This window comes from Electrophorus electricus, chromosome 1 (assembly GCF_041902795.1).
Source record: "Electrophorus electricus isolate QZ-2024a chromosome 1, ASM4190279v1, whole genome shotgun sequence".
Taxonomy (NCBI): domain Eukaryota; kingdom Metazoa; phylum Chordata; class Actinopteri; order Gymnotiformes; family Gymnotidae; genus Electrophorus; species Electrophorus electricus.
In genome coordinates, this window is record NC_137497.1 from 7,468,721 (window position 1) to 7,521,220 (window position 52,500).

Here is a 52,500-nt window from a genome sequence, read left to right on the forward strand (position 1 = left end):
TCATTGCGCAATGCATTGCGCAAGCACCGCGCAGCATTTTGACTTGTAAACTGTAAACTTTTCGTACGTCTCTCAGCCTTCTCCAGCCATGCCGGTCTGTCAGTCCTCTCCACCTGGCTGGACCTCCCTAAGCATGTGATGGACGTGAAGATTTTGGATAACTGGCAGTATACCGCAAGCTCCAAACCAACCACCTTTCAAACCTCTTTCCAAACGTTCACACCCTCAAAAGTGAAAACCCCTCCCTCCCAAACACAAGTCAAAGGCACAATGATCTCTCTCTTTCCTGTCAGCAAATGACAAGCCCCCCCCCGCCCCTCAAAAAATATCGAGGCATAGAAACTACCAGAAATCACCTAGGCAACAGCCACAGTTCTGGCAGCAAGACTTGTGTAGCATGTTGTCTGTTGCACTGTTGTTTTTATGTTGCACCATGGTCCTGGAGGAACATTGTCTCGTTTTTGTTGTGTACTTGTATACAGCTGAAATGACAGTAAAACCTCTTGAACTTGAATACGATCGGCCTGACTTGCGAGCCGTCCTCGGGGAGCACACAATGGCGCTGGAATTGCCAGCGTAACGGGGCGGCGGTTCCAGGCAGCAAGGGGCAGAGCTACCTGGGTGCGGCAGCCCTCATAATGCAGGCACGGGTCTGAGCTGCCTGAGGCACAAACGCACACAGTGAACGCACAGGTGAAGACACACACAGAGAACATGCATAAAGTATGCATGCAGAAAATGTGCAATATTAGCGTGATGCAAACCCATCTCTGGGGCCACCAATATGCGAAGCTGCATATCCATCCCAGTTCATAAGTACTCCCGCAAAAACCTCAGTCTGACCTGTTCCGGGAGAGAAGGCGCTAGCTGTGCTGCTAGGACTTCAACCTTCTGTGACCTGCCTTGTCTTTAGCAACAAATGAGCCATCTATCACGCACTAGCGCGGATTTTGCACATTCAAGTGTCGGGTTGTGTGGGGCTGTGGGAATAGGGGTGAGCGTGGTAACTCAAATTGTCACATCATCCCGAGATGAAGCTCCACGGTTGCTGGTGTAATAAGAAAGCGACAGTGATACAGTGCGGCGGGTGATAATTCCCACGCTTGTCAGCCCCACGGGGTGAAGGGCAGGGAGGAGGACTTCTACAGCTCCTTCATCGACACTGCAGCCCTACCAGGATCGCTGAGCGAGCGATAATTGAAGCACCTGCTCCCTGGCCTGACCCGAGATCGAGAGGGCTGCAATTATTGGCTACACAAGTGACCTTCACTGGGTGAGTTCAGTCCTGACCTCACAGTTCAGTAGGATGGTTGATGGTTTTTAGGAGTATGGAACATTTGATTTTGAGTTGGGATTAATAGATGTAGCTATTGGATGACTCATGTTTGATTGGTGTAACAATAAATAAATTGTTACAGTTTATACATCCCCCATTGAGCCCCCCCCCCCACACACACACACACACAATTACTGAAATTATAGGAGGTTTCCTTCAAACACCAGCTGTCTATCATTATCTTAACAGTAAGTGTATTATTAGGTAAACATTTCCTAAACCCAACCTTAACCCTTACCTGACCCAAAGTAAACCTCTTACATGCTTTCATATTTAGGTCAAAACTGTATTATTCTTAATTAAAAAAAAAAATTGAGACCGAAATGTCTGCTCAGCATTTGTGTTTTCAGTGCATTCCTATTGTATTTGTTAACATACAAACGTTTTGTTAAAACAAAGCACATATTGGCTGCTTAACCTGACAGTCTTGGCTGATGATGTGGGGCGTGTAATGAGAGAGAGAGAGAGAGAGAGAGAGAGAGAGAGAGAGAGAGAGAGAGAGAGAGAGAGAGAGAGAGAGAGAGAGAGAGAGAGCATTGTCAGAAAGAGAAGGAGACAGAGCGAGAAGGAGACAGTAGTGTTACTAAATATGGTCATGCAAATAACTGAATGTGGAGATTGAGAAGAAAGCCAGAGACAGGGGTGGGCGGGGGTTGGGCAGATTGAAAGTGACGAGAAATAAAGGAGGATGTGAGAGTCGGAGGAGATGAAGGAGTGAGAACGTGGTGTCGTGCTGTCACGGCGACATTTCGGCCGGTCCCGCTATTTAAGGAGCGCCCGCTCCGTGTCCACACGTATGTCAGTCCTCCTCAGTCTTCTGCGCTACCTCCATCCCGCTGGGTCTGCGCGGAGCCCCAAAAATGGCGCCTGTCCAATTTTTTCTGCTTCTTTCTCCTTTTCTCTCCCCCCGCACCTCCGCGAGGCTCGAGCATGTGCACTTTAGCACTTCGCGCGCGACAGCCTGAGTGCTTTTAGCGGAACGGTGGCGTGTGTGCGCGCGGCGTTGATTAGCTGTGTCTCAACACCCGGCCGCCACACTCTCTCTCTCTCTCTCTCTCTCTCTCTCTCTCTCTCTCTCTCTCTCTCTCTCTCTCTCTCTCTCTCTCTCTCTCTCTCTCTCTCTCTCTCTCTCTCTCTCTCTCCCAGCACCTGTTTTCATCATCTACAGTGCAGCATACATGCAAAGCGCTCAAACATTCTCGCCGGCTTGAGGAAGCTCGGACTGTCCTCTACATCTGCACGATGATCGTTAAAAGGCTCCTATCCGAGTGAAGTACATAGTTATTTGCAAGTTGTGAAGGAGGAGCTTCTCTCGGTAATCACGCTACATTAATGTTGCCTGAAGTGACTTTATTAAAACGGTTGATCAGCCAACACCAGGCAGCCTGAAAATAATCTTTTAAAAATGGATGAGAACGATTTAAAGTGCCACACATCCACCCCACATACAGGTATCGAGTGCCTGCAGCAATGAATTGGCCTTGACAGATATAGATCTGAACTTCACACTTTTGTTTCCAATGAATGATATTTGACAATCTCTTTTTTTTTTATAGTACCTCCAGACTGTACCTATACTGTACTTAGTTATGTGCAATAACTCCTAAACCACGTGTGGTAAGTCATGGTAACTACGCTTATGTTTAACCATGATACTAACATTGTTTTACTCTGGTGCTTTATGGTAATAAAAATATATATTGTTGTATATGGTCTTACCAAGTAACTAGCCTAGTCTTCACAATGACCGTATTGTATGACTAATGTACTATTTGTTCAAAGCTAAGTGAATGAATGAATGAATCTCCTTTTTGCCTTAACTATGTAAACATTGAAAAGTTGTCTTGGTATTTCATTGCTAATTCCAAGATTAGATGAAAATTTCTCTGCTGAAACCACACACTAGGTAAAATTTGGCCAAATCTGATTTCATGATCAAATCTGATTTTTTTTTTTAAGGCTGTTTACAATATCTTTTTAATGTGACCTCTATCTGAAAACTGATCTGCATGCACAAAAGAACAACGTGGCACACTTGTCCAACAATCAAAATCATTTATTTGATTTATACAATCAAAATGGAGTCAGCCACTAGCTCAAGGTTATCGCGCAAGGTTATCGCGCAAGGTTATCGCGCAAGGTTATCGCTCAAGGTTATCGCTCAGTCTCAAGTGGAGGTAGACTGCAAAATCGGATTATCATGAGAGTGAGGAGGAAATGAGGACCAAGATTTTAATGACGGTTCTCTGTCGATCATGGCAGCTGCTACAATGTTTATGAGGTCTGTTACTTCACTGTCCCGCCACTGAAACCCTCCCTCATAATTGTCATCTATTTCTCCATGGCAGTGTGAAATTGCAATGAATGTCAAGTTTGATTGAAATTAAAGTTGCATGAATTCTGATCTGGTTGTTCAAACTTGAGTCGCACTGCAACATATCGGATGCATATCGGATACATATTGGATTGCAGTAACACATATGAAAGTAGCCCAAATCGGAATTGAAAGTATCAGATTCAATGTGTTTTTTGAGGTTCACACTGCCATCCAAGGGACAAACGCAAAGAGAATAAAACCTTTTTACCAGCTGTTTGAATGTAGCATTAGATAACAACTTTAGTTTCCTATTATAGTTGCATTACTGTAATTAAGATAGCAAAATTAGTTAGTTAGAATAGTTACAATGTACATAATCATGGGGATCTGTCAAATATTCAGTGAATGTTACAGCAATACCCCTGTCTCTGTTTTGGTTCTTTGTGTTTCCATGAGTGTGTGGCTCCGTGTTATTCACTCTCCCCAGGTCCACCGTTTCTTCGTCTGGTCAGCACTAGCATTGTGTAGTTGCTCTGCGTCTTTAGTTTCCTGTTCTGTTTGGTTTCCCGTGGACTTTGTTGTTTTGCGATTCCTTTGTGCGTACATTACTGACTCCAGTAAAAACAACTTGCACCCGTATCCCACTTGACCATATAACAGTAAATCAGAAATTAGGGCAGAAAGTGCTGAGGAAGCAACCAGCGTGTCCTCAAAGGCAGATCCATCTGACCCTCTCCTTCTTGCCGTGTACACTGTCCAATTAGATATATGCTGAATCAGACATTCTGCTTATCAGGGCTCTGTGCTAGCTTGAAGTCTCCAGCTTTGGCATCCACTGGCCAGAGGCCATCAGGGATGTGCTCTAAGAGCTCATAAGTGCACCAGTAGTGCTGCTCAGAAAATCTTCATACAAAAATGAAGATTGTTAAAAGTTTTTAACAGCTCATGGGGTTTTGTTTTGTAGTAAAAATACTTTAATTGTCACGGGACGCTCCCCCCCCCCCGCCCCCCCGCCCCGAGTCACGTGGTACGGCCTGCCGCGTGCAGGGGGTTCACATGTGTATGTAGCCACATTCATAAACCCCCATCTGTGTGTGCCTCTTCGTTAGTCATTGTTGATGTCGTTTGCTTATGTCGCTGTTAGTGTAGGTGTTAGTGTCGATGTAAACTGTTTATGCATGTTCGCGTTGATGTTCCATTTAAGTGTGTTCGTGTTTAACGTTGTTACTATGTCTGAGTGCCACCATTGTCTTTTATGTTATTCGTTAATAAATGTTTCACCGCGTCGAGGGAGTCTGTACATCCTGCCCCACGCCCTGCGGCACTCGGGCCAACGTTATATTAATGAGTTGCACTATAATTTAATAATGTAATACAGCTTTACCAGAAGGTCTAGTGCTTTTTCTGCATTCCTGTTCCTGATAGCAAATTCTACAAAGCGCGTATTAGATGTGTTTATTGTGGAATGGGCCCACTGAATTTTTTCCCGCTAATTACTAAGAATGATGAAGGTTCCTATCGTCTGTGACCAGGAGGCCACGGCAAATTGAAATCTAACCATGGAATGCCTCGGAGTTCTGAATCCTAATTACAGATGAACACAGGCAGGCTGAGGATGTTGGAATTCCTCAGTGGCGGTTCCCAATATATTATCCTGTTATTCAGGCTCTTTCCCGCCAGGACTGGTTAGAGATGTGCACTTTTTCTTATAACAGATTACAAAATATGTACAGTGTCACAACCAGTGGACCAACGGTTAATGGAGACAAGTTACAATTGACCAGTAACAGTTCAACATACCATATGTAATAGATGCTAATTAAATTCAAATAAAAATCTGTGGTCAGAGTCATTTCTGTTTTGCTTACATTTTCATCCGTGTTCGGGTCATTCCGCAAGAGAAGCCTGTCGAATCCTGCTAAACTGGTTCAAGCTGGCTGTGTCGTGCTGTAGGCCACTGGTCTGGTCTGAAAGTGCCTGTGCTAAAGAAACATGAGTCAAGCAAAGGTACAATTGCATCTGTGAATAAACATACACACACACACACACACACACACACGCACGCACGCACGCACACACACGCACGCACGCACACACACGCACACGCGCACACACACACACACACACACACACACACACACACACACACACACACACACCATAAACCAGAGCAGCATACTTTACACAAATTGAAGGTGACTTGTGTAATGGTGTGAGAAGGAAATTGAATAAGCTTGTTGAGTGTTTTTGTCTTGATGACACAGAGAGTTTGTGGCACTAGCCTGAGTTTAGCGTATTGCTTTGGTAGAGTGTTAAACAAGCCGGCACTATATTTAAAACATTGCAAGTACCGATTTAATACTCGATTTAATCTGTACTTTAAACCTTGGATTGGGGAGGGTATGAACGGAATGAGTAGACCTTTGTCCCATGAAAAAAGGAAGAGATTTAACAGGATAGCATTTGCTAGAAAATGGAGACGTATTCTGCAGTGATGGTGATATTTTGATGCTTTTTATACGAGCAAGCAACTCTTATTTAAAACAGGAAATATTAGTTTGTTTGTATTTCAGTCATTTTGAAGTCAGTGGGTGCAGTGTGCATCGGCACAGATAAGCATGGAACTTGTCTGGATTACTTTATTACAGTTATGTGTGGACATTCTGTTCTATTTTGTCAGCACATCTGGACTAATTCAGATGTTTATGTGCAAACTAGCAACAGGCAAACAGGCCAATGGGTTCGGGCTAAACAATGCCCTATCCATCGGCAAAGTTATGGTGTGCGTGTGTGTGTATGTGTATATATTGTGTGCTTATGCTTGTGCTAATTCAGGTACATGCACCTATTTCTGCTTTTCACGTGTGTTTCCATGTATTATCTAATACATGTCATTACTGGTTTCCGGTTATGATTGGCTAGGTCAAGACTCCAGTAATTTAATTCCATTACTGAATGCAGAGAAAAGAGGCCACCATCCAGTGAGAGAGCTCTTCCATCATTGTGTCACAGGATATTTATGATGGGTGTCATGCTCTGACACATATTTACACACACACACACACACACACACACACACACACACACGCACACACACACACACAGTGCTGTCTCCCTGTCAGAGAAACACAATCTTATTTATTTCAGTTTTTCTCTTGCTCCACTGCATAAATGACCAAAACAACCCTATTCTTTATTATTTATTTATTTAAAGATAAGTTTGATGGCTACCCAAAACAACATTACCGTACATTACACGGTACAGATGTGATATGCACATTATTTATACAACAGTTAGTTCCAAACTCACAAGAGGATTGATTGAGAAATGCTTCAAACATGCTGATATTCATGATAACTGTGATTCATGTCACTGCTGATGCATTGCTAAGTAGTGACTAGCTTTATTGCACTCAACCTTTAGTTGTTTTGTGCATATACAAAATCAATACTTTGTACCTCAGGTACAGCTATTCTTGGAACACCATGCTTCAAGTCTTATGAAAGACAAGTATCAAGATTGTTCTCTGTCCTGGCTCCCAGATGGTGGAATGAACTTCCTCTGGCTGTCTGGATGGCAGAGTCTTTTAACGCAGACTGAAGACCCGTCTATTCGTGGAAGCCTGTTTGGAGAGGGTGATTACAGACATATAACAAATTCTGAATCTGCCCTTAACTTTTACTGCTGTCATTGCAAGACTATTAAACACACTAAAGCTATGTTCGAAATAGCCTACTACATTCTGTATACTGCATACTCATTCAGTATATACTGTAGACAGCATACTGGTCCCTGTAGTATCACGTAGTATAATATGTAGTATAATATGCCATATGTGACAAATGCAGACCATAGTACTGTTGCATGATGGGATGTTGCATGATGGGATGCAGTACACCATGAAGATAGCTCTAGTCACATACTGGAACATTTGGCGGAAGTAGTACATCATCCGTGTATCTTTCACGTAATAGAAACATTTACGACATACTGTGATTTGGGGCCCAGTATGTGAGTAGTGAGTAGTAGTAGTTTTCAAACAAGGCCTAAGGCTGCCAGTGAAGCATGCAGGACTTTAAGTGCACAAAGAACAGAAGTATACTGATTAGAATATACAAATAACACAACTACCCTAATAAAAAAATTATATTTTAATTTTTGATAAAATGTATATTTAGTTTTTCACCTACACTTATTTTTCACTTCTTATTTTTGCTTTGATTTCAAACTAATGTTGGTAGTACTATATACCTTTTTTATTAGGCAGGCATTACATAGTAACAACTTATTTGTTGTTGAACTTCTATTTGATGGAAGGAATTGCCAATATTATAACATTTAATGCTGTGTTTTGGGCTTCTTTTTGTAATGTACAGGAACAGAATGAGATAGTCCAGAGCAGGAGTGATTAGCCAAGCAGAGGTCCAAAGCGGGAGAACATAGAGGCCAGGCAAAGGGGAAACCGAAGAGACAATCGAAGGGTTGCAGAGCCGAATATCAGTCCTACAAAACACATATGCCAAATGGGGATCAAACGGCAATGGAAGGCAGATAGCAAAACTGTTTGGTAACCAGAGAGACAAACTGAAACAAAGCTCGCTATGCATGCAGTGTTCATGGCAATACTTCACAAGGTATATATAGACAGAAGCTTAATGTGGGACAGGTGGAATGAGTGAGTAATCAGGAGAGGCAGATTGGGTGGCGTGATAGGAGAGCTGCCTTTGGGAGGATGCTGGGAAAGCTAGAATACACGACAGTATCCCCCAAGTAGTGACCGAGAAACGAGGACACCTCCGACAACCACCATACATACTCCCAGAACACAGAGGTGCAGGTCCACAGTGCTGTACTAATGAAGTTGAACAAGAACGATTCTTAATAGGCACAGCAGGACGGCGGTCAGAGCTTCTTCTAGGACGACCCCTGGGACAAGGTTTATCAGAAAGAAGCTGATGATAGTCCGCCACTAAGCCTTGATCTAGGATGTCCCGTGCCGATACCCAGCATCTGTCCTCGGGTCCGTGACCCTCCCTGTCCCCAACGTATTGAAGCTGACCAACCCTTCTCCTTGAGTCCAACAACAGACAAACGGCAAAAACTGGACCTCAACAACAGATGTTGGATCAGTGTCGGATAGCGCATCATTCAGAGGACTTGGAATGACAGGTTGTGGAAGGAGACATGGAAGGAGTTTGACACATTGTAGTTTATAGGGAGATCCAATTGATATATCACTTGGTTGATCTGTTTTTTGATTTTGAATTGTCTAGTGTCCTTGGGTTGTAGTTTCTTACTGCCTTCGGCAAATCTGAAATCAGACTGTTGACCACCAAACCCGATCTCCTGGTCGAGACATGGAAGCCTCTCATTGACGTTGGTCTGCATGTCCTGAATAGCCCTGTCAATATGTTGGTGGGTTCTCTCCCAGATGTCCTCGCTTCTTTGCATCCATTCATCAACTGCAGGTACATCAGAAGGGTCAGCTGTCCACAGCATGAGGGGGGGCTGGTAACTGACCCTGCGTTCAAATAGGGTCAAACCAGTGCCTGAGCTGACTCCAGCTCGGCCCATGGAAGGAAGTGACTCCAATCAGACTGATTATTCTGACAGAATAGCCTTAAAAATTGACCAAACTCCTGGTTTACTTGTTTGCACTGACCATTAGATTGCGGTCAGTTCCAGAAATACTGACCAGGTACGTGATGTAAATTAGGGTCCATGATTTGATACAATATCCTCAGGGATTCTAAAAAAATGGAATAGAGCCTCCGCAGTTTGGAAGGTAGTCAGTAATCCCTCAAGCAGAATAAATCGAACTCCCCAGTAGAATCAATCCACCACCCTATGGACCATCGTGAACAACTGGGAAGGAGGAAGGTCATTGACAAAATCCAGGATTTTGCCAGATATGACCAGGGACATGATGGAATGAGAAGACAAATTTTCCAGCTGGCAGAGCTTTAGAAGTTTTATTTTGAGGACACGTATTGCAGGATGTGACAAATCTGTGAATGTCGGCTCTCCCACTAACACTGTCTGGACAAAAGTCCATGAGTTCTTATCTCAACTGAATGACCTGAGCTAAGTGAAGAATGTGCCCATGTAAGGAGATGGTCCCTGCACGAAGGAGGTACATATGTTTTGTCTGATGGACACTGTGTGGGAATGGTCGTGTTAGCCAGCTCACGGCTGATATCCTCATCGATTTCCCATCTGATGGAGACTATCAAAGAGTCGGAGCGTAGAACACTCTCTACTGAGTCTGAAGTTCTGAGACCACCTGACATAAAAGCCCCGGACAAGGACTCTGGTGTTCCGTGTCCCAGGTTGATAGGTAGTGGTGAATTGGAATCTGGAGAAAAACAATGATTGGCAGGCTCGACAAGGGTTGAGCCATTTCTCATTGTGGAGATATTCGAGGTTCTTGTGGTCAGTGAGAACTCGAAAGGGCTGAGATGCTCCCTCCAACCAGTGGTGGCACTTCTCGAGCACTAACTTAATAGCAAGAAGCTCTTAGTCACCTACTCCATAGTTTCTCTCACCTGGGGTGGGTTTGTGAGATTGAAATCCACTGGGTAGAGTTTCAGGAGTTGACCCTCGCGCCTAGATAAGACAGCTCCGATGCCTACATTGGAGGCGTCTACTTCTAATACAAATGGCCATGGTTAAAGCTCCTTTCAATGCAGTGAAACATCGCTGGCCTGAGAATTCCACAGCATATGCTCTGAGGAACCCTTAAGTAGAGCAGTGAAGGTTGAAGCTACACTACTGTAATTCCTTATGAAATGCCTGTACAAATCCACAAACCCTAGGAACCATTGTAGGTCTTTCACAGATGTAGGGACGGGCCACCGAGTGACAGCCTCAGTCTGATAATATATCCTAAGAAAGACAATCAGTGCAGATGGAATTCACATTTCTTGCTCTTTATGTATAGCTGATACTCCAACAAATGACTAAGGACCTGACAAACATGTGTCACATGTAACAAGTTCAGGGTAGTGGATTAAAATGTCATCAGTGTAAGCTATAACAAACATTCCTAGCATCTCATGAAGAACATCATTATTGAATGCTTGGAAACTGAAGGGGCATTACAGGGACCAAAAGGCATCACCAGGTATTCGTAATGTCCAGTATTAGTGATGAAGGATGTTTAGTGTTTTCCATTCATCTCCCTCCTTGATTCATATGAGGTTGTAAGCACTTCTGAGACTGAGCTTGGTGATGTAGAACACTCCGCCTAATTGTTCCAGCGCTACTGGAACCATTGGCAGTGGATAAAAATTATTATTTTTTGACTGCATTCATACCTCTGTAATCTATACATGATCTTTATCGACCTTCTTTTTGCTGACAGAAAAATCCAGCCGCAGCAGGTAATGTGCAAGCAGGTAACGTGACGCCCTGTGCTAGTGCTTCGTTTACGCAAGACTCCATAGCTTTGCGCTCAGTTTGTGTAAGGGGATCAGCACGTGATCAAGGAAGCATGGCATCATCGACAAGGTGGAGAGCACAGTCCTGAGGCTTATGGGTCGGAGGTAGGTATCGCTGCAGTGCTGTACTAATGAAGCTGAACAAGAACACTTCCCATCAGGCACTGCAAGAGGGTGGTCACAGTGTCCCAGGCCCCTGGGGCGAGGCGCGTGTTCATCAGGATGGAGCTGATGGTAGTCCGCCAACAAGCCTGGCTCTAGGATGTCCTGTGCGATACCCAGCATCTGTCCTCGGGACTGTGACCCTCCCGGTCCACAAAGTACGGAAGCTGGCAAGCGTGTGACTATTCAGTGAACTGGGTTGAGCGACGGGAGAGCTGCCATTGGGGGATGCTGGGAAACAGAGTCCTGAGTAGGAGACATAACGCTTTATTTTATTTTTATCATGCTGTAATTCACAACCCATTCGTATTCTACTGCTTAAACAGGACAGTTGTGGTGAAAAATGGATAAAGAAGCCTAGACATTTAATTGTCATCGGCCTACATTGTTCGTGCAGGTCGAGCCAGCAATGTGACAGAAAACAGACTCTCTCTCAATGTCATCCAGACAGTTTGATGGTAAACGGACTCTCTCTCAGGGCAATCCAAACACTTTGACATAGTCAAGCCCAATGAGTCATCAGGACACCTGAGTTTCTTGCAAAGGTCTCATTTAAGCTGTATTTTAGGTGTTTGTGCTGTTTATTGTTCATTTGCCCTCTGGCCTACATATGACAGGCCAGCTTTTATGCAGAAATATATGCTATTTGCCTTTTTTTTTTGTTTTGTTTTGAAATAAAATAGTATTTTCAGCTGTGGAGAATATAATTAGAATTTTAATCAATCCATATTTTCCTGAATTACAAATAATATTCATCTTAAAAAGAGGTGTATTGTTACTGGTACTCAATTGTTGTGAAAGCTTCATTTATGTCCAAAAGATTCAGCCGGGTGAGATTTTAATCACATTCTAATTGGTTGTTGGTTGGTTCCATAATACATTTCAGCATTACTGGCAAAATCTAATTGGCTGTTAGCTATCTAAAGCATGATCTTCATGACCAAGACTGAAACTATGTAAAAACAAACAACTGTATTAATATAAACTGAATTAACAGGCTATTAGCATGCACATTTGACACATCACGTAGACAAGTTGGCCTCTCACCGAATTGCTTTTTTAAACTCTAAACTGCATTAAACGTCTTTTAAGTCAAACTGTGGTGTGACATTGACGTAGCCAGGGGGGCTGGGTTTTCCATGGCAACTCGCTGGTCTTCCTTGACTGGACGTTCACCTCTCGGTTGGGGTGACCTTCCTCCTCGCCCCTTTCCTCCTAATGTGACCGTTCCACTCCCGCAAAGTCGGAGTGAAAGAAAGAGTTAAAGAGAGGGAGACTGCGGGGTGGAGTGAGCCGCGTGCCTTTTTCTCACTCTTTCAGAGGCGGGCGGATGTGGGAAACCACAGTCGTCTCATCGGCATTCCGTTCACAGGCGGGGGGGGACCCCGCCAACCCAGGAGGCTCCGACAGCCTCGCCGTCTTCCGTGTCTTCCACGGATCTTTCCCATGGGTCACGACAACGGTGGAAAACTGACGTTGATTTACGATGAAACCCATGAAGCTTGGCGCAGTCGATAAGATATGATTTATGGCCTTTAGCACTGGTGTGAGATTGAGTTTTGCATTTATTTTTATATTAAAGTACTAAAGTTACAGTAGGCTATTAAAATAAAACACTCCCTGTTGGAGGGCACCTGGTGAAGTCTGCTAACAGGTGTAATAAAACACTTCTCTGATCTAATAATGAGCATGCCCAATAAATCAGGTATATTTAATTATTTTTAGTGCATTCATCATTCATGCAAGCGCCTCAGGCACATACGAGGAACGCTGGCGTGGCCTTCCTCACTGAGAACGAGATTTATAGGCCTACTGCAGATGAACTGCCCCTCATTACCATATAAGACCATAATAAATAAACAAATGTTAGCTCTCCGATAAACATTAGACAAAATGACATTGGTAATGTGAAGCCTGATTGCCAGTGAACTATGGCCATATTGCTGTTTTTATACAAACTTTATATCTTGATAACATAGGAAAGACAATAACTGGGAAGAAATTGAAAGGAAATATTTGTCATCATTATCATAATTTTAGGGTTGACCTTTATCTCGCAGTTTGAATGACTGTGAAAGACTGCTAGAAGCCTCGTCGTGCTCATATATCAAATTATTGTTTACTGAACAAATGAGGTCACAGGGAGAATACTTCACATCCCGTAAATACCCAAGTTAGTAAATAAATAAACAAACAAACCCTCCCGTTTCCTCTTCGACGGAATAGGACAGTAATTATTCTCCCTTTGCCCCCGTGACAAAATGCTAATTATGAAAAGCGCGTCGTCGTGGTGGCAGCTTTCTCGACGCTGCCGTGATCCGATGGCTATCAATTAATACTGCTCCGACCCAACTCCACTGTCATGTAGCAGTGAGCTAATGCCTTAGATTTAATTACAGATAGCGCATTGTGCGTCAGACCATGACCCTGCTGCGTCGTGATTCTCCTTGGCTTTGGGGTCTGGTGCCAGACACAGGTGATACGCGTACCTGTCCGTTCCCATCGTGAACGCGCCTCTCCGATACGGACGTCCGGATGAAGACGTAATCTTCAGGCTGGGGATGTTTCGTACGGACTGATTTGCGTTTGTTGGGCTTATTCGGGTGGTTCGCCAACGGACTTTTCTCATTAGGGTTGTCATTAGTCATTTTAGTTGTTAAATGAATGTGAATATTACTTAGAATTCATTGAGTACTTGTATATTTATAATTTTATGTTTAATTCATTAAGGAAACACATAGTCACACGTTGGTTTAAAATATTTTCAGTAAATTCTACATTAGGGTTTAGGCGAGGGGGAAGACGTTTTAAGTAGTGGGGACTTGCATTTTCATTACGTGGTTGCAAGCGAGAAAGTTTAGCTGCAGTCTACAAAACTGCATAAAGCTACACTAACCAAATACACAGAACTAGAAATGTAACCCCAGTAAAAACAAACTAACAAACTAAACAAACAAGCAGAAACAAAACTAAGAAGTAGTTGGACGTGTTTAATGGATCAGACGTATTCTGATTGACTCTTTAAAATGCGTTGCTTTATTCCACGGTGACGTTTAGCCTAACCAAAAATTGCGCATAATTGAATTATTAAACGTAAAACGTAAAAGGTTTGATTTCGCAAATAGTGCTTTGTGAAGGCACCTCTGCACAGTTTGCCAGGGCACCCACTAAAAGCAGCGCCAGATATATCCGCCACCTAAATGTACAATGAATCGTCAATCGTTCATTTTTTTTTGAATAATTTATACGACAAACAGAAGCATGCAGGTCTATGGTGGTGTTTTCATGTTTGTCACCCTCGGTATCACTGCTGATAACCGGCACAGCCTTAATTGTTTGAGTTCGGCATGGAGATGCACTGATGCGAGGGACCCTTGGTCATCTTTACTAAGCTTTACTCATCCCATGACGCAAAATCACAGTTCTAAGGAGTTCACAGTTCTATTAACACGACCTTTTCCGTGTTTCCCAGGGGTGGTGGTATTGTTCTGTGAATGTTTGAAATATGGTCTACAGAATATACCTGAACTCTGATCTGATTTGGTTTATTGTTTACCTTTTTCATGGGTGCATATGCTACTGCAACCGCTGTTGATCGTTTTGGCATTATGGGATATAAATAAAATTTAAATTTTTTTTTTTTCTGGTGTCCGAGGTAAAAGCTCTGTGGCCAAGGCATGAAAAATGAATGTGTTAGCTTGCAGTCGCAGACAGAGGTCGTGATCTATGGGTGCTCCGGCAACGAGACGTTAAGGTCAAATCCACGAGAAATGGTGGCTGCATTCAGGAGAAGTAAGGGGTCAGCAAAGGTCAAAATGTATTTTAAAGTTAGCACAATCCCCAAAATGTATTTTAAAGTTAGCTCAATCAACCCCTCCCCCTTTTGATGAACTGTTCCTGCACAGGAAGCTTTCGCCCGAGAAATGGAAACCTGATAAGGAAGACTGGCATTTGGAACAGGAACGAGATGAGTGTTATCTACAAGGTCATTTTCAACGTGGGCGAAAATGTACATTTCAAAAAAGAAGTACCGGTTCTTTAGTCGGATACAACAGAGAGGAGAGATGAGGAGAAACGGGGAGAAACGGAGAGAGCCAGAGCGTGTTGTTCTCTTTATTAGTCTACACGACATGTCAGCGAGAGGCAATTTCGTCTGTCATGTCCAGCATACTGACTGCAGACGGAACACACACTTATTTATTCAAGCGCTGGAAGAACGAGAGAGAGAGAGAGAGAGAGAGAGAGAGAGAGAGAGAGAGAGAGAGAGAGAGAGAGAGAGAGAAGGAAGCATGAGGTCATAGAAGAGGAAAAAACTCGCACTCTGGTCCTCTTCTCTTCACATCTTTGTCTTTGACACGGAGTGAGCAGAGACCCCCCTGCTTGGCACGCCGCCCGTCGCGTATCCTCTCGGTTTAGATGAGAGGTACCAACCTCCTCACTCAGCTCACTTTCGCAGGAGTGTGTGTGTATATGTATGTGTGTGTGTGTGTGTGTGTTTGTTTTTCTTACGCAAGACTAAGTGAGGACAGTGAACAGCTTAAACACACCAGCCTGAAGGGTTCAGTGTGGTGTTGTCTACGGGGAGCAGTATGGTAGGAAATGAGACTCAGCAGTGTCTGTCCCAGTGGTACAGCAGGTTCAGTGGAAGGGCAGTGTGTGTGTGTGTGTGTGTGTGTGTGTGTGTGGGGACTGTGCACTCACGTGTCCTTTGCTGCAACTGAAAAAGAAAAGATTCTGGAGAGAGATGTTTCATGTCAAAAACTGACAGAAATAATCATAAAACGCTGTTTTGCTGTGTGGTAAAATTCAGTAAGTATATCAAATGGACACATCACATGAAACAATGTCGATTATATTTTTATTCGGTCAGATGAGCGCGAGCATCTCCGCATTGTCCGGTTTCTGCGGCGCGGGAGCGGTCATGTGGCAGCGCGCGCGCGCAAAGCGTAAACACAACGGCAGGTCGCGCGGTCAAAAACAAGTGCATTTAATTTTCATTTCAATAATCAACAGGCTACACTTTGTTTCTTTTCTAACTAGCGGCGACGTTTTATGGAACAAAAACAGGAACAGGACAACGTATAGGAATGCACGGAACTGGTTTCTGAAATACAAATATTTCCCAAAAAAAACAAAAAATAAAAACCATTCACAGCAATGCACAAGAGAAAGGTGGCGTGTTGGATGTGGACGTACTGGTACGCACTTGCACAACATAACGAATTAAACAATATTATGATATTTACGGCAAGTCGTAACAGTGATTTATTGGAAAAATAAAGAACTGTTGTCATGCACTGGCCTGTAGTACTTGCCTAAGCTTTCCACTACTACAAACCATTGCGAACAGTAGCAGAAATACCATTTCTAGTGCGTCTGCAATCTCACACTCCTGTGGTAGAGGCACAAGTCTGATCTGTTATTTCTACCTCTGCATACGATGGTGTTTGGTGTGTTTTCTCTCTTTACTAGCGTTAAATATAGCAAAGGCCCCCCCCCCCCCCAATCACGTGTATCCTGCTGTTCCTGCGCATGTCCGTTATATCTGTCATAATGCCTGTTGTCACTAAAATAGGATTGGCCCCTTTTCGGAATCTACATCTTGATAACAGGTCCTGGATCAGTGCTCCAGCTCTAAGCTGTTTTGAGTAGCAGGCTCAGGTGATGCCATAAGAGACATTTCAGTCTGTTTTCCCGTCCATCTTGCCAGCCGCTCTCCCAGCTGTCAGTCAGCGCCTCCCTTCTCGCTACCATGTTCCCTCGGAGAGGTGGTCTTACTCTTCAGATTTTGGAGAGGAGCAGGGGGGTAAGTCGACCTAAATGCATTCAAAAGACTTTGGCTCCCTCGAGACTCGGGGAAGCCGCCAGTGCTCGGTAAGCCGTTTGCGCCGAGTCTCCAGGTGATCCGTTCCGCTTCACGCACTTTTTGTAACGTCGACTGTTTCGTTTTGGGGTTTTTTGTCTTTGGTGTCCGTCAGGTTTAATCTAATAAATCAGATCTTCCCGAGCCGCGCTGGAATCGCTCCGGTGCTGACGACGATCGCGCGTGACCGACAACTCAAGCACGCGCAGGCGATGGCGGCTCAGTTCGAGAGCCAACAAGCGTCGGGTTTAAAAGAGATGAATACAGTTGCACCAACACAGTCACATGCAAAGTTATCTGCAAAAGCGCAAAGTTAAACACTGCAGTCACAGCGGAAAATATCTAAATCGATTGCTATTGGGCCACTGAAGTGCCAAAATCTAGAAAGTCCATACAAGAGAGTTATGCTATTATAGAATACACATTAACGTATACACAGCTACGTCATTAAATGTCACTAATGGGTTGATTTAAAAGAAAATCCACTCCAATTCGGAACTTAAAATGCGTTGGAGAATACATTACAATATATCACAAACATCTTGATCCTGGTACTGTGATTATTACAAACCTCCGAAATTCTCTTAATAAACAAACAAAAATGATGAGACGATAATCCAACATTCACTGGCATTACCTTTGGCACACAGCCTCAAACACAGATAAAAAATAAAATATATAACCTGGGCCGTGTGCCTCCTCTGTCCGTGTGCTGAAGGTGCAGTAAGCTGTAAGGGTTCTCTGACCTCAGATCAGCTTTGTGGTTCATGAATGGGTGGCCAGCATCAACACTGGAACAGCATCAAAGCTGCACTCACTTCTAATGATGAGCTCTAGCAGCTGGGACTTGCTCTGAACCCCCTGATCCCCCTCCCCTCACACACACACACACACACACACACACACACACACATACACACACAGGTGTGAATAAAAAGAAGATAAAGGGCTCTGAATGTAATGAGGGGGAAATTTGAACCAATTCACAGGACCCAGAGTCTTTATCTGCGTACACACACACACACACACACACACACACACACACACACACACACACACACACACACAGATCTGTCTAACAATAGGGCTGCCTGTGGGCATTGTGTTGCTTCTGTAATCACAACTTAATAAAAACACACACACACACACACACATGCACAGAAGCTGCATGAAATAAAGAACCCCTATATTATTGTAAGATAGAGATTTAAGGTGCACGTGCACACACACACCCACACACCCAGCTGTTGTTCCGTGCGATTCCTCTCTTGGGTAATTACTCTGATTGGAGAGCGATTGAGCTGATGAGCGTGTGCATCCAGCCTTGGGAGTCCTCTGCTCACCGTTGTTTCTGATTTTGTTTACGTTTTGAAATGCCTCACAGATTCTCTTCTAAGCCCACCGGCTTGTACAGCCTGACCCGCCTGTCTACACTGCTCTCTTATCTCACGAGTGCGTATTCCACACCTACCCCGAAACGGCAGGGGAGCTGCAACGTGCAGACTATACGGGAGTGCAGTGCAGGGGGAGCGGCAGAGGCAGGAGTGTGTGTGTGTGTGTGTCAGGGGATCTGTGTTATGAGACAATCCTGTCTATCTAAGGTTGGAACAGGGTATTAGGGTAATTGCTCTCAGTGCGCTCACAAACACACACACATATGCACCAATTACATGACTGGCAAGTTAAGAGAAAGTTCAAAGATAAAGCTTAAACGTCTCTTCATGCTTGGCGTCTACAAGTTTGTTGCTGTCTCTTGGGAAACACCCTGCGGCCAGTTTGGCTTATTAGGTCATAATGCACAATTTATTATAACAAGATTTCCTTATGGCTCCCAGCACCAAAGTCTAAAGTCTAAAGTTGTCTCAGCCCTTTAGGTCGGCTGACAGCTCCAGAGCACAGATAGGCGGTTTTCTTTCTTTCTTTTTTTAATTAAATTACAAGCCCCAGAATGCCATGGGACCACTGATGCCAATAGGCAAAGCTTAAATCACCACCCCGCTTGAGGGAACCAATGGACTGCTGAACAGAGTTAGTCCCAAACTCCAGTGATGGCAAATCATTCAAAAACACAGCAAATCAGAATGGGGGGGGGGGGGGGGGGAGCATTTTACTGTAAAAAACTGTCAGGGAGGTTTTTCCTAGGTTTCACAGTGTTCCAGATCCATACGTTTACTGTTCCAACATCCAAAAATCCATGTGCACCTGTATTTACTCAAATTTAGCAGGTATATTCAATCTAGTTGTAAGCACCTAGATCTGGCCAATAGCAACCACACGATTACAACGCCATGAAAACGCTTAAACACTGCGCAAGGGTTTGCACCACTGGAGTTCCGGGAATCAGGGATACGGTTTATAGTAACACGGGTTTCTCAAATCAAATGAAGGAGGTCTTTCTGGCTTTCACAGTTCTCCTATCTGCTCTAAGTCTCCCCCATATCCAAAGAGTAGCAGTACGACTCGTATGAATGAGGGCTCCAATTACCACAGAGTTCACCGCCACGTCTTGCACGACTGAAGCTGTGCAACCGACCTCGGCATGAGGCCAGCGACATCGAGGTCACTACAGCAACCAGAGATGGAGAGTGACAGCAGCCTCATGTCACAATCAAACTGTGGCTTCCATGTGTTTCTAGATGTTTCTACATGGAAGAAGTGTCGCAGATGCAAGAACTCCTCCCACAAAAGCCGAGGCCAGGCGCCCGAAACGTGACGGCTCTTCCCGACCGCATGAGGAACGGTTGTTTCGGAATTCCAGTATTCGGGAAGTCGCTTCTTGGTGCCACGAGCGTCCCGGATGGAAGCCAATCGAACAAACGGAGGGTGTGGCACATGCGCCCGCTCACACTTTCTGCAGTAGGACTGAAACCCAAACAACTAGCCATCTAGTCTTTGAGCTTCTCAATATTTGGCAGAATGTTTTGGGAGACCTCTTTTTTTAATGGTGCCCAGAATGGCTTAAACATAGACATGATTCCGGTCAGCTGACAAAGAAGCACAACGCAGCTCTTAGTAATCAGCAGAAGGGAGGTGTTTTGTTTGTTTGTTTTATTATTTATTATTTATTTATACATTTTTTAAACAAACAGATATGATGAGCTTGCTGACAGCACGTCTAGGTTTCCCAGCAGGCATCACTGTCCTGCTGCTTTCAGATGTGCAAGAGCTTTGCTACCGTGAACACAAAGAGGCGCTCCGTGAATCCCAAACAAACAGAGACTCCTTCTGCACTGTAGCATTGGCAAGGGTGCAACCTGTGCAAAAGTGTGCACAGAAGTGTGCAAAACAGGTGTGCACAGAGCGAGAGTGCACAGAACGAGAGTGCACAGAACAGAATTCCTCTCAGCAGCTCATCAACAGTCTGCATCCTGACTAGTCCTCAAAGGGTTACCCAAGAGACATCCAAAAAACAAACAAACAAACCCCATCCTCAAAGAGCTCCCCACAAGCCATTCCAAAGAAACACCCTCAAAGACCCTTCTGCTGGAGCCGCACGGCGTGCCTGCTCATTTGAGATTGTCGCGTGGAATCGTTCACGTCGAAGGCAAATGGAGTTCCCCGGAGGGTCTTACGTAGACCTTGCACTGGTCACTGGCATATATCTAAACTGAGAGGCTTAAGATTCATCAGGCGCTCAGTGTCCAGGAGATGCGCCTTCCTCCCGTTGCCTTTGGTGAGTAAACCACTGAATTATTCAGGACTATTTGTTGTAAATACATTTTTGAATGCTTGAGTCAGAAGGTCGTCCTTGAATTCGTCCTTGAATTCTAAGGTCGTCCTTCTCCTAACAAACACGCACACACACACACACACACACACACACACACACCATGTATACCTCGACATACACACAAACGGCCACGACCAACAAGTTACACGGAAAGAATGACGCAGTGAGTCTGGGTGAGCCATGTCCGAGATCGCTCCGAACACGCCATGCCTGCTCCCACCCTGCCAGGCTGGAAAACCGACACCACTGTCACATGCCGGGCACTGTGACTAATGCCACAGGTGTTCTGACCCCCCCCCCCACTTCCACCATCCCAGTCTTTTTGTTTTCCATGCTCCAACTCCAGCCTGGTCAACCCCCACCACCGCGCCTGCGGGAGGCCGAAAACAAACTCCGCGGCTAATTTTGCCCCAGGCCTGGTCAGCGGGAGGGTGTGTGTGTGTGTGTGTGTGTGTGTGTGTGTGTGTGTGTGTGTGTGTGTGTGTGTGTAAGAGAGGCCGGACAAACAGTGGAGCGACATGGCAGCTAGAGACACACTGTGCCTAAAATCAGAAAGGCTAATTCACAGCGCAAACCACAAAAACCCCCACAAAGCCATAAACTCCGCCCCCTCATGTACTGCACATTAGCGTTTTTGATCACAGCTTCCCTGTGCCAGGTGGTCAGGTGTTTACTCCATCCTCTAAAACCTACACAGCTACTCAGGCCTTTCATTCTACCGTCCACAGTTCTGGATCCAAGCACAGCTTCACCCAAGTGGAGCTGGCGTGTTTGGTTGCGCGCACCATACACACTACAATAGCACTCCGTTCGAACTGGGCCTTGTTTGATTGGTTTCCCTCACCGTTGCCTCGATTATAGCTCCTCCCACATTTTAACGGGACTCGAACGGTGCTGTAGCAGACCTGGTTCGGACCTCTCGGTCTCAGAGGCCAGAACAGCTGGCTGAACATAATAAATGAGCATAAACGTCAATTCCAAGCACAGAAACACATTCACAAACACCCACTCTCTCTCTCTCATGCACACACTCATGCACACACAGAAGAGAGAGAGCGTGTGTGTGTGTGTTTAGGTGTTGTATAGGATGTACATTTCCCAGTGTCATGGGCCAGTAAGCTGCATGGTACAGCAGCCACCCGGATCTCTCAGAGTGCTGGTTTATTCCAGCAGTGTTCCTGGTCACGCGTGCTACCGCTGGGACTCCTGTGGTCATTTCCAGGCTGGACAGAGACTGCGAGGAGGAAATGGCCAGTCTCACCACGGCAAAAGCCATCAGCAACAAGAAAAATGTACCAGACCAATGACTGCACACACACACACACACACACACACACACACACACACACACACACACACAAACAGAAGCTTTGGCTGAGGTTATGATTTCTCTCTCTCTGTGACTATCAGTCTGTCACACACACACACCCACGCACACACACACACACCCACACACACACACACACACACCCCACACACACAGCGCTGGCTCTAGGTGGTTTTTAAAAGAGATTATGTAGAGATGACATGTTTGCAGAGAGATGAATGGAAGCCATTAATTCCACCGCCACAGGTTTCGGCGGGGACGTCTCTTCCGGTTCTCTGGCGCGTTCCTCCGGCACCCTGGCCTCCCCCGAGCTCCTAGGCAGGGAGGTTGCTACCGGAGTAGAAGCTGGACGTCTCCGACACGGTCTTGGACATGCTCCGGGACGACGAGCCGTTGGAAGTGAGCTCCAGGGAGGGGCTGTGGAGGGCCGAGCCCCGCCCCCCTCCCGCCCCGGGCCCCGCGCCGGCCCTGCCCAAGGGGGCGGTCCTGGCGCCGTCCTCGGATGCGGGCAGCACGGCACAGACAGTGCTGTCCATGCGGCTGCCTTTGCACATGCTGGTCTGCGTGTGCATGTAGCGAGTGCACTTCAGCTCCATGGCGTCGCTTGAGCCAGCCGGCACGCACGGGCACCAGCGGAAAGCCCGCTTGAAGCCCACGCGGAACCTGACGAGCACACGCACACGCACGCACACACACGCACACACACGCACGCACACGCACGCACACACACACACACACGCGCACACACACGCACGCACACACGCATACATGCACGCACACACGCATACACACACACGCACACACACACACGCACAAACACACACGCACACGCACATACACACACACGCACGCACACGCACGCACGCACGCATGCACACACACGCACACACGCACACACACGCACGCGCGCACACACACGCACAAACACGCACAAACACACACACACACGCGCACACACACACACACACACGCGCGCGCACGCATCCCTTAGTCCATGTGGAAAGCATATGAGAGCATGTATGTGCCTAACAGATCAACAAATTGAAGACAAAAAAGTGTGTGTGTGTGTGAGAGAGAAAGAAAGTCTGAGTGTTTTTTTAAACCTCCCAACTGCTGTGGCAGTATCAGCGTGAGGCCGTGTGACTGAGCTGAATTCTGTGTGGAAGGAGCAGCTCTTTAACTGAGCACATGACAACACCCACCCCCCCCCCCAGCTCGCTGTCGCTTAAAGCCACGGTGATAAAGAATAAAGCACCGACATAACGACAGTGTGACAGATGTGTGTGTGTGTTTGTGTCTGTATGCGTGACACTGGCAAAGTCCCTAACAGCCAAAATGTTCCACTTTTTTATTTTTACCGAACCTCTTTTTACCTCAGAGGAAACCATCATCATTTTACACTGTGTGTGTGTGTGAGCGAGAGACCGTACCGGTCGTTGAGGCAGCAGTAGATGATGGGGTTGTACATGGTGGAGCTCATAGCCAGCCACATAACGGCCAGGTAGACCTGCTGGATAAAGGGTCTCTCGAAGAGCTCGGGGAAGGACTGGTGCAGGAGGAAGTAGACGTGGTAGGGCAGCCAGCAGACGGCAAACGTGCACACCACCACGATCATCATCTTCACCACCTGCAGGGGGCGAAGGAGAGCGAGGGTGTTAGCAGGAATCAGGGACGTGAACAATGCAGACTGCGTGCATGTGTGTGCGTGCGTGCGTGCGTGTGTGCGTGTGTGTGTGTGTGTGTGCGTGTGTGCATGTGTGTGTGTGTGTGTGTGTGTGTGTGTGTGTGTGTGTGTGTGTGTGTGTGTGTGTGTGCTCCTTTCTCTGTATGGAGACAGCCTGTAATAAACAGATGTGATGAGAGGAATGTGCTGTTCTGCTTGGCTGGGAGTTGTGTAGGAGATATTTTCTTGACCGACCGTCAACCGACCCTAAACCCCGAAACAATGCTCCTGCTCTTACTTCGGCCACTGATCCTGTGTGTGTTTGTGCGTGGGTAGAGCGAGGAGGACCTTGCGCTTAGCGTTGAGCTGCTCGTGGTAGCGGTTGGACGAGTCTCCGGGGATCTCGCTGGCCCACAGGTTCAGTCCCACCACCAGGTATGCACACCCCATCACCAGTAGTGGTAGGAAGTACAGCAAGATCGCCACACACACATAGTAACTACAGACAGAGACAGAGAGAGAGGGAGAGAGGGAGAGAGAGAGAGAGAGAGAGAGAGAGTCAGTGTGAGTGAGTGGGTGGGAGCAGAGAAGGGTGAATTAGGGAGGCTAAGATAAGACAACGTCAGAGGTGAACTTTTTAAAGGCTCGATCAGAGGCTGCTGAAATGGTCCCCCACTGCCTCGGGGTGACCTCTGACCTTTCTAACCAAAGACATTTACTCACTTCCTGCTGTGACATTTGTTCTCCTCTTTTCAAACACAGCACAGCTGGCTGGGGCGCTCAAACACGGCCTCTCTGGGCTCGGGGCGGCCGACCAAGGGGCACGCGGCCAAGGCTGCAGCTCAGGACCAGGGCCCACGGCCACGTTGAGATATGACACCCCCCACCTCTACCCCACACAACGCCACAAATCACCCCCCCCCCCCCCAGTGAGAGGTTGCTGCTTTGCTCCCAGATCCTGGGTGCCCGTGTCTCAGTTCAGCACGGGAAGTGAACTCACGCCGGGCTAAACAGATCCGATCGACGCTGCTCAACATGACAGATCAGCAACCGAGTTTAAATTGATAAAAGCGAGCAATGAATTTTGCGTTCACGAGCATTTCTGAAAGACTGTGATCATTAACCACTAACAGTTTTCTACCCAGTAAAACCTGTTTTCTAGAAATATAGCATGTATGAGTTCATACATAGCGTCATGGGTTTTTCATTCTGAATGCATCAATGAGATTTTGAAATACTAAAGTGGTCAGAGCAGCGTGAGGAGTTGGCTGGTGGGGGGGGTTATAGGGACAGCCAGCTGGCAATCACAGCCGTCTAATTCCAGCTCTGAATGTCTACTGTCATGCCAGGACATTCTCTGACTAAACACAAGCCGTCTTGATTACCTGTTGCACCATGCGTTTGGAACAAAACACTCAGGGGAGAGAAACTGGGTATGCGCGTCGCTATGGTGGGCACTTCCTATGCCACAGACTCAACAACCTTAGCTGATGCTTCCGAGTTCCCATATTCCAGTGCGGTTTCCAGATAGCGGCTTGAGCCTGAAATCGAATCTGCTCTGGCCTCGGGGACGTCCCCCGAGCGCTGAGCCTCCTCGGCGCCAGGTGTCGTGGAAGTCCAAAATGCACACCACGGCGCCGTTAAAAATCCGGGTTTCATGGCGACACAGGTGAGGCATCTGGACCTCGGACAGTTTTTTGGCTCTTCTGTGTCTCTAGAGAGAGAGAGAGTGAGAAAGAGAGGGCCCGCTGTCGATTCAGCAGGGGCTCTGTGGGGAGTCAGAGACATAATCCATTCGACCCCACAGCTGAGGCCTCACAATCCATTTCCTCACAAATTAACCACAATCATGGGAGAAAAGAAGACAAGAAAGTGTCGTTAGAGAGGACCCCCCCCATGGAGCTAGCCTCGTGCTGTTGATCAAAGGGTGCAAAAAGTGACTTGAAACACTAGACTGTCATCCGAGGGGCCCGTCTCTGACCCGACACACGTGCAGACACGTCTGACAGGTTCATCGCGTGCGTCGGCCCAGGCGGACAGTCAGAGCAAAATCGGAGACAATCTGCTCCTTGCCAAAGCCGAGGCATCTTCCACCAGGCTTTAAAAAAAACAATTTAACGGTTCTGTAATCATGGCTAATTGATCCCTCCACTTACTAGAAGACAGGCGCGCAATCACGCGCCAGGATCGGTAGTCCGCATTAGCTGGGAGATTAGAATGCCACATGTCTCAACAAAGGATCGATTCATAGCCACCAGGAAGCAAAGCAGCAGCCGTGGGACTCATTTCTGAGGCGGACTTCTCCAGTTACACGGCCGCGGTCGCGACGGGCCGCGACGATCGGCACGTCCCGGCAAAGAAGACGCACCCGGAGCAGATGGTGGCAGAAGGCTGTCAAACTTCACCATCTCGGCCCCAGTCTTCAGGGTCGTAGTCTAAACACCTCGGGGGTTTGTTTGATATAGCCATGGGTCGGTGGCAGACTTGGGGGTTATTATTCCAGCGCTGTGTTTAGACAGGGAAGCGGCGGGTGAAACATAGCACTCCAAGAAAGATTTTCTTTCTTGTCACACTGTCAAACATGGTTGGAATTTGTAAAAACAATTACTCATTTTTATAGAGCTAAACCACGCTCTCGCAAAAGTCTGCATAAATACAGGTGATTGCCACGATGATGTCTAAAATTCCGCTTAGCCTACTGAGAGACAGGCCTTCCGTTTTATACACAACAAGAAATTGCCTTAATTCTGTATGGCCAAAGTAAGAACCTTTAACACTTCTTCACAATGACAGCAGACCCTCAGAACACCATTTCACCTCATATAGCAGTTTATTAATAACGACAGTGTCTGGGGAAGAGATCGCTTTGTTTGCGTCCCGCCGCTCTCGCTGAACAGGGTCGGACGGAGAGGTGGCGTAATTGGCGTAACAATCCTCAACGGCAGGTTGGATTTTTCTGTTTCCGAAAAAACCGCACACCGCAGCCAAGCGCGGAGGAAACGTGTGTAAGAGAGCGGAGAAGAACGAGAGGGAATTTATTAGCTGCCGTCGTCTCGGCGGGAATGTCTGAGGTGCCGGACTCGCGTGCCCAAAACCAAAATGGAAATGGCCAATATGGTGATCTAATAATACGTAACGTGAGCTCAGTGGCATGCATACCACAGCTGGATTGTGCCTTATTAAATTATTCAGACGATCACATCTGCCCTACTTGTGGTAATACCGGAGGGCTCGACGCGTTGTAGACTAGACACCTCATATATATATATATATATATATATATATATATATATATATATATATATATATATATATATATATTGTACAGCTACCAATCCACACACCTATGAGTCTCTTTTCCCTTCCTCTTTCTCCAAGAGTGTGCGGAAATGGGCCGACTGTAGGGAAAACGGGCGTGTGTATCACTTGGTCTGTCGGTCCCAGCTCGCTGGAGGGATTTGTGGCAATTTGCAAAAATCAGTGGCGGATCGAGTGCAGCCCATCAGAGGCCAGCGGGAGGAAAAAATACCAGGCCCTCAGTACTGTTGAGAGAGAGAGAGAGAGAGAGAGAGAGAGAGAGAGAGAGAGAGAGACAGGGAGGGAGAGAGAGGACGAGAAAGCGAGATACAGACAACACAAAAGAGAGTGAGAAAGTATGGAAGACAAGTATAAGAAAATAAAAGAGGAAGCTGGAAATGACAGTACTCTGAGATGAGGGATTTGTTGTAGGCATGTGTGTTGCACACGTGTGTTGTAGATGTGTGTGTGTGTGTGTGTGTGTGTGTGTGGCAAGTGTGTGCTACCATCCAGGTGAGTGGAGAGCAACTGAAAACCGCCTGATGTAAGAGGAATTACTGTGTGGCTGGATTCCTCAGAACCTCAAAAGCTGAAGAACACCTCTCCCACTGAATCTCCAGTCGAAGTGTGTCATAAGGTGCACGACAAAGACGCGTGTCGTGTGTCGAACCGCGGGGGTGCCTGTGCGAGTGTAAAACACGCCCACGTCTGTCACGTGTGTCTCACTCATGCGTGCACACGTGTGTGGAGAGCACGATGCTTCTCTCTCTTTCTATCACGCTTTCGCTCTCTCTCTCTCTCTCTCTCTCTCTCTCTCTCTCTCTCTCTCTCTCTCTCGCTCTCTCTCTCGCTCCAGCACAGTAACAGAGCAGGGCTGTACCAGGCATCCAGGACTGAAGAAAGTGGGAAGGACTGAATCACAATGAGAGAGGATTAACACAGAGCAGATCTGTAATCCTGAACATGGGACTTTCAGATTCAGGAACCTCGGAATTGCAGCGTCAGCAGGCACAGTAAGGAAGTGTACTTGCACAGACACTAAGAAGACAGACGCAGCTAGCCATGGTGCACGGGTGCTTCCAAGGTGTGGACCAATCAAAAGCAGCAGAACTGGTGCGGTGGGCAGACACACCCTGACACCCACACATGCCTGTAAGTGAACCTGCCAGAAATAGGGAGGTTATTGTGAATACTGTGAATAACCTCCTGGCAGTGTGCAGGCTGGGTGCATAAGCACATGAAGGCTTAGAGCAGGAATCCATGCTTTCAGGATTTACAATCCGTGGCATTCATAAGCTGCCTATCCACTGAAGGCCCTCTGACATATACACCACCACATACACCTCTGTCATATACACCAACATATATGCCACCGTATGCGCCACCGTATACGCCTCTGTCATATACGCCACCGTATACGCCACCGTATACGCCACCGTATACGCCACCGTATACGCCTCTGTCATATACACCAACATATACACCACCGTATACACCACCATATACACCTCTATCATATACACCAACATATACGCCACCGTATACGCCACCGTATACACCTCTGTCATATACACCAACATATACGCCACCGTATACACCACCATATACACCTCTGTCATATACACCAACATATACGCCACCGTATACGCCTCTGCCATATGACACAAATGACCCTAAAGTGGACCTTTCTAAGTCTCTGCTCCAATCAGACGTGTTCTTCTGTCAGTGCATTTCAGCTCAGCTCTCTTTTGTCCTGCTAATGCAGACAGGCCAGATGCATCATCTTCATTATGAAAACCACGCCACTCTCCAGCCATTCAGACACGGTGATGGTGAGTCTCATTCTGCGCCTGGTCTCCACAGGCGGCAGGGATCCAGGCTCAGACACAACGGCAGCTGGAGGCAGGGCTCGGACATCTGTGGAGGCCGAGCGCGCTTTCAGAATGCTCATCCTTTGTATGCATAAGGAGAGAATTCGGTCTCCTTCTTCTGGGCTTGTGGAGCAATCCATGCGTCCACAACAAACATCTTGGGACAAAGAGCATCTGTCTGTCTGTTTACTGAAGAGCAATCCATCCTTTTCACGTAAATAAAATATTCTCAATTCCCAAAATACGGGTTGCTCCAAACTCTAACCAAACATACTGTAGAAAAAGCAGACACACAAGTAGTAAGAAGCTGCCAGGGGTTGCTCAGCAGTATTGACTAGTAATCAGACTCACCATCTCGAGTATTCGAGACACACCATCTTCAAATTACCACTGTTGGGCCCCTGAGCAAGGCCCTTAACCCTCAATTGCTCGAATTGTACTTTGTCACAATTTTAAGTTGCTCCGGATAAAAGTATCTGCCAAATTCCATAAACTGGGAAACTGGGGGGGAGGGGGGTTCTTTGACAACAACACCAATCTTAACGATTAACCATTCTCAAGGTAGAGCTACCTTCTGTACGCAGGCAAGGTAGAGCTGCCTTCTGTACGCAGGCAAGGTAGAGCTGCCTTCCGTATGTAGGCAGGTAGAGTTGTCTTCATGCTGCAGCTGTGTTTTCATTTATACTGTCCTAATGGAATACAGGCAACATGGGCATGTACTTGGAGCTCTACGTCAGTGAGAGCTGATAAGAGAATCGAGAGAAAGTGAGAAAGATGGATTTACATTTAAGGCATTTAGCAGGATGGAGAGAGTGAAATGAAAGCGCATGGTGCACAGAGATAGAGAGAGTAAAATGAAAGCGCATGGTGCACAGAGATAGAGAGAGTATGAGAGAGAGAGAAAGTACCAGTGCCCCATCAGGACCTTTAAAGCTTCTCTGAAACCTTGCGTGTTTGCGGAAAGAATAAAAAAAAAAATCAAACATTTATTCTGAAGTTATTCATATTTATATTGCACTACCCATCAAAATAGGTTTACAAGCCTGGTTTCTAAAGAAAAGCTATTCCATGATGGTGTAAAAAGAACCAACTGGAATATTTTTCCACTGTGCCTCTAGGGGAAAAATAGATAAGGCCTCTTCCATGAACCTTCAGGGATGGAATAGCATTCCCATGGCAATAATACAAATAAGGCAAGACTATAAATGTAAACTGACAGTTTGATCACCCAATTAGATTATGATTTGGAATTCTATAGGCATGTCCCAACCTATCGAAGGTATTCTAGCTGGCCCTTGTATGTCAGCACTAAGGCTACATGTAGCCCTAAATGTAATGATTGTAATTGATAATTTGTCTTTGGTTTATCAAAATGATGCGGCAATAGAGAAGACTGCCTGTCCACCAGTATACGGGCAGTGACAAAGGTTTGCAGGCGTCCGCGATTTTGTTGTGGATTTTAATTTGCACAGTGTCATGGAAGACCATCACTGGAAGGCTGCAAAGCGCCCAGCTGTGGCAGTAACCGCCGCTGTACATTCGGAGACCCGACTGGAGAACTGGAAGCATGACACGCGAGAGACGGGACACAGGAAGAAAATGGGAGGGGTTACACAGATGTCAAAAAGCTCTGACCTTGATAAAGCCTGCTAGACCATCTTTCCCAAGCACTAAACTCTCCAGGAGGAGATTTAGGTGAAGAACAGTAATCCCAGCGTGGTCACAGAACACAGTCTGGCGCAGGCACCCGTCCCGTAATGTCAGGTGGAGTGAGACTCTCCTTTTCCTCTTACTGGGTATCCTTGGGGATTCCTGGTCAACGATGACAGATGGCTCAGTGAGACTCAAACGCAGACCTCTACTGCGGGGCTTCCTTCCGAGTGTCTCGGACTATTTCAAGCATTCACAATTGCTCCGTTACCATCTGCATATAAAACAGCTCTGCTACCCGATCTGGATATTAACTTCTTTCCAATCAGACCCCTTTTCGAATAAAGTAGTTAAGTCCATCGACTGTTACAGCCCAGATATCTGTGTGTCCGCTGGTTTCGATTACAGCAATTTGCATTTGTTTTTGCCGTGTGCCTTATCGCCGGAGACAAATTCGCTCGAAGCGACCCACACGTCCCGCGTCACTCCGCGGCTGAAACCCCGCGGGCGACGCTCATCGGTTCCGCGTCTATAATACTGATCGAGCGTGAAATGGAGTTGTCTAGCGTTCTGCTGGGCCCGCGCACGGCCGAGGCCTCCGTTGGCCGCTGGCGGTCCCGCGTACCCGCAAAAACAAAGAAAGGGTCAAGGCTCGGGCTTTTGTGCCGGGACCCAAATGAAGCAAATCTTAGAAGTAACCATTAGAATAAACACAGCCAGGTGGAGTATGTCCCCAGTTAATGCATCTGGGCTTTTCATTTACCCAGATACATAAAAATCAACCCACGAAGATCAGTGCCACCCGACAGGAGAAGAGATAGGGCACATCAATTCAGGATCTTCTCCAGGTTAGGCTCAAAGTATTCAGTGAACAGAGAAAGCCTGTTGCCACAGGTGACTGGGATTAATTTCTATGAAGTCTAAACACACATGAAAAAAGACTTTTATATATAACGCTTCTTTAAAATAATATATATCATCATGAGGTCCAGACTGTATAATTTACAAGGCCAGCCTTACTATCACCATGGCCAATAGCATTTTAGCAATAGTTTTACATTAAAATCCATTGGCTCACTATTGGAGTGACAGACTTATTTGTTTATTTCTTTCCTTCTAAATGGTCCTTAAAGGCCCAGCACAGTATTTTCCTCATATTTTGATTATCTTCATATGATTATCTTCATACTTCTGCTTCAGTTCAACATTTCCTGGGCCCTGCAGTGTGCATAAAATGACTTCTAAAATTAACATTTTTTTTGTATACTGCCCCCTAACCACCATTTATGAATTACACTTTATTTGTGTTATCTTTGACATCATAGATAATGCTAATTGACTATAGCGAATCATAAGCTACCTTGTATTGAATATTCATGAGCTGTGAAATCACACGGACCCTCCCACACACACTCCACATTGTTCAGCTTGATTAACACAGCTGGTGTACAAATACATATACAAATACAAACATGCACTTTGGCACCCTCTAATTTAAACAGAGAATTTGATTCGCCTCTATTTCAACATGGCATGCATTCCCCTGTTGACCGAGATCCCTGAGCGCCTAACGGTAACACTGTTACTGTTACGCTGTTAACGCTGTAACGCTGTCCCTGAGCGCCTAACAGTAACACTGCGGTGATGTGACGCTATTCCCAGCCTGCGCCATACTGACTAGCTGGATGGCTGCGTTTGACACAAAGACTGCCAATCAATTTGCTGTGGTCCACGCCCACGCAGCAGAATGCTAAAAGGCAACAGAGGAAAAAGAAAATTCAAAGCACTCCTTTTAATGTTGTTTTAGGGGGAAAAAAAATATATAACAGGAATTAAAATGTAATATTCTTACTGGAGATATTCATTTCCTTTAACTTTTCCTTCAAATCTAATAAGAAATAAATCCCTGCAATCTGCACTCTGATCTTTTCAACAAATCATCTTGCTGATAGCGTGTCTAATACAATCAGATTAAAGCAAAGAACCTCACCAGATCTCAGCTTGCCTGCCTGCCAAATTTAGTCTTTGAACAGAATGAGCAAGATAAATAAACCAGACCTTGCGTAAGTCTAGAAATGAAGGTTTATCCCCATAACTCCAACCTAAACATCTGTCTGAGAGGCACAAGTAAATTGTGATGAACAGATTAACTCTGCCCCTGATCTAAGGGTTTTGTTATTGATGTCTGCCCATTGATAACGTTACAGCTCAGACTATAATTAGTGGTCCTTAGTTCAGGGTCAAACCAAGGCAGGCATTTGCATGGTTGGGTACGTTAGACGAGGGTTGATGGTGAACCCCCCCCCCACACACACACACACACACACCGCCCCACCAAAGATTAATGCATCTTTGTCTTACATGGTTTTGAAGTCCAGAAGGGTGTACTCTGGCCAGTCGATGTAGCAGACGACTCGGCCGGGAAGCCAGTCCATGTTGGAGTAGTAGTACTGTGGGAAGGCCAGGAGCAGCGCCAGGGCCCAGATCACGCTGATGATCACCTTGGTCTGCGTGGAGGAGAGCCGCTGCTTCAAAGGGTGGATTATGGCCATGTACCTGCAGGGGGAGCCGAAGAGCACAGCAACCAGCGACGCTGAAAGCGCGTCCTTTTAAAGGCACACCCGGAGGTTCGCGTATCAAAGCGCTGACACTTTATTTGCCAGGTTTCACTTGCTATGTGGCTTCACACTCCCCCTTCAAAGTTGCAGAACTGTAGCTGTTACGTCAGATAATCAGAAGATTTATGAAACATGGCTCAGCCGTTTTGTTTACACTGGCATTCTTTAAAATCAGCGGAAAATTAAACCTGCATGAAGGGATAAAAAAAGGATTTTTTTATAATCAGCGTAGAGTGGTATGGTCCTCGAAAGACTGATATTTTTTGGGGCTGTGTCCAAAAAGGAAAAAGGAGAACCAAGCATGTTTCACTTTAGAAACCATCGAAGGAACCGTGTTGAGGGCCACGTCCCCCTTTCTTCGTAATTTAGGACATTTGAAGCTGAGTGTGCAACACGATGCACGCAGCGTGGTAAATTCCAGCTATCGGATGTCGTAGTGCTTTTAGGAACGTGATTTGTTTATGAGGGGCGGGGAAGTGCCTTTTGGAAAATTAGTTAAGCGTGATGCAAGTACTGCTGTTACGCTTGCCGGCCTCTGATTATGCCAAATCAGACGTGCGATTCCGACTGGACTGGAAGGAGCTGTCCAACATGCCGCTCCCTGATCATTTCCCTCCACTTTAGCTGCTCTGCGCGTTCGCTCAAGAAAAATGATTGCCAGAAGCGAAAGCTTATGAAATGATGAGATCATTTCATTTAATGCTGTACTGGAAGAAAGTAGAAGAAATAATTCATAAATACAAGGAAAATCATTAGGCATTGTGCTGAAATTTGGAATTTTTTTTAAATCTACCTTGTTTGAGCAATTAAAAAGATGATTAACATACATTTACATAAATCAGTGTATTTTGTTTCTGATGTTCATTCAGATCAAATGTATCTCTAGTTTATCCTATAAATAATTCATAAACCATTTTCACTAAATGTTTGTAGATTACCAGTGGTAACCCTGAAATAATTTATTTGTGTGTTTATTTGCATGAATAAACATTTTGCGAACATAAAATGGCCTCTCCATGCTGTTTAGTGACTGGCATTCTACGCAGTCAATAATAGTGTGATTATTCATATTGTTCATGAATGTTTTAAACGCAGCAAGCGGAAATATGCTTTCCTAAAACAGCTCCTTCTCTGAGGAGTACAGACAGCCTTGACACATTTCTGTTAGTGAATCTGCCTTCAGAACGCCAGTCTTTTCACAGGAAAACTGCATGAAATGCTGAGAACTGAGGCAAGCCAACATGCAGCAGTTCCGCACGCCAACACGCTGTCAGGTGTGTCTCGAGATTCTCCGAGGGTGTGCACAAACACACACACACGCACACGCATATCCCCCCCCCCCGGAAAACCGAAAAAACAAAGCTTAGGCAATTAGTCTTTAGGCTCTGGAACAACCCAGTATAACAGCTCTAGAATAGCCCCGTTTAAAGGCTGTAGAACAACCATTTCTGAAGGCCCTGGAATAACCCAGACCGAGGGCTCTGGAACAGCCTGAAGGCTCCAGAATAACCCAACGCTGTTGCAAAGATGCTGGAAGTTGTTCTGAAGCACTTCCCAAGTTAATAGTCCTTAGCCCTGCTTTGCTGGATGTGCACTAAGCCAACCACTGATGTGCGGGGTGGGGTGGGGTGGGGTGGGGTGGGGTAGGGGGGTGGGTGGGAGGGGGATTACAAAAAAGAATTACCACTGGCAGCCGTGTTTGGATTCAGAAGCAGACTTCACAGCTGAAAAATCACTCTTCTAACCACCGTTAAAAATAAACAGAGAATGTCGTATCAGTTGACTTTTGGATCGCGTTCTCTAAAGCCATCGTCCACAGAAGCATTTCACCAGTCTCGGTGAGGAAGGGCTGCTTTCCATGGCCAGAGTGGAGTGTAACGTCATTTCTAAGAAATGAATGTGTTGTGTGTATAAGCCAGACCTCTAATATGGAAAATGGGACCTCTATTGTTGTATTCATAAGCAGAGAAACCATATATCTTTGCCTAAAGATACGAACGAGACTGTGATGCTTTAGTGAATCCAGAGGAATTACAATGATCTATATATACACCAGCTTCCAAATGTATATGTGTATTGGTAATATGATGGACAATGTGTCTGACCAATATATACATGCATAATCTCACACACACACACACACACACACACACACACACAGCCTGACTGCTTTCTTGTCTTTTTACAGCCTCACTAGTCTTAAAGCTTCCTTAAATCGATCTGGCCGTTCCAGGTGCAGTAAGTGGCGGGGGTGTCACTGACAGATGAGGAGGTGCTAGCAGAGACCCGCCGCGGGGCGAAGGAAGCCGCGTGCCGCCACGGCAACCCTCCGGGCTCGCACGGGCCGCCGCCAGAACCCGAAGCGGCAGGACATTAGAGAAATAAAGGTCGCCTAAAGACGGAACACCTGCGCCACTCCCAGCTCGTGGCGTTCTCAGTCCAAATTCCGCATTCACCTCCACCAGCTCACCGTGATCTAATTAGGAATATTATTTCTTTTCTCATCTCGCACGGAAAGGTACCGGGAGAGTGAAGGAAAAATGGGTCTTAGCGAGTCCGGTCTGAGAGTACTGGCTGGTGACCAGAAAACGCTGATTGATTCATTTCTGCTCCAGCATCCAAGCAGAGGCACTTTATCCATTTTCCATTCAGCTACTCAAAGCCATCGGGTGGTCTGTTTGAATCAAAGCAATATCCGCACACAAGCACACACCCAGACGTGTGTGAGTGTACAGGTGTGTGCTTCTGCCAGAAAATACAATACAGTACAATACAGGCCACCAGGAAAAAGAGAAAAAGAAAACAGATGAACACTGAAGCGAGAGGCATCTCATTGACATAATGGCAGACGGAAGACATGCACCACCGGCGGCTTTTTATAGAGCTAGCAAAAAAAAAACAAAAAACCCCACCATACACTGTGGCAATTTTGAATTCGAAAGTAACGCGCAGGTCAACCAGCTACGCAGGCATGCATGCACACGGGAAGGTGTCCATTCACTCAGCGGAACTTCTTTACTGTCGGTTCGCAACGTTCCATCTTGTTTGTGCAGTTATTTGGAATTAAACGTCCAAATCTGCGCACCAACCACAGTTGGAATAATTTATGTTGAAGGCCGCCGTTTTGGGAAGAACCGCACAGTGCACATGATTATCATTATTTATTTAATCAATAATCGATTATTAAATCAAGTTTAAAAATTGAACTGATGTGTCAACAATGGGCTCCTTGGCTCTCGGATCAAACGGTCAAGATTTTTTTCAGACATTAAAAAAGGATAAAAAGTTCATTTGGATTACCTTCAGTTATCTAACACGGTGATGAAAACCTCATGGAGCTTTAACGCGGCACGAACGTGTAAACACTGCTTTGACCGATTTCCTAATATAGAACTGAAACGTTTGCCCTCAAATATTCTTTTCTAACGCCGAGGCGGATCAGCCACGCACACACTGGCGTCGTTCTGTCGGGAGCAGGGCGCAGAGGCCCCATTAAATCCAAGTCAACCTGCTGCCGGCTCTCTCTCCCTCACAACTGGAAAACCCGACAAAGTTCGAGTGTATGCGTTTGAGTAACAGAAGAAACGAAGGGTATCAACAAGCAGCGAGATTACGGACGCGTACTGCACAGTTTAAACCAAAAGGTGAGCGCACGTGCCTCGTTACGGTGAATAAAGCAACGTAATAACACTAATGACGTTTTTTCATGTTGTTGAAATAAATTAGAATTTTTAAATGCACGCACACACACAGACATATCGGACTCGGAGTTCAATAGACACATGCACCCACGCACATATCCATACATATGTTGATGCACATCAGAAAAAAAAAAAAAAAACCGCACGCGCGGGCGCGTGCACTAATACAATCGCACGCACATAGATGGGGGGGGGGGGGGGGGAGAGAGAGAGAGAGAGAGAGAGAGAGAGAGAGAGAGAGACTCCTGCATTCAGAATAATCGAAGCCAAATGAAAATAATGAATGTTTGCCAAGACTCCAGGACACAACACAACAAGACTCCAGGGATACAGTCTCCTCTGAGTATCTCTTCTCTTGCGCTGAGCTTGCAAAGCATTATTAGTTACAAGAAACACCTTTAATTCAGTAGAAACACAATTATTTCGAATTGATTATGAATTAGGAAAGGTTCACAGTCGTGTGTGTTTAGTGATTATTTATTCTGCATTGATACTTCATGCGTGTAAGATGACAAAAACGGATGAAATTTGTAACGCCTCATTTTGGTGTATGGTAAGCGATCTGCAAACATGCATTGCATGTGCGTGCAGCGTATGCACATATCATTAGTCTCAAAATCAAACCGGTCCGTTACCGGGCCAATTTGTATCGCGTTCCCTGAGCACAATTCGATCCGTAGGTTCCATCGATATAACTTCTAATTACATGAGAGACCTGAAAAAAAAGTTTCCTTTTTAACATTGATGGTGGTGGTTGCCTCATCTGACACTAACTAATTAATTACATTCGGGCACTTTGCTATGGGGTGGTGGGGCTTACAGCCTGCTGTTGAATGTGACACTCGACGGAACTTTTCACGGCGATGAGATGGCAGAGTCGCGCATAAGCGCCTTTATGGGTGTATAACTCTAGGACATAAAATGTAGGCTGTCAGTGTATCGACTCACCTGTCCACCGCTATAGCTGTCATAGAACAGATACTGGCAAATACGGCGGCAATGGGAAAGAAGTTATGAAAGCGGCAGTATATCAGACCAAAGTACCACTCGTTGTGCACGGCGTAGACGAAGTTTATAACCGTGTTAAACACCGCCATGGACGCCTCGGCGAACGCTAAGTTCACAAGGAAATAGTTGGTGACTGTCCTCATCCGTTTATGCGCCACGATGATCCATATGACCGTTATATTGCCCACTACTGACACGATGACAATGGTGGAATAAGCGATTGCCCAAAGAACTATCCTCCAAACTGGTTGCACAAATTGGTTCCAGTATTCCTCTGTTTCATTCGGGTGGTTGGTCCAGTTGATTGGGTATTCAGTTGAAGTGAAAAGTGTGTCCATTTCGACTTTAATTCTACACTAATAGAGCATAACAACGAACAATCACTTAAGCTCTTATTTATGCATTAATCTTATTTATGTTTAATCTACCATGTTCGAAAAATAGCACGGTGCTTCGATTCTGTTTCCCGATTTCGGATTTCGAGAGGCTACGTCGCGCAAAATACATTCCGATGTGCACTCTCCAACACTTAAGAATGTAGTCTGCTTGTACCGACTGAATCCGGGCGCAAAAAAAAGAACTGGGCGCGGTGGGGAGGGGGTCCAGCTCCTTCACCTCTCCTCTCCTGCTGACCAATTTTAGCCCCCCGGTTACTACGCTCGCTCCCCTCACACCGTGAACCACGCGGGGTCGCCAAGCGCACAGCGCGTGCCGACGGTGCTTTCGCGCACGCTTAGGCACGGACGCGGCGACAGCGTTGGTGCATCTCCAAGAATCGTGCCCGAACGGACACCATATAACCCGCGTTTATCTTAAGACTTTTCGAAAATTCTTTTTTAAAAAGTCTCAAAAATAACGTATCGCCCAAGTCCGAGCTATCCCCCCCAAATATGAAACGCGTGCGTAAAGGGACTGATATGTTAGGAATCTGAACAATGTTTTTGGTGTCGGGGAAAGAAGCAGACTGCTATCACAATGTGAGAGCGCACCAAATTTGTTTGGTGGCGCCTCGTAATACCTGATCAGTTGCACACTCCAGACGTTTACGCTGGGATGTTTAGTTACGTTGACAACTATATGGTCATTTCTGCTTCGTTGTCTTGGCGACTATGTCTTAAATGTCAGTGATAATCGATTTAGGTGTTCAATTAGTCACTCTGATCAAGCGCAAGATACTGGAAACGCTGCTCACAGTCTCCCTCTACCTGTGGTTTTAAATAAAATACTCCACAACGGAATCCCCAACACAGTCCTTGTTATGTGTTCCATATTGTATTGTTGGAGTATTCCAAAACTACTTGATATTTCTTGGTCAAATACACCCGAAAAGAATAAATTAATCCCATGATCTGATCGGAAGCAATGTGTGTAGATTTGTCCTGATCTGGGAAACATTGACCCATAAAGCACTAATCGATGTTAGAAGTTCCAGTTGAATGCTAATATCATTTGCCACATTTTCATTACACTGGTGGTTGAATTAACATGGAAAATATACCATACATTTCCATATCTCCTTCACAATCATATCAGGGATTAAACATCAGATACAATGGAGATCTTTTGATTGTCCTTTTGGGTTTTGGCCTGAGGCCCTTATGACAGTAATCCTACCTGTTCACCTTTGTCTGTCTTGGTTTAGTCTGTCACCTTGGTTTTCTAGTTCTGTATCCTTGTTGATACCAGTTCTGATAGCTTCTGTATTAAATTGTTTCTGAATTTTCTGCAATTTTGGTCACCTGCTTGTCCCTTCTCGTTCATTATGTGCTACAATAAAAGCCACTAGAGTGTGTATCCTCTCTCTGTGCTTCCTGCTACCACATCACAACCCTGTAAAACATCTGTTCTCAGTACAGAATTTTCTATGAATTAATAACTTAATACCTCTTATCTAGTTCTGGCAAAACTGTCAGAGTGAAAAGAGTCTTAGTCTGGGTTGTAGTCTCAAAGGATCTTGCCGTGTGCCTGTACTTGGGTTGGATTCTGGTTCTCCTGGTTTGTGGTTTTGCCTACATGTCTGTTACACACCATTAGTGCTACTCAGTATGTGTTCATGGACATAATGACCTCATTGGTGTGAAGAGAGCGAGTGTTCTTTGTGGGGAGGGGAGTTACACCGCAGTGGGGCTTAATAGTTTATACCAAAATCCTGCACTGAATTAAAACCTACATTATTTATATGCATCCACTTGGACACAAATGACTTCTGAATGAATTCAACACTGTAGATGTTAATACAATAGTGTTTGTTTTTCTGTATAATGCCTGCTGAGTCAGTAGACAGTGTATCCAAGACTTGTCAGGTGTCACAGGGGATGCTTCTGGCTCCGACGCAAGCACTTCCAGTAAATCACACTTCGGTCCATTAACCAGTTGCACATTGCCATCACCCACTTTCCTGTGCTGTCAAGAATAAGGAACGCATGCATTTTAGTCTTTGTTGTTCCTCTCGGCTGCTGTGGCTTGGCATTTGGTCAAAAGCTGTGTGTTATTATGTCTATAGATATATCAGAATGGATTTTGCTTCACCAGCAACTATTGTTTTCGCTGCTGCCTGTATTGGCTTATCGCTCAACGGAGGAGACCGATGTCGCTCCGCAGCACTCAGAGTTGAAACCTGACCGATACGGCCCGGTGCGGCTCATTTGTGGCACGCTGGGTAATTCTCATGAATCGTAATGGGAGTCGTCGGTTTCATCGACGCACCTTCGCAGCCAATCGAGGCAGCGACGGATTGCAGTGCGTTCACACGTCTTGAGTCAGGATTTGCACGTGGTGCTGAGACAGCAGGGAACCTCTCGTGATCAATTCAAGAGATCAGCAGAGGGGCTCTGATTGCAATGCAGATGCATTCAGAGTTGCGTCGGCTGAATCGCGGATTCTCCCAGAAGTCTTTGGGAGTGGGGTGAGCTGGAGAGGGCGGCAGCAAGCGAGCAGGTACATTAATGCCGTTTCACGCAGGGGAACGTGTTGCGTGTAATTTCGTTTCACCCCTTTTAACACACTTGATCATGTGCGTACACCCATGGACACCAACCCGCTCATGCCATTTCTCCACCGGACCTGTCTGGCTACCTTTTCGCTCGTTACCCATTTTTAAACTGCTTCTTTTGAGATGAATCAAACCTGAGAGGGAGAGGATGGATTTTTTTCCTGTCTGTTCATCTCTAACCTTTGGTTCTGAGCATTAGAGGGATGACAGTGAATGCATAAGTGAAGCCTATCAACGCCGGGGTTCCTCAAGAAAGACTTTCATCTTTCACATTAATGGAAACATCCTGTTTCTTTCTGTCATTTGAGCAAAACAGCACAATATTCCACAGCAAAGAGGCCTCCCCGACAAAATCGATACAGATGGCTCAGCCCCGGCTGTCAGCCGCGCGAAATCAAAAAATTTCATTTCACACGCCAGCCGCCATCCGTCTGGTCTGAATACGTTTAGCTGGGAGGCGGGGTGGCGGTGAGGGGGCAGAGAACGACCGGGACTGCCCGGTCTCTGTCCAGCTTTTAAAAGACGGCCCAGCAATTTCCTTGCGGCTTCTCCAAACAGGGAGGAAATGAAAACCTGAATACAAGTGAACATTCCGATTATCGGCGCGGACCGGTCGATGGTCGAAACTGTGCCAGATGCTTCTTTGTAAAACAAAGACTTCAAATGCCCAGATTGTGGTTTTCAGTTACACATAAAGCTTTTACTGTTCATCAGGCTGTGCTAAAATCCAGGGCAGATTGTGATGTACACACCAAATCAAAGTGACAGCATTCGCACAGAAAAACAAGGACTCCAAGCCAGTGTCTTATTTGGTGACTGTTGAAACAGTGAAATCATTCTGTCTTAGCCATTAATAAGAGTTATATGCATCTTTATAACCCACTAAGAAACTGCGGACCCCACAATGCTTTTCGTTTGTTCTGTTTGTTTGTTGTTTCATTTTCCCTACCTTGATGCTTCCTCCATGTCTCTGATTCATGTGAAATAGTGTGGTCATGATACATTATCTGCTCTGGTAACTCCCGAGGTGGGAAAATATTCATGCAACTTTGCTTTTCATGAGATGGACACACAGCAGCCTTTTAAACACCATGCCATTTCGGACAATAGCAATTACTCTTTGTTTTAATGGATTGACCGGGAGCATATGTATATCTCAGTAGGGCTATAAGGGGCCTTGAATAAAAATCACTCTATAAATTATATGGTACCAAGTATACTGAAATACACACACACACACACACACACACACACACAAACCCAGCAATCATTGCTTGATTATCTTTCAAGTTGGCCTGGGGTTGGAGTTATAATTATGGTTTTCAAGGATCTTTTTCATCTCCCTCCTTGCTATTAGCTGGTAAAGTCATCAAAAGACAGCAAACGAGGCAAAATGGCTTAGGCCACAGAGAAGTTTAAAGCATCTCTGTTAGACAAGGATTAGACCACACAGAGAATTAAAGCTTCTATGTTAGAAAAGATTTAGACCACAGAGAGGGTTAAAGCGTTTCTGTTAGAGAAGGTTTAATCCACAGACAGGGTGAAAGCTCTGTAGGAGAAGGTTTAGACTACACTCAGAGTTAAAACTTCTCTGCAGGAAGCATGTTTAGCATACTTAAGTGCACATAGAATAGCAGGTAGTCCCTTACCAGCCACATGTGTATGTGCCAGTGATTTATACAACATTGTACACACCCACACACACACACACGCACACGCACACGCACACACACACACCACACTGTGGATGCTGAGCACTGATATATACCCCCACGGAGCACTCAAATTAGTATACCTCTGTAGGCTATAACTCTTTGTGTTAGTATAATCACATTCAGTTATCTGCTCTTTTTGAACAGTGATTCACACCCCTGGCATTCATAATAATGAAACACCCATGTTTCACCCATCTAAATGATCATGTTTTTCTCTATCGCTATGTGGTTCACAACTCTGTCATGCTTTATGTCTCAATAAGCTGTCAGTACTGGGTTTTTCTAAAACTGGGATGGGTAAATAGCACAGTCTGAGGCCAGACAGAGTTGTGGTAGGCTGTCATAGCTTGGCACAGGCGCGTTGTATACAAACACGACAGGAGTTCAGTTAATAAAAGCTTTTCACATGGATCGGAGTTTTTCACCAGCTGGATTGATTCAGTTGTTCGATTACAGTGTCCTATTTAGTAATGCAGTGTTTCGCGGTATGACAGTGTAATCTGGGTCACCCCGTGGTTTAGTAATTTAAAACCGGACATAATTCTTTGCGACCCGTCTGGTCATGGACTTTGGAAAAACTTTGAAGTTAATTTGCATGTTAATGAGAAATAAATGTCATACATTTACACCTGTTATTTTTGTCTTGGTCCCTGTTGTAGCTTGCAACATAATGGGACAGTAATTGAAAATTATAGCCATAACAGCAGATGATTGAATGTTCGATCACTGTTCTGACTTCTGCCCTTTGCTCAGACGCTGACTGTGCGCACAGTCTCGCCAAAAGCACCGAGTTTATTTTATCTCTTCGTCTCGAATATGACCGTGACGTGAGTGCCTCTGTACTACCAAAGGGTGTCCTGCAGCAAACCCTACAGTCTACACACACGAAAATGCCTTCACTTTATTAAACGTCCTAGTCTACACACACGAAAAGGCCTTCAAACTTTATTAAACGTCCTACAGTCTACACACACGAAAAGGCCTTCAGACTTTATTAAACGTCCTACAGTCTACACACACGAAAATGCCTTCAGACTTTATTAAACGTCCTACAGTCTACACACACGAAAATGCCTTCAGACTTTATTAAACGTCCTACAGTCTACACACACGAAAATGCCTTCAGACTTTATTAAACGTCCTACAGTCTACACACAAGAAAATGCCTTCAGACTTTATTAAACGTCCTACAGTCTACACACACGAAAATGCCTTCAGACTTTATTAAACGTCCTACAGTCTACACACACGAAAATGCCTTCAGACTTTATTAAACGTCCTACAGTCTACACAAACGAAAAGGCCTTCAGACTTTATTAAACGTCCTACAGTCTACACAAACGAAAATGCCTTCAGACTTTATTAAACGTCCTACAGTCCACACACGAACATGCCTTCAGACTTTATTAAACGTCCTAGTCTACACACAAGAAAATGCCTTCAGACTTTATTAAACGTCCTACAGTCTACACACACAAAAATGCCTTCAGACTTTATTAAACGCAGTAAGATCGAAAGGCGGCGACTCGGGGCGGAGAGAAGAGGGCGATAAAGATCTAATTAGCGGAACAAAAGACAGCAGTCCGAATATGTTTCTGCCCTCCATTAGCCTTGCGCTATGACTCATAAATATAATGAAATGTAATCTTTCTCTGAGCCCCTCTGAGCATCAAACACTGCGAGCTGGTTTTTCTTCTCCGTATGTCATGCGGGCATCGGTTTATGATCATTACCGAGAGCAAGATTTTTGGCGACATTCAGCCAACACCGGTGCATTAATTCGGTGCCGTGTATCTCTGAGAACAACGCAATCTCTATAAACCAGCGTGAGTAGATACTGAACTGCGCTGGGGGTGGTTTCTCCACAAGCGTCTGTCCCTTTAACGGGAGAGCGGCGCGGAAGTCGTTGTTGTTGACGGAGAAGTTTCCTTCACCCCCCGTCGTAGTCATGTAGCTGCAGCCGTGTCTCCCTGCCAGACAAAACAAACCCTGTAATTCCAGTCCATACTAACATGTGTTAACCCGTTTCATTCTGAGCTGTTTGTTCCGCGTTCAAAACCTCGGAGGGAACCGGCGCTAGCCGGCTAGCCGGGCTCTGTCGCGTTATCGATGGGCAGGTGAACAGGCCTGAACGGCCCTGGCTGAGCTCACCCTCGCCGGGATACGCACCATGCCGTCGTACGAAGAGTGGAAACGGACCGTCCACTTCTATTACCTCGTTAAGTTCACCCTGAACGTCTATTCAATGCTGTTTTCGGTAGGTGGAGTGGAGCTAAGCCGAACGCCGTCCGGCTAGCCAGTAAAAGTGTTAGATGGCGCCCTAGTGTAGCTGACTCGAGCTGTCCAGAATGTCTAAGGCAAGTTAAAAAGTGCTTTCTCTGTCACAGTGAATATTACTTTTATGTCTGTTCGTACATTTTTGCGCCAAAAGGTGAGGTATAAGTTATTATTGGGTGTGGGACAGTTTTGTTATTGGCACTGTTCGCACACACGATGTCAGACTCGAGGTATAGTGACTCAACTGTATTTACCACCACTGCCTTACAGTAAAGGTTAAAAGCAAGACAGGTTAAGAGTCACGATCAAAGGCTTTTAAAAAAATTATTATTCATTTTGTTATTTAGTTTTAGGCTTAAAGACAAAGTGTCACGCTAGAAAAGCAACAATAATGAGTGATTCTGACATCAGTTTCATACTAGCTGCCTCGTTTAATGGAATCACGTGGGTTTTTCTTGACACTGGCGAAATATTTGTTGACCTGTTTATTGTAGTGTAAGGACAGTAGCTTTTGTTTTCATTTTAATTCCTTTTTTCCCCTCAAGATTTTTCGTTTATCAGGAATTCCTCTCAGCGCAATGCATTATTTTTTCCTTGCCATGCCTTTGAATTTCAAAGGCTAGCGCACCAGTAAACGGGCACATTTGGACATGCACTGACGCACCGTTGTTGGTTTCTGCTTGGGCTATTTGGGCTGTAACATGGCGTGCCCGTGCGCCAAGGCTTTTCCCCGTGGAGCTGTCAGGAGAGCCCCCCTGACCTGTTGCCGCGTCGCGTCCAGTTAAATCTCGCTCTCCCTTCTTTTTTCCCGCTTTCCTTTTCACCCCGGAGCTCAGCTCTTGCTCTCCTGGGCAGTAGCGCTGAGCCGGGTCACATTCCCAAGCAAACCCTAAACGCGGTGGAAACAAAACATTGGAATTAGCCTAGTTAAAACCAAGATGATCATTAAGAGGGAGGAAATTGACTGGCAAGAACGTTGATTAACCACCACCAATAAGCTTCGTGGTGGGTAATCAACTCCAGTAGGACAGAATGGGAAATTAAGAAATAATGGATTGGATTAGTTCGGTTTTGTGCCGTGGTATAAGTGCAGTCCAACACTAATAGGAACAGAGCTTTTCTGCCTCAACCTCCATTTGTCACTAATGAGGTGGTACATTTGTTCCTTTCAGCTCCTCAAGGCCTGGTCCCTCAGAAGAGTTGGAGCCCAGGCTCTTAGAGTTAATCTGATCATAACGCTGAGAGCAGCCCTGTGTAAAAACGTTTGGAAACCCTGGGCTGATTCTCACAGTAGGCAGCTCTGAAGGGCAACACCGAAGACCCTTGTAGCCGCACTTAGCCTGGGTTTTACTGTGAGATACTCCGTGCGCAAGATTTCTGGTCTTCAAACCAAAGTGGCATTGGCAGTTATAAACACGCTAAAATATTCATTTATCTATTTTTTCTGCCTGTCTTTATTTTTGTGTTTCCATCTCTCCACCTGTCTGTCCGTGTCTCTGTGTCTGTCGTTCCGTGTGGGCCTCCCTGTGTGCGTGTCGGCCCGCCCCTGGGGGCCGCCAGTTCCTGGGCCTGTGCGTGCTGTGCGTGGGGGTGTACGCGGAGGTGGAGCGGCAGAGGTACCGCACGCTGGAGGGCGTGTTCCTGGCGCCGGCCGTCGTGCTCATCCTGCTCGGCCTCGTGATGTTCACCGTGTCCTTGGTGGGCATGGTGGGCTCCCTGCGCGACAACAAGACCCTGCTGCACATGGTGAGGAGGGGAGCGCTTGCGCGCCGGGAGCGCCTGTAAGAGAGCAGGCTTTTGCCCGTCAGTCTGCGTTTAACACGCGAGGGTATGCAAGGGCACGCGAAGGCACACCGAGTCCGCCAGTTCTCAACCCACAAAGGAAGTGCCGATATTACAGAGAGGGTTCAGCACCTCGGAGAGCGCCTGGCAACCCTGTGAGAGACAGCTTTCTTTGTGGGATGGCCATCGTGCTGAAGAGAAAAACTATCACTAATAAGCCCAACCGTGTAAATACTGGTGCTGGAAGTATTTGGACCACTGAGCTCTCTGAGCCAGTTTGCGAAGCGTGTGTTTCTGAATCTGGTTTGGCAGTGTTCTCTTCTGTTACTGGGTGTTTTTTGCCTGCGTAAAGCATCACAGAGTTTCAGGTGTCTCCAATAACTAAAGCCACACAGTTCAGAGTGCTACCTGTGGAAATGGTGCCCCCCCCCCCCCCCACATCTTTTAACATGGGCAACTTTGCGATTTGAATATTTTTACTGAGAGACAAATGGCTTTCAAAGAGTCCAGTTATCGTTACTGTTCACAAAGCTCTCAGCAGGTCTGTATGTCTTGATTGACTGTTACAGACATTAGATATCTGAAAATTAAATGTGTGTGTGTGTGTGGGGTTGTGCACATGTGTGTGTTGTGAGTGTGGTTATGTTCTTCTGTGTGCTTGGTGACTGTGTGAATGAGATGTCCTTCTGTGTACTGACTGTGTTTGTGTGTCCTGTGTGCTTTGCTGAATGTGTGTTTGTGTCTGTATGAGAGAGAAGAGACCTGTATACTGTGATGACTCTGTGTGTGTGTCACTTGCAGTTCCTCTATGTGCGGTGCTGACTGTGTGTGTGTGTGTGTGTGTGTCATCTACAGTTCCTCTATGTGCGGTGCTGTGTGTGTTTGTGTGTGTGTGTGTCATCTACAGTTCCTCTATGTGCGGTGCTGACTGTGTGTGTGTGTGTCAGTCACCTACAGTTCCTCTATGTGCTGTGCTGTGCTGTGTGTGTGTGTGTGTGTGTGTGTGTGTGTCACCTACAGTTCCTCTATGTGCGGTGCTGTGTGTGTCACCTACAGTTCCTCTATGTGCGGTGCTGTGTGTGTGTCACCTACAGTTCCTCTATGTGCGGTGCTGACTGTGTGTGTGTGTCACCTACAGTTCCTCTATGTGCGGTGCTGTGTGTGTGTGTGTTTGTGTGTGTGTCACCTACAGTTTCTCTATTTGCGATGCTGTGTGTGTGTGTGTGTGTGTGTGTGTGTGTGTGTGTGTGTGTGTGTGTGTGTGTGTCACCTACAGTTCCTCTATGTGCGGTGCTGACTGACTCTGTGTGTGTGTGTGTCATCGACAGTTCCTCTATGTGCGGTGCTGACTGACTCTGTGTGTGTGTGTGTGTGTGTGTGTGTGTGTGTGTGTGTGTGTGTCACCTACAGTTCCTCTGTGTGCTGTGTGTTCTGCTTGCGCTCCAGGCCTTGGCGCTCATTGTCGCCCTCCTGTTTGAGAGGACGGTAAGTTACCTCACCGTCGAGAACCGCAACCATGCCATTCCCACCATCTCATCTCTCGGTTTTATGCCTTTGTTCTGGTCTCTCTCACTCTCTCTCTCTCTCTCCCTCTCTCCGTCTCTTCCTCCTCTCCCCAGACGTCCGAGTTGTTCCAGAGGAACATCCGTGAAGGCATCAAGCACTATTACGATGATCTCGACTTCAAAAATATCCTGGACTACGTGCAGCAGAAGGTTTGTGGCCTGACGGGCAACCATGCACCACCCGACAGGTCTGGATCCTTACGCGTGTGGGCTCACGGCATTTCACATGCACAGCTCAAAGTCCGCAGGAAACACACTGACAGGTTATTAGATAACGCGCAGCTGAAAGGTGGCCATTAAATAACGTGAGTCACATGTAAACACAAGGGGCTGATTTTGCCAGCGCAAGGGGACCTTTTCTTTGTCTTGATGATGCCATTAGGAAATGAAGAGTGCAGACTCATTGCTTTGAATGCCAGATGCAGATGTAGTGTGTCATTAGGTTATATTACACGCCTCTGTGGAGACCTTAATTCTGATTGGTCAGTCAGAGTGTTTGACGATCAGTTATTGGTGAAAGATGGACAATTGAACTAAACAACGTTATCAAAACTACACAATGGAAAATCAGTGTTCCTCTTTGCCCTAGCTTATAACTGGCTAATAAAATAAATCCAAAACCACCAATGAATAAATATTTTTAATTATTCATTTGGTAAGAAGTCATTTTATAAATTGTAATAATGAAAATCCTGAAAATAATCAGTGTTGCAAAATAAGTCCCTCTAGGGTGATCTAAAAGATACCCGTGAACACCCCGTTGGGCTTCCTGTACATTTTCCCTTACATGATGTGTGTTGTGTCGGACGGATGCTGTCGTTGAGCTGATCAGGGCAGGCTGATTCCTGCCACAGTAGACATCTTGGTAATGGATACCGAGGTGTGAATAGAAATTGCCGTACTCGTTTGCCCGAACCTTTTAAAGAAACCCTTCACTTAGGCCTCCCTTCTCTCTCTCTCTCTCTCTCTTTCTCTCTCTCTCTCTTTCTCTCTCTCACTGTCTCTCACACTCCTCCCTTCTCGCTTAACTCCCCTGTCCCATCCTTCTCACGTAAGTCAAGAGAGCTTTATTGGTATGAGGGTATAAAGAACAAAGAAAAAGCACTGAATGTTTATACATTTTTAACACTTAAGCAAAAACAAACAAAACAAACATTTTTAAAAAGCATCACCACCACCACCACCACCACTACTACTACTACTAATAATAATATAGTGCAATAATAATAATTATAATTATCTGATTAGCCTTTATGACATAACCAACTAATATAACTAATTAATACGTAAACATATTTGGCAAACAAGACATATATGTGTGTTGGTTTGTGGGTGTGGGTGATTTATTTATGAGAAGTAAGAATGAGGAGCGAGGAGGTTGTTGTTGCTGACTAAGAGGACTCTCTTCAGGGTTCGGTTCTCGGGTCAGTAGCACCTTAAAACTGTTTCTCTGGTCTTTAAATGCGTCCACAAATGTAGCAATCCGTTCTGTATGTTTACTGACGGTGGAAGTTGGCCTAATTCTGCCCTGCGTGCACAGCTGACTGTTTTCTTTATGTGCTTTTTAACTCATTCAGCAAACTTCTGCATGCGGGGCTTCTATTAGACGCTTGTCCCATCTGGTGTCGCTATGACGACTTGCGAGTTGACGGGTTGATGGCGGTATTGCTGCTAAGTGAGTGCATGTGCAGATCACCCCCATGTTATTCTCCCTCTACCATTGTTACTGTCTCAAACGGACCACCTTCAGCGGAGCTTCGAGCGACAGAGAGGTGCGCTCTCCACAAGGCTCTGTTAATGAGATGGAGGCTGAGTCATGGATGGACTCGGCCCACGTCCAGGAGCCGGGTCCTTGGGGGAGTTTCCGTTGACAACTCGGTCCACGCACGGCACAAAATCACTTCTTTCGCAGATGACACTTTTGGCAAACGTCAATGCAAAGCTCATTTACCAAGCCTTGAGAAGCTTGGAAAGAGGACGACACAGATAGCGAGGTCAGCGAGTGTAGAGCAGCTGCATGAGAAGAAATGTGTTTGTCTAAAGAAGCAGCTTGCATAATACGTAGGAAAGTGGTAGAAAAATTCCAAAACCTAGTGACTTGAAACTGCACCTCATCCTTCTGTCTCCCCATCTTTATATAGAGGGCTTCGGGGCAGGGGGTGTCAGCTCTTCCAGTATTAACCATGGGAGGGAGAGACATAAACATGCCTTAGTGCTTGACAACAAAAGAAATTGCATGGGCCTTTTCTCCCAGAAACACAGTGATGTGGGTAATGAAGTTCAGTGGGGGTGCGGTGAGGTGGTCAATATATACTCAGTCATGGAACTCCTCGGAGCACAGGGTTGGCAGTACTGTCTTCTCCAGCATTAGGTGTCGATTGCCTGCGTGCAGAAGAGCCCGTGAAAGGCAGGCTTGTTTTAGTGAAAGCCAAAAATGGAAAGTGATGGGGTCTGTTTTTTTTGTTTTGTTTGCTTTTTTAAAGTGTATGACCCTGGACATGCTAGACGTGAGCGTCTCGAATGCAAACACATTAAACGGTGTATTAAGGGGAAGTGAGAGTACAGGCTCAGTTGTTATTGGAGGCGATTGGAGTTGTACCGAGGGTTTAAGTATAGATTGCTTTGAGGAGGAACTCTACACGCAATCTTCGAGATGTTCGGTGGTGATGGTGAAGGAGGGTGAATTTGTTGCAGGATTTTTGTGAACATGTTGTATAGTTTTGAAAGTCGAGGTGTTTTGTCAACAGTATACTGCAAATTCAAACACAAGTGTAAAAGACTGTGTCTGTTGACCCCGCACAGTGACACCCGTTCTACAGAACCTACATTGCTTTCCAACCATTACTGTAGTTTGTTTGACCAGTTACACTGTAAACAGACGGAATTGGGCTCCCACGCAAATGAAGTTGTTCCTAATACAGCTGTGAGAGAATTAGTTGAGAATACCAGTGCACCTGCTGGAACACGGTTACCGGAGGAGCCATCTATTTTCATCTGTCGTCTTTCTTCAGCCAATCTGCGGTCATGTACAGTGCAGGGTGCATAAAGTTAGGCCCGCTTTGTATGTGCCATAACGCTGGGTGACAGACCCGGAGCAGAGTCGGTTCTGCTCCTGACAAGAGTTGTCAGAAGTATGTGGGTCGAAGTTGCCAAACTGCCCCAAACGACCCACAGCTTTCCATGTTGGGGGATGAGGGTGATTGGTGTGGTGGAGACTGCCCCCCTCTGAAAGAGACCATCACTCACGAAGGCGAACGCGCGTTCCAGCCGCTGTGCCAGAGCGCCGGCTCATAGGTGGTCAGAGAACACGCGTACCACCTCGTGCACCTGTGTTCCAGACCGGGTTTGGTTGCCCTCAGCCTGATGTCAGAAGTGGGATGGTGTTGTGAGGTGACTGGGAGCACGCCCATGGTTAAAGGAAACCCCCTCCCTTCTCCCTGAAAGAGGATGAAGGATGAAGGGGACAGGTGTAACCCCAGAGGGAGGGTGGATGGGTGTAACCCCAGATTGAGAGTGGATGGGTGTAACTCCAGATGGAGGGTGGATGGGTGTAACTCCAGATGGAGGGTGGATGGGTGTAACTCCAGATGGAGGGTGGATGGGTGTAACTCCAGATGGAGGGTGGATGGGTGTAACCCCAGATGGAGGGTGGATGGGTGTAACCCCAGATGGAGGGTGGATGGGTGAGGGACACATATGAGGCGCAGGAGGAACTCAAGGAACTGAAAAACACTTTTGTTTTACTGATGAATTTGTAATCCATTTTAATACCTATTTCCTGTGTTGCGGGTCTATGGCCTGAGGTATACTTCTATAATAAGACTTCATTTGTTTTTATGAAGCTAATATTCCAAATAAAAGAAAAAACTAAACTAAAAATCAAACCCTCTCTCCATCTCTCCGTCCATCTTCCTCTCACCAGTTCTCCTGCTGTGGCGGGGACGAGTATAAGGACTGGGAGGTGAATCAGTATCATTTCTGTAACGGTTCGGGACCCCTGGCCTGTGGCGTGCCTTATACCTGCTGCATCCACCAGGTGAGTCAGTCCAGCCTAACGGCCACCAAGGGGGAAATGGTACTCCTTGACTGACTTTATAAGCCCCTGGGCTTCCGAATGCTAATACAGATTCCTTCAGGAAAGTGCTTATGGATTCAGTGTTGAGCGGGAAAGATGGAGGACTCTTCA

The 52,500-nt window shown here is 45.9% G+C and overlaps 2 protein-coding genes across 4 annotated transcripts in view; one reads left to right on the forward strand and one right to left on the reverse strand.

Moving 5' to 3' along the window:
* Positions 1-16,096: 16,096 nt before the first annotated feature.
* tacr1a (tachykinin receptor 1a) lies at positions 16,097-38,626 on the reverse strand. 2 transcript variants are annotated; one of them, XR_014122722.1, is made up of 6 exons: positions 37,924-38,626; positions 33,018-33,212; positions 24,187-24,337; positions 23,606-23,802; positions 17,802-22,838; positions 16,097-17,415 (listed from the first exon to the last, which is right to left on the reverse strand). XR_014122722.1 is itself a non-coding variant. In XM_035526406.2 (5 exons), the coding sequence occupies exons 1-5, from the start codon at positions 38,319-38,321 to the stop codon at positions 22,490-22,492; spliced, it is 1,290 nt and encodes a 429-aa protein (XP_035382299.1). In that variant the 5' UTR covers positions 38,322-38,626; the 3' UTR covers positions 16,097-22,489. The 2 variants fall into 2 exon arrangements, 1 of the variants encoding a protein (XP_035382299.1); XM_035526406.2 differs by having other exon boundaries at positions 16,097-22,838.
* Positions 38,627-44,424: 5,798 nt separating this feature from the next.
* Positions 44,425-52,500, forward strand: part of zgc:110329 (tetraspanin-15) — a 14,623-nt gene continuing 6,547 nt past the window's right edge. The window contains exons 1-5 of one of the 2 annotated variants that reach the window (XM_027029297.3): positions 44,434-44,947; positions 46,528-46,713; positions 48,160-48,234; positions 48,369-48,464; positions 52,237-52,350. In XM_027029297.3, coding sequence (XP_026885098.2) covers positions 44,861-44,947; positions 46,528-46,713; positions 48,160-48,234; positions 48,369-48,464; positions 52,237-52,350 — 558 coding nt within the window. In that variant the 5' untranslated portion in view covers positions 44,434-44,860. Of the gene's footprint in view, positions 44,948-46,527; positions 46,714-48,159; positions 48,235-48,368; positions 48,465-52,236; positions 52,351-52,500 lie in introns of both variants that reach the window. The other variant, XM_081710932.1, reaches the window with a different exon arrangement.

Bases quoted from the DNA above. Each gene is read 5' to 3' on its own strand.
- tacr1a (XM_035526406.2), bottom strand. From the start codon at position 38,321: ATGGACACACTTTTCACTTCAACTGAATACCCAATCAACTGGACCAAC. The intron at 33,213-37,923 runs GTGAGTCGATAC...CTCCCCCTGCAG, and splicing joins ACAGCTATAGCGGTGGACAG to GTACATGGCCATAATCCACC. The intron at 23,803-24,186 runs GTCCTCCTCGCT...CGCCCCCTGCAG, and splicing joins AGCTCAACGCTAAGCGCAAG to GTGGTGAAGATGATGATCGT.